Genomic DNA, 61,534 nt, shown 5'->3' on the forward strand with positions numbered 1-61,534 from the left:
AAAAAAGGAAATTCAACTAACAACAAAGGAACTTATAAATGACCAGAACTCAAAGAACCTTATACAAGAACCCTATAATGACAGGCTCTAAAACCATTCCCTCCTAATCCTAATGAGTAGAAGGCCCTTCCCACAACTGGTGGCCCTTATTCCCTCTCTAGGGTCTCCGTCTTGTGAGGTTTCCCCCTATGAACCCCAAAAACTCCGGGTGAGGTTCCTAGTTCGGGGTCCTATCTCCCCAGGTTGTCCCTCAACCCCCCGAGGAGCACAAACCCCAGAGTGAGTACCTCCTTTCTCCCCTGTCCAGAGAAAAGTTACCTCCCCACCTCCAGGTCCTAATTCCCCAGATGGTCTAACTCACAAAAAACCTTCCCACCTGGTCTTAACCACCAAGGGGGACCCTCCCACAGTTGGTGGCCTCTCCCTCCTAGGTCTCTGCACTGTGGTGCATGGACTCTGGCACCTTCCCGGCCTTAAGGGCTTCAGAGTCCTCTCCCAAACTTCTGAAGCTCGGGACATTCAGTTAGATTTCTGGGGAATCCCTCTCTCAGGTGTTGTCCCAGGCACTTTGGGGTCCCTAGGGGTCACCCGTCTCCTTCCTCTGGGTCCCTGGGGTTTGCCCGTCTCCCTCCTAGCCTAAGGGGGTCCCTCCCCCTTCACCCCAACACCTTACTGGTCAGGGTTGCTCCCTGGAGAGGGGGGGGTCCTTCTCACCGGGTTGTCACTCCTGCTGGTCTTCGGGTTCTATCCAGCAACCCTTCCATGGTCTCGACGTAGTCCAGGGGTATATATAAAACGAAAATGCGCACCACCCAAATCTGTGCTACTCCGGGACCACCTCTGGGCGTGGATATCCCGGGTTTCGGCACCAAAAATTGTCAAAAACAAGGGTCTGGACTCTTCTGGATGTTAAAAGAAGTAGCCAAACCTTTATTCGATGGCAAAAATACCAACAGGTGTAGGAAGACAGGCTAGCCTGACTCCCTGCAACTCACAACCCGAGGAGCAAGGAGACCTCCCCCAACACAGCTGTGCACAAGGTTAGATACCGCTTGATCCCCAGGGGATGGTACAACTCAGGGTCCAATGAGGGATCAGGGGAGGAGGAGTGAGGGGAGGCGGTTACACTACTGGGAACCAATAGGGACATGTCATGGGCGGGACGGCAACTAAGGAACCAATCGCGAACCGAACCAGGGGTGAGGAGCATGGAAGGTTCTGGAAGAAAGGGTCGGGTTTACAATGATGGATAGGGGGATTAGGGCAGGCCGGGGTGACGGGCAGGGAAGGTTGGGGATTAAGGGGAGGGGTTTACATAATTGACAACTGGGGTCAAAACCAATACAGTTAATAGGGGAGAACAAGAACATACCAACAGACTAACAATTACAATCGTAACACTATAAATACTTATAACACTCCTGCCCGCTGCTAAAGTTCTCTAAGGGTCTGGGCAGAGCTGAAGGACCGCCACGCAGTTCGGTTTCACTGTTTTTAGGCTGGCACTGTTTCAGTGCCTTAAAAATCACTCCCCAGGTTGCTGCCAGGCTGCACGCACTGGTATCTCCTGCAGCCAGCCTAGTCCACAGGTGGTCTCCCACTGACCACCAAATCTCAAGGTTAAACACATCATTCACAGTCATAGCAAACTCCTGCGCTTTCACCCAGTGGAACAAAGCGCGTATATCTTCTTCAGGAATACAGAGTCCCATGCTCAGCAAGGCATCTTGCCATGCAAGGCTGACAAGTTGCTCGTCAGCTAAATCACAAGTTCTCCATTATGAAATTTTTTTATCTTGGCGGCTCCGCGAATGCAATTATGCAAACGCTAATGGCTCAGACCCGGGTTTTTGAGCTCTGCTTCACCAAGATGAGCCGTTCCAAGCCCGCTCTCTGGTAGGCTCCACTATCCCGTTGGTTAAAATACCAGTTCCCTCTAGGAGAACCCGGGAGAATTCCACTTACCCCTCTAGGGGGAAGGGCTGGCTTTGTCCTCGCTCGCTGCTTACCCTCAGGGGATTAGCAGATGTCGTCACGTCGGTTGCTTTCTGACCTCAGGGGTTGGCTGCACATCACGTCGGGTTACCAGACCTCGGAGGGTCGGTTCATCATCATGCGGGGTAACCAGATGTCGTTCTAATTGGGAACGGCATAAAGAACGACACGGACTCTCAAGGGAGTCAGAACAGGAGAGAATCTCTAGTTTATTGCTACAGCCATGTTATATAGACTAGTTTGTGGAAAGTACAGAAAAGAAACTCTTATTGGTTAGTAAAGTACTACATTACCATCATTGGTCAGTGGGGTTCACCACCCACCCTGACCCTCTCCTGCAAGGAAAACAAGAGAACAGACAAACAGCACCTGCAGGCTGTTTTCTGTCTTTGAGGATTGTTTGAAATCCTCCCATGAAATTCCCAGGCTAGCTCTCAGGCAGGTCTGGCAGGCCATGGGCCTACAGCCTGCTCTGAAGCTAGCCTCCATAAAGTTCCACCTGAATATGAGGAAGAATTTCTTTCCTGTGTGGGTGACCACACTCTGGAACAGATTGCCCAGAGAGGGTGTGGAGAATCCCTCACTGGAGATGTTCCAGAACCATCTGGATGCAATGCTGTGCCATATGCTCTGGGATGACCCTGCTGGAGCAGGGAAGTGGGGCCAGATGACCGCTGTGGGCCCTTCCAGCCTGACCCCATCTGGGATTCTGTGGTTTTGGTCAGGTATTCCTCATGTTAACCTAAATTTATAAATAAGCCAGGGCAGTCTGAGTTAGAAGTGATCACTAAATTTGATACTGTAATATGACAGAAGTCATAATCTTTAGTAAGAAAAATATTTCTGATGTTTCCTCCATTTTTCCTTTATTCTCCATTCTCCTTTATTTCAGTGCTCAACTCAGAAACCCTAGGAGAGGATTCGTTTGCCCAAAACTTGGGGGTTTTTTGCCTGCTATGTCTGTTGTCTTAATAAAACAGTTTACTTCAAATTCCACCTACTCATGATTTTAAAAGAGATTTTTTGCCACGTTAATCCAAGCCTTGTTTTTGCACTATTACAGTCAAACTGCCACTATCACTCCTTGTTCCTGCTAGGAAGTGTCTAGCAAAGTACAACTCTTTCCATTGCAAGTCTTGCCTCAAGAAATCCTATGGTTAAACAGGCTTTTCACAAGAAAAGAAATTCAGCTCTTGTGCCAATCAAAAGAGAAACCGACATAAACTCATCATATGAGCTTTTTTGATTGTTTGGTGGCATAACAGTGCCTCTGCAGATGGAAAACTGGGACAATAGTGGGATTTGGAGCAGCCTGTTTGCCTTTCCTCAGCAAGGGAGGAGGAAGGGGGGAAATGTCACCTTTAAAGTGGGGGAGAAAAAAACCAATAATCAGAACTACAATGTCTACTTGGAATTCAGGTGGCTGGACATCAAATTACCTCTAACAGTCTGACTGCTGATTGCTACTATTCATGAAAAGGGGCTTTATTTTAGTTCTGAAATAATCCAGAGCAACAGCTCCCCCGTCGAGTTTTCCCGTCTGAATCTCTAAAATGTTCTCTTTTTTAATTTTCTCTCTTGACCCTCTCCTCCCACTCACCTCTTTGAACACAGATTTAAATACATTCAAAGAGATAGTGAGGAAGTAGTTTTCAGTCCATCTCATACAGCCAAAACACTGCTGCAAAGTGCCTCCCTTAAATTTTGGGAGGAATCAGCTGACAGAGGAAGGTTAGTTGGCTGAAGGCAAGGTAACATGAGAAAGAGCAGTTCAAAAGCATAGTGACAGTTTTACCTGACTCCTTTTCAGTTAATCACATCCACTTCTGGACACCCATGTCCTGTTAAACCACATTACCTTTGGAGCCTGTCACCTCAGCCTGGTTCCTTCCTTTGTCTGAAACAACTAAAATCAGTTGACCTTCAAGTTACAGTGATGTTTACCTATTCATTGAGAAGTGGAGATCTAGATTGCACTTAGGATCCTGGTTCCTTGGACTGGGACTTAGGGCTGCATTTCATTCTCCCTCCTGATTTTTAAGAGATGCTCTGTTTACTGTTACTTGTAATCCTCAATTGAAGTTTTAGTACAGTCCTAAATCAACAGAGGTGGGTTTTCAAGTGGACAGTGTAAATTATAAATCCTGCATTAACAATGTGGCCACATTGGAAAATACCCTTTAGTTCCATTGCCCTTTAATGGCTCTCTTATGTTGGCTATTGAATCCCATCTATCTAAATCCCATGGGAATTTTAAATCAGATGTGCTTTGGGGAACTTAGCAATAGCAATATTAATCACTCCCATAGTGCTGACAATATGTAATGGTTTGAGTGGGGCATCCTTTGATGCTGTATGATGTTAATGGTAGCAAGAATCAGCTTTGCAGTAGACCACATCATTTGCCTTGAAGGATCACTTCAGATAACAAAAACCAGAGGTTTGTTGTGCAAGAACTGGTTGTTCACACACACAAGCACTGTTTTCCTTCCCAACAGAGAAATTATTTATTGCTAGGAGACAGCAGTTTCTTCTATCCCAGGGATATGTTGTTGATAATGCTGTAGAAAGCCCCACATTTCCAGACACATACTGTGAATAATCAAAATCTGAGAAATTTCTTCATCCTGAGCCAGGTGTAAAACTACAACAGGAGATAGAAATGCAAGTGCCTGTATAATCCTTTGGGTTCATTGGCTCCAAATGTTTTAAGTTCTCTTCTTTTTGCCTGTATTCTCATTTGCATCATGTCACTGCATTGCTTGGGTGCTGACAGGCAAACTTCCTGTCTAAAATGCTGATCATATGATCAAAATTACTGATATTTTGATACACTCCATTTTGTGCTTTCTGACTGTATACTGTGTAACCAACACAAGGGTTTGTATTTAATTATAAGCCAAGCATTAAATGGCACGTGCTTGCTCCGTAGTTTTTAATTTTTATGTTTCTTGTGTGTTCTTTTGAAGCCTCAAGTAATATCATGTGTTTCCTGAGTAATTGTAATCTGCTTTAGGAATGACTTTACAGCTCCTCAGAAGTTATCAGAAAATTCTCCACCCACCAGCACTGGCTGGTGTTGATGACTGAGCCTGGTTAATAGATTGTCTCTGATCTCGAGTTGCTGCCGTATAAGATGGAATATCTGGAATATCATTCAGTAACCTGAACTGGAAAATTAGAGATTGCAGCTGTGTGATGGGCGAGATCAGAAAGGCTGCTGTAAGAATCCTGTTCTGCCCATATTGCTGCAGGAAATGCTCCTGGCTCTTCTATAGCAATATGTTTTACAAAACACCCTTAGAAACCATCGGTCTCCCCAATATCAGCACAGATACTTGGGGGTTAAAATCAGTAGGAGCTTACCATCTAAAATCCAGTTCCTATGCCTTGCTCTGGAAAGTGGAAAGGCCAGACTTTGTATCAGATTAAGATGAGTTAGAGTAGATTGAGGCTTAAGGATTTTTTCCATCAGAATGAAAATATTAAAGACAGATAATTTTACCTTGTCTTTGTGTTATTTAATTTTTATTTTCCTGATTCCATTTTAAGCTGAATTCTACTAATGCTTGTTATTCCACTGGCGCTCCAGTGGAATACTGAATACTGAAAATGCAACATGTTTTTATGTCTGCTAAAAACACAGATTTCATTTGGTACTTTTTATTTGTTTTCTTTGCTAGAACATGGACACTCATATTTATGACCTTCTTGTTTTCCAGCACCTCCCAGATGGCTCTGCCCCAAGTGCACACGCTGAATTTTATCTTCTGCCAGATCCTTATGAGGTCAGTCGAAGGAAAACAAGAACAGCTCCAAGAGGCTCTGACCCTACTTACAATGAACTTGTGAGTACCATTCACTTTCTTCCACCCCTTCTTGTTTCATGGAATCATGGAAGGGGTCAGGCTGGAAGGGCCCACAGTGGTCATCTGGTGCCACCTCCCAGCTCCAGCAGGGCCATCCCAGAGCACGTGGCACAGGATTGTGTCCAGATGGTTCTGGGATATCACCGGTGAGGGATGCTCCACAGCCTCTCTGGGCAATCTGCTCCAGTGCTCAATCACTGCACAAGGAAGTTCTTCCTCCCATTCAGGTGGAACTTCCTGGGTATCTGTTCCTCCTGTTGCCTCTTGTCCCATTTCTGGGCCTCATGGAGCAGATCCTGGTACATTCCCTGACCTCTTCCTGCAGATGCTGACAGACATGGATGAGGTCCCCTCTCAGCTGTCTCTTTTCCAGGGTGAGCCCAGCTCACTCAGAGTTTTCTCATGAGAGGGATGCCCCAGTCTCCTCACCATCTCCATAGCCCTTCACTGGACTCACTCCAGTGGTTCCCTGCTTTTCTTCATCTGCTGAGCTTGGAACTGAACACAGCACTCCAGATGTGCCTCACTAGGGCTGAGTAAAAAGGCAGGGTCACCTCCCTCAACCTCCTCTCAGTGCTTTTCTTGATGCACCCCAGGATCCCTTTTTGGCCATGAGGGCACACTGCAGGCTCATATTGTCCACCAGAACCCCCAGGTCCTTCTCTGCAGAGCTCCTTCCCAGCAGGTCACCTACAACCCACACAGGTGCAATTTGTTCTATTTGCTTTGCCCTCTCTTGAAACAAAACAACAATACAACATTTTTAGAGCCGTTGCAATGAGGGTGACCAAGAAGAAGGAATGTACCATAAGGAGAACCACAAATGGTGATGACTGTCTGCTTTGCATCTTTCTCAGAAGTGAAACAGCGTCTTTTATGTCTCTCTGTTCAGGAAAACAGTTGGATTTTTCACAGTGCCCTGTCTTACCCCATAACCACAGTTACACGTTAGCCAAATGAGATCAAGCATCATTGCACCATAACCCAGCAGTTCTGAATGAAGTTATGCACAATAGCATGAAAAGTATTAATTGAATGGATGCTGTTATTCAAATTAACATTTGAAAATTGGCTGTCACTGTCCTAAATGATAACACAAGAATGAATAGCCAGGTTCTTTTCATGTTAAAATGCCATTAGTTCACAGCTATATATGATTCTTTCACACACCACTGAAGTGCTCATGCCTCTGGGGTGAAAGGAAACATTTGTATGGAGAAGCATTTATGGCAGAATGGGAAGTGGTATAAACTGTGTTCATTTGTAAGGGCAGATGAGATTGAAACAGTAGGTGGGATTGGAGATTATAATTATTACATGGAACAAATCTCCTAAAGATCTCAAAGCAATTTACAAATGCTCTTTCAGCAGGCTATAAAGTAGAAGGTGTGGAAAATATTACCACTCCACCCTGTTCCATAGATAAGATATGATGAAGGTTAGGTTAGTCAGCAGAGTCTCAGTGCTTATCTCTTCGTTTCTCAGTCCTGGAGTTGTAATATTTCTCTTTTCCCACATCTGTTAATTACAAAAGTTGCCTGCTTACACTGATGACTTCCAGCGTTCTGTAAGAAGGCTCCCTGAGTAGTATTGCTGCTCACAGCTGAGACAAATTTCCCTCCCTACAGTACTGCAGTGGAATAACAAGAAACTAGGCTTTATTTTTTCTGTTCTTTCCTTCTTTTTTCGCTATCAGAGTGGAATAAATCTAATTAATCTGTCTAAAGAAATTCCTTTACATTTGAAAGATATTTAAAGCAAACAAACATAATATGATTATATCATTACATTCATTGTAAGGTATCCAAAATGGACAACAGATAAGAGCCAGCCAGCAACACTGGAAGACAATTATCTTTCAAATTGCTCTTAGAAACCTTTGAATGCAAGGAAATCCAAAATCCCGTCTGCAGTTAGTCACTAGTCACTGGGAGGAGATTTAATTGTGGTTCACGAGTATTCCGCTGCTGTTAAAAGAAATCCCGTGAAAGCTTTAATGTCCTTAATCAAAACGGAGAGCCTTCTTCCCAGATGCTCAATCTTTTTCACTGGGAAGTGCTAATCACAGTGGGGACATATGGTTCCACTGAACTTGGCCCCTTCCAACCCAATGCCTGTGCTTTAGCAGCTCTGCTCCTCCATATGTGATGTCATTCTGGATGCATTTTTTTGTCCAAGGCTGGTAGACTGAGGCAGAAGCCGCCCCAGGGAAGCAAAACTACTAAAAATATAAGTCAGCTGTCTCTTAAGTTAGTTGCTGTCCAAAACACTGTGTACAGAAATGTAGTAGCCTTTTTTATGAGTTCATAAGTTTTTATTAAAGCCAAATGGCTGGAAGGAAGCTGTATATTAATTTCCTTCTTTGTTCCAGACTGAGAAAAATCTGAAATGTGCTTCTCTTGGGTATTTTTGATTCTAGTTTTGTACTTCTATTGCTTATGACTGCCTACAGCAAATTATCAACCTTGCAAAACTGCTTTTTATGTTTGATTTTTACTCGTGTGTGAGAGTGAAGATGTGAAAGTCCAGGAGGGCTGACAATAAAATGAGTTACAGCAAATGTTGTGGAGCTGCTTTTAGCAAACAAATCCTTCTTTTCTCTTGTGCCTGTGTTTGGATTTTGGAATTTGTGGCACTCATAGCAGTTAATGTTATATTGCATTAAGAAATGGTGGTAGAGAAGAGGAGAAGGAACACAGAAAAGTGGAATGCAGTGTAAAGAGAAAAGGAAGGCAGAGCAGCCCCAGCCAGTCTGATGAAAGGGGAGGAGGGGAACTGCACCAGGAGCCACGGCTGCTCCCTCCAGCACCATGCATCAAAACTGCCTTGGATTAATTACCAAATCTAGGAACTGTGCCATGGCTACCTATGGAGAAGCAACTGTCCCTCATTTGTGATTAAAATGTCATTAGACTCCTGTAGGTCAACAGTGTTTCTCTTTTTGCAGCCAGCAATAGTTGAATTCCAGCCCTAACTGTCCCACTGATTTGCTGCATGGCCACATATAACTCACCTCCATCGGATCTGTCTGTGTAAAAGGCAGGCAAATATTCTCACAGCACAATCATTTCAGGATTTAACTGTTCCCAAATTCTGGAACGTGTCATTTGTTTTATCCACACCCTTATTCAGCTTTCTCCAGACCTTTCTTCTGTCCCTACATCCTGATAATAATCCTTACTCCAGCTGAATTTGCAATACCATTTTAGAAACAGTTTACTGGGAGAATTTGAAAACCACCTACCCTGCACTGCAAAAGTCTGTCATTGCTCAAAGATGAAAGCCTATTTTTGGCCAAAGATTGAAAGTTGCTCATTACCCCAGTTCAGTTTCTTAACATTTACAGCTGATATGTGTAGGTTTTGGTGATTTAAAGCAACAGCTGGTACCTTTAATACATTGGCAAAGAAACAAGGCAGCTTTCTTTGATAGCATTAGCATCACCTCAGCATCAGATCACAGACTTACTCTAAATTATATTCTGCTTACTGTGCCTGTCCTTGCTTTTCAGATTTTCTTCATCATCTCACTTTTATTTTGGTGAGGAAAAGAGAAGCTGTGGAATCTGTAATTCATGGGCAATCTGGCAAATTAGGCACAGTAAACATGAAAACCAAAAAGCACCAGGTGCAAATTTCATGACAGCCATCCCAATCTATTATTTCCAAAGGCTTCTAAATGGAAAAGGGAATTTTAACCCCCTGGTAAGACCTTTCTTGGTGTCCTGTTGGTGCTTTCTGTGAGGGTCACCTGATGTCCTGTCCATTCCATGAATGCAATTGCAAGTGGAAATACAGAGAGGGTTTATCAGTCCAGCCCACAGAGGTCCAAGCCAGAGGGGCTCAGTCTGCCTCTCCTTTTCCTCAGCAGTGCCATAGGTAACAGCCTGCATTCAGATTCCATGGAAAATCCAAGCAGGCAAATGACTTTAAGGCAGTTTCAGTTTTCCATTCTCCTGAAGTGAGAGAATGTCGCCACGTTTGCTTTTTAAATGGCATAGAGAGATTAAAATTTAAAGCATTTTTCCACTGCAAGTGAAATAGCAAAAACATTTCCAGCCATACAAATTTTAGATTAAATGAGCTTCTCTTAAGCAAACTTACCTTTCAGGCCCGCTCTGAGAGCATTTTCCTTCATATTTTTATCAGCCCACATGCAGTTTGCTCAACAGTTTTTGATTAATGCAGGGACTGAAGCATGGGAATTTGTTCTAAGTGCAATTTATTCTTGTTAGGCTATTGCTCCAGATTATTTGGGGTTTTTTTAAAATTCAGAAACTACACCATTATAATTTCATACTTTATCCCTGTGTGTTCTCACAATATTAAGGTAATTTAAAAGCTATTTTAAATCTATAGACATTAATAATTGTTTAAGACATGCTAAACTACCATCTCATTTATTTGGAGAAGTATCAACAGCACATCTGGAGTATCAGATATATCTAAATTTAGTAACTTCCATTTGCTCAACTGGGTCCAATCTTTCCCAGTTTTCACAGGGAAAATTATGAATACTGATTTTTTTTTTTCTCAAGCATTGTTCAAGACAGGTTTCAAATTTATTTTAAAATGGTAATCAGATTTCACGAGCTTAAGCTCGTGATTCTAAGGTAGAATCTCTTTATATAAACTAGATAAGGTCAAATGTATTTCTGAGGTAAATTCACTAAGTTAAGTGAATTTGGCTCATGGTTAATAGCTTACTATTCTGGATGGAAGTTTAAAGCAATTATCACAAAGTTGGATTAATCATCATCCTATTTGAAGTGCTTTGCCTGTCAAATAGATTAACAAACTTGTATTTTTTTTTTCTATTTCACTATATATTATTGCAGATTGTATATGACAGAGTCCCAGAGCTCCAAGGCCGTGTACTGAAGCTTGTTGTGAAAAGCAAAGGAACATTTGTGGGAGCTGTTAACATTCAGCTGAGCAGTGTCCAGTTCAATGAAGAAAAGTGGTACTCCCTGGGAAACAGTGTAATTTAAATGCTCTCCGAGATGATTCAATTATTTGCCCACTCACTAATGTTTCTTTATCCCATTTCCCACGGTACATTTTGTCTCAGTTGCCCTTGAGAATAGGCAGTCATCTGCTGAGCACATATCCTAACATTTCATAATGCTATTGTCTTAAATGTGCTACCATGTTCCTGCCACAGATTCCTGACAGCGTGAGTTTAAGGAATCACGTGCTAAGGACTTGTAGCAATATGCAGAAGTTCTTATGACAGCAATGAAGGGCTTGGTTTTGTTAATATTAAATAGTACAGTAAAAATACTAAATTCTCAGTGTGTGGGGCCGCATTCTTTGCCCATTAATTCCACTGGTGGTGTTGAAACAATGCTGGTAATGATGTAATTTATCATCATTGCATGTGATGAGTTCACCAGTGGACCATGGGATGGTTCCCTGCCAATACATTTCCCTGCAGATGTCCAGCAAATTTCATATTAAATCTTATCCAATCAATACTTTGGGTTTTTTAAAGAATGTTAGAAGTTTTGATACAATGTCACATTTAATCCAGGACATTAATTTGTCAACAATATGTATCATTGTTTTTTTATTCTGACATCCAAGAGGCAGATATAACTGGTCATTTGTGTGAAGAGAGGAGGGAGAAGCTGATGTTCATGAATAAAGAGATTATATTGAGTGTGAGCTTTCAGGGGGGATTTATTTAAGCTCATGATGCCACAGATATTTGTTCAGCAGTCTTCCCACATTGCAGTCCTATGCTGCATAAGGGGTTCAAGTCAATACATGCATTGAATAGACTTAGAGCTATAAATATATATTTATATATTAAATAATTAACATGAGTGGTTCCTTTAAGTTCACAGATGCTAATTATGATCATTTTCATGACCCTCCTCTAGACTCTCTCCAAAAGATCAACCTCTTTCTTGTGTTGGAGGCCCCAAAGCTAAATGCAACTTCCCAAGTGGGACCTCCTGAGAGCAGACTAGGAGGGTAAAATCACCTCCCTCAACGCTGATTTTGATAGCAGATGTGGGCTATGTTTCCACTTTTTCCATCAGTGGGAACTTCCCCAACCTGCCCTGACTTCCCAAGTGAGGGATCGCGGCTCAGGCCAGTTTCCTCAGGACCTGTGGATGTTTCTCATCACGTCCCATGGACCTGTGCACCTCAAGGCTCCTTAGGTTTTCTCAGACCCAGTCTTCTCCTACAGAAAAACAGCAGTAGGGCCAAGGACAGCAGCCCTTATTTGGGATACCCCCTCCATAATATTCCCTCTGGCTTCACAAAATCATTGTGAATGTGCCTCTCTGGGAATCAGGCCACTGGGGCTGTTGCAAAGCCACAGATGTTATTTTATTGGAGCAGGGGGCAATCCTCCACAATTTTGCAGAACATCACCGAATATGAAACATGAATAAAGAGTGATGCAGGTTCCAGCTTGGTGCCTTCTTTGGATATCAACGGAATGTTACGGTAACCTGTAAATATAATGACACCTTTATTAGTGTATTAACCACAAGCACAAATATTATGATGGAGTGTTTTTATGATCACCAATGCAAACAAGGCATAATTTATGATACTGTAAGTAGCTCTTTAAAATAAAATGAAATTATACTAGAACTGAATATCATTTGTGCTGGTTTTTCTCATTTATATATATATATAGTATTTCAATTCTGGTATTTTTGGTGTCAGAGTGAAAAAGCCCAGTGTTTTGCAGGATGTGATATTTTTTCAAATGGAAGACTTTCAGCCCAGTGATATTTAAACATGGGCAAACTTACATTGTAACATCCCAGGTTATGTGCTGCACACATTGTTTTGAGAGCAAATGAAAGAACTTGTGAATCAGCAGTGATAGCACCTACAGAACGGTGCTGCAGCAGCCATGCACTGTGCAGCTGAGGCAGAAAAAAGTGAAGTGTAAGACTTTCTACCATGACTTCTTAAATGTTAATTTCATATGAGTAATTCACTTTATCAGAGATAGGTCATGCCATCATGAAACTATGTGTTCATCTGGTTGTTGAAGCATTTGGAAAAGCCATAGTTCTCAATTTCAAACATAATTCACTTACCTGCTTAGAAAACAAAACAACTTTTTCTTAAAAATCCCGGCCTGTACTGCTTTATATGACTAAATGTCCCTTATTTAATAACAAGTGACAATGTCACTTATGGTTAAAAAAAATTCTGTATTTTTTCTATGTATATATGTAAATAATTCCAGCTATTTAAGTAAGTCTGTTTTGTAGAAGTATCCATGTTCTGAACTGCAGTTTTCAAAATCCCTCTTTAGCTGTGTGTGGATGCCTGTGGAGTCTTTGGGAGCCACATTTACCTGGGTTTGGAATTTCTTGCTTCTTTCATACAGAATCATAGAATTGTTTAGATTGGAAAAGAGCTCTAAGATCATCAAGTCCAGCCTTTGACTGAACACCTCCTTGTGAACCAGGGCATGGCACTGAGTGCCACATCCAATTGTTTCTTGAACACCTTCAGAGATGGTGGTTCCACCTCCTGTCTGAGCAGCTCTTTCTAATAATGGACAACCCTACCAGTGACAAAATTCTCCCTGATGTCCAACTGAACCTTCCCTGGCACAGCTTGAGCCATTTCCCCTTGTTCTGTCACACTACACATAAGTTCCTCTGGTATTTAAGGTTCAGATTCTAGGCAGCAAATATTAAAGCTGGTTGTAGGCAATTTACATTTGAGATCAGTTTTTAAGGCATGCACACAATATGTGGAAGGCTTGGTTGATTTCCTATCCAAAGATACACTTCAAAGACTAAGACTAATTTCTGAAGACTTGTGTTCTAGCCCCTACCTACAGAAGATTCTACAAAGTTTCCTGAGAGAAGTAAAACTTCTTTTTTGTTATTGAAATTGCCCCAATTTGCATTAAATGATTAACTACTCTTGGATCCCATGATAATAGAGTTAAAAATTGAGTTCCTGTCCTGTATTAGTATTCACCATGGCAGATTCATTGGCACAGGGACTGTAAGAGAGGACTCCCCCCTCCTATTTGCCTTTAACCACCCAGGTAGAGAATTTTTCTCAATTTCAGCCCCTCTGAGTATAGCTACAGAATCACTACATGGAAAATCAAATTCTGCTGCAGCTGGACAGCGAGCATTCCTCCCCAGTGGAGTCTACAGGTAGTTGGGAGTCTGCTGCTGGGGAAAGGAAGGCAGTGTGGATATAGATTTGAATCCTTTCAAAAGAAAATGCAGAGGAGGGAGGAAATGGCACAACTTTGCCCCTCTGGCTGTCAAAGAAAATAAAAGATGTAAGCACTGCTCAGCTTTTGGAAGCAACTTGCCCTCAGGGAAACCTCAGGGATATGAATCCTAGGGACCTGGGGACAGTCCTGTAGTACAGATTTAAGCAATTGGAATGCTGAAGACTAAGACTGAAATCCATGCTCACTCTCCAGCATATTAGGCAGTTCTTGCCTTGTCTTCTGCTTGTTGTGACTCCCTCTGCAAGAACATTATTTTCCTATTTCACTGTTTAGAGAGTACTTGGGTACCTAAAGCAAAACCATCGTTCCAGACCTGCTTTCAGAGATCTCAATGTTAAGCATTGCAATGAATGCTTGTAATAAATTTTGAAATTATTTATCACTTTACCTCTTAGAAGCATTTTATTTATGGCCTCTGGGCATTCTGATAGCAAATTACTTTTTTTATATTGTGTTAAGTGGGGATTGGGGCAATTTGTTTGGCATCATTTATAATTTTTGTACCTAGACTCACTCCCTAGAATTTTAATTATTGCACTGAAAATGTTTCCTCAGAAATCTACTGCTCTTACTTTTCCAAAATATGAATCCCTCATTTGTAACCAAAATTATAATATATATATAATATATATATATAATATATAATATATAATATATACATTAAGCCTCACTGAAAATTTGTATCTAATAAGCCTCAATAATTTTGCAAGTACTTGTAAGCAGCAGTGCCTGATATTTGAATTTGTCTCAGATATTGTGAATTGTTAGGTTGAGTGTTCTTTCATTATCCTGAAGTATACAAATAAAAGGAAACGAAAAGGTTATCAGTGTAAAAATTCATGTTGTAGAAAAACAACTGAGCTCTAAGAGTAATGTCATTTTTCTTGTATAACTCCTCAGCCTCACCTAAGAATCACAAGCAGCTTTATGACTTCCAAACATGAGGGAAAAAAAATGCACCATTTCAAATCCTGTTAAGCTTAATAAAAAAGGTGTGGTGCCTGTTGCCAGCTCCAGTGTTTTGCCTTGCCGTCTTTATTCACTAATAAAAGCTGTTTGTTTTGTCAGAAATGGCTTTGGAAAGCCAGTGTAGTAAACAGCCATTTTACATAAGCCTTTCTCCTTGGCCTATTGGCTTCTGTGTCTGCTCTTTATGAGCAGCCTTTTCATTACAAAAGTTCCAGGAACTCTACTGGCTTAACAAAAGAAACTCCAGCAAGAAAAATACCATGAATATTTTGCCCTATTTTTAACCATTGTGCTCCACTCTGAAAAGTTGCAGATAGGTTACCTGAGGGGGTTTTGGTGGTTGATTTTGTTTTAATTTGGTATTGGGTTTTGAACTTATCTAAGTGCACAAAACCACTGTCTTCATAGCAGCTCTGACTAGTCTCACTTCTTGCAATGAATTAAAATACCACCTGGGCAGTTTCCATCTAGAATGGAACACTGCAGTGGGAAGAATCACCTGCCATTAATATTGTTCTGATTTCAACATCATGGATTTGCATTCAGAGAATATGTTTATTTCAAACACAGAGAGTGCCATTTATTCATTTTGTTACAAAATCATGCTCTAGAAAATAAACATAGTGCTGAAGTCTCTCAATGCTACAGTAACAAAAAAAAGCCTGGAATGTTGCAGATTTTTTTGAGCTGTTATAGGTGGTTGACATAAAAATATTACCTGTATTCAGGCTCATCACAGGTAAAGTGTACTGGCCAAGGAATTCGTTGTTACACAGAGAAATCTCATCCTGAACGCAGAAGCGTATCATTGCCAGTTCTGGAACTTGGATGTTAAAAGAGAATGTTTCATTCCATTTAGGGCTCAAAGCTAATTAAAGGAGAAAAGAAACAGGATTAAAATATGATTTCTTTTTTTTCTACTCTATAACTAAGCTGCTATCACTAGTCTGAACTGGTAAAGAGTTTCTTTTACCCTAGGTATCTGTGCCCATTTAAACAAATAACTAAACTCCCAACGACTGTAGTGGGCAAAAGCCTAAGATAGTTGGTGTCATCCCTTAAAAGAGAGAAAAATGAGACAGGGATAGCCAGGTTAAGAACTTCTGCTCAGCTTAAATTTTCCTGTAGCCATACCAGTTTCATGCTTTTGCCAAAGTTTCTCCTTTCACAGTGCTGGAAATGAATAAATTCAGGTAGTAAAACGTTCACTTGACTAGAAATACAAAAAGAGAATGTAGAACAGGAGGGGTTTCCCTGGTCTTTAGCAATGTTCATACAGGGAAAAGAAATTCAGGGGCTGATTTTAAACAGCAGCTATCTATAAAAAAGAAAAAGGAAGCATAGAAGACAGAGGCACAGACAAAATGAGATCACAGAAAGCTTGTAGTCTGAGACATCAAGAAGATCTGTATTATAAAAATAAGGGAGTGCTCAAAGACAGCTACAAAGAGTACACACTTCACCTGTCAAGCAATTAAGGGATTACTCCTACCAGAGACTTCAAATGAGACGAGTGATGAAGTTACAGCAATTTCTCAAGAAAACCTCGTCATTAAGTTAAGTTAAGTGGTTAAGGCTGGGATAGGGTTAACTTTCTTCATGTCAACCCCTATGGTGCTGCATTTTGGATTTTTGACTCAAACAGCACTGACTACACCCCAGTGTTTGAGCTATTGCTGAACAGGGCTTCCACAGTGTCGAGATTTCTGTCTTTCTCACTGCAGAGCAGCCTCCCCATCCCAGTGAGGGGGCTGGGGGTACCCAGGAAGTTGGGAGGAGGCACAAGTGGTACAGCTGACCCCAGCTGGCCAAGGGGATGTTCCTTACAAATGGTGTCATGCTCACAGCTGGGGGGAAGGAGGAAGGGAGGGCATTCAGAATTGCAGTGTCTGTCTTCCCAAGTAACCTCAGAGCTCCAAAATGAAGCCTTGTTTCCCTGGGAATGGCTCTACACCTGCCTGCCCATGGGAAGTGGTGAATGAATTCCTTATTTTGCTTTGCTTGTGTGGGCAGCTTTTGCTTTATCTATCAAACTGTCTTCTTCTCTACCCGAGGGTTTTCTCATTTTGGCCTTTCCAGCCCTCTTCCCATCCAACTAGAGGAGAACAAGCAAGCAGCTCTTTGGAGCTGAGCTGCTGTCCAGGATGAGCCCACAGCAGTGTGCAAAAAAAACAATTCCACCTTCCTTTAGAAAGGGGGAGTGCTCCCAGCTGTGTGTTTGTGCTTCCTTAATCTACCAATCTACTTAATCTACCAATCTACTTAATCTACCAATCTAGAAAAATGGCACACACAGCATGAACTTCTGCTACAGATTTTGTGCCAGGAAATCCTAGTCTAGAGAGAAATAATTGGTGTTTCCTTATAAAATGTTGTTGTGCTTTATTCACAGCCTAGAGAAGCAGACTGATGCTCACCATTACTAGATTCTACCATTACTAGATTCTACCAATACTAGTTTTCTTTCTTGTTTGGTCCTCTGGCACACCATAGATTTCTATCTGCACCATGGGGTCAGCTTTGTTGGTCCTTGACATGCTGCTGCGTGGTAACTGATGGCCACTGATGAGCTGGAAAATTAAAGTTATATTGAAATAACTGTAAGAATGAACTAATTCACCACAGCCATATAGTCACCATAATAGAAATAGCTTTCAAAAGAAATTACTTTAAGTATATGCCAGTCATAAACTGGTGTAATAAACACAGTGGAATCAAGAATATGGTGCTTCCTATCTAATTTACTTATATATATATATATACTTTTTTAGAAACATTGTGGTTTAGGAGCATGTTTTAACTAGATCAGATTGGTCTGAGCCCAGTCCAAACTGACCTTGAATGGTTAGAGGGATGGGATACACATAACCTCTCTGGGCTGCCTGTGCCAGTGTTTCACCACCCTCTTTATAAATAAATAAATATAGAGATAAATAAATAACTGAAATAATATTTTAAACAATAATTTTCAGGTTTTTTTATTCAATAGCTATACATAAAAATTATATATTGCTACTGTACAAAATAATCCTATTGGAATCAGCCTACAGTGATTTTTACACTTTCTGCTATCGAGCTCATGAATTCCAATCTGTGTGGAGTGGATCAGCATCAAGACCCACCGTGACATCAGCATTGTGCTACAGGGTATGTAGCAGACTGCCTCACCTGTGCCTCGTCTCTTGCACAGTATTCCTTAGTATTAGACAAAAACTCTTCATTCAGTGAGCTTCCTGATGTGTTTTGACCAAAATTTCCAAAAACAGGAAATTTTGTCTCAGACTGCCCTGTAATCTGGCACTCAGACTAAGACAGGATTTATGAAAGTCACAACTTTGTCTGCTTTTTATCTATATTTCAGGGTAGCTAGGAAAGAGTCAACATCTGTGCAGTAATCAGCCTTTTAGGAATCAGTATATAACATGTATTGAGAGAGATATACAAGCCTGAAAGCCCAGGTGAAAGATATGACTCCTGACCCTGGTCTCAGGCCTAAGCATCATAAGAGATTCTTATTCCCCTGTCAACCACCCCAAAAATCAAAACCCACAAATCCCACACTTTGCTTTGATATTTTCCAGTGCTTGTAGCACCTTGCCCCCAGAGAAGTTCTAGCCTGAAATACTGAAGAGCAGTGGCTTGGCAAACACTGATGCTCTTTCTTCCTAAGGAAAAGCTGCTGCCTTCACCAGGAATCTTTGCAATCACTGATGGGCTGCCCACTAAGGACATGGGAGATTCCTTGCCATTTCCTGAGGGCCATTGCCAAGGCCTGCATGACCCACTGCTAGACCTAGCCTAAGCCTCCCCTGGCATGGGAAAAGAGTGAGTTCTTTCAAGCACACCGTGACCCAAATCCATAAATCAAATCAATTTTTGAGATCCAAGGTGAAGCAGACATACAGAGTGATGTAAAAATTTAGGAAGCACCTTGAACATCCCTATTTCTGCTTCAAAGGCTCTATGCCTCTTGATGGGAATTGTGGCACATTGGGTTAAGGATAAGGAATTCAGTAACATCAGGCCCTATGTGATTTTTCTATTCTTCATTCGTTCATTCATTCATTCATTCAGAGAGATTTGCCCTTTAGATGTTTTCTATCTTTGCTTTCTGTTGTCATTTCTGCATTCATCTGGTTAGTAACTTTTTCAGCAGAAGCTGCTTTTCCTTTGACTCCTGCTCCAAATTGCTTTTGTCTTCAACCACAATTTCCTGGATTTTGCTGCTGGCTATGAATGGGGCTCTCTGTGCCCTTCATTCCCTCAGCCAGTGGGATGCCATTGCCTCTCTGCAGCCCGCACTATCCAGCCTGAAGTCTCAGTCTAAAGTCCTCAATCTTAAACACAGCCTTTCTCTTCTCCAGCTCCTTCCAAACTCAGACACTTCCTCTGCATTGACAATGGTTTTGTCTGTCTCCTGCATTACAATTCAGGGTTTCTCCTCATCCTAATTCCAGCTTCATACAAATTAGGGCTAAAATAAGTGATGTATTTGCCTGGCTGCCTGAAATCATCCAGCAATGTCTATTCACAATTGGTATGCTCACTGTCAGGACACTAGAATGTTCTTGATTAGGTGCGTGCATTATGTAAGTATTTTATAATTGTCACTAACTATTGTTTTATCTCTGCTATTTATTACTCTGAAAGAAACAAAATAGCAATTACACACTAATTATATGCTAATTAAATAGCATTTATGCAAGTGGTATTCTGTGTAATCAGAAATATTACTTTTTCATTGGGAAAAGGGACTTTTCTAATTAGTGAACAATTATAACAAATCTACTTGACCTCAAAATAAAGGCCTTATCTAATCATTTATTTGTAAATGGCATGCATTTCAAGTATTTTTGGGAAGTCAATCACATTATAATTTGGGAGAAGTAGAAATAATTCAAAGACTTATTAATTCATCCCTCCTTTCACCCTTATTTATACCATTTAAGGATTATAAATAGTCTTTTATATATGCATAGAAAGATAATGAGACTTAAAAGAAGCATAAAGCTTCCTATCTTATCTTTAAAAATTTCCATTTGTCAATTAACATTATAATAGTACAGGTGGTATTATTGATAGTGAAAGAAATAACACCCAAAGTGCACATTTGAATTCTGTGTTTTCAGTTCAGCTTCCACATGCACAATTGTCTGGCCCCTTTTTCAGCTACATTATTTATATTTATTTGTACAGCATCCTTAAAAATCATGTATTTTTACAGTCTCCTGGAGGCTCTGAACCCCTACATATTTTTAGCAAGCATAAGTGAAATACAGATGGGAAAGCACCCAAGCAGCAGTTGATACTCTGTGAGAGTTTTACCATCTTGTTGAAAACATTAGTTCCCAACAAACAGGAATAGGAATAAAATGGGGAAAAAAATTAGATAATAATTGCATCTGAAATACATAAAATTTGCTTTCCCATTTTCATGGAACAAAACAACACTTCAGTCATCTTACCCTTATTGACAGAGACATTGGTTTGCTGTATCCTCCCACATTTCGGGGTGTAAATGTGGTATTGCGATCCCTCAAGAATACAGGTTTCAGCACATAGCCACAACCACCATTGTCCAGGAATTTTCCATCTTGCAATTCCATTTGTGTTCCCGGTGTTTGGAAGTTTAAGGCCACTGTAAAATTATATCAGTATTGATTTTAGTGAATTAGATTTGATAACATTTTATAAAAAAAAGTTAAAAAAAATTTCAAATGAGCTTAAGATATCTACATCTTTCAATTCATATGTAGGATCCTGTTATTTCCCTTAAATTAAGTGATACTCAATAACGAATTATTTGTGCACAAAAACAGTACACTCTTTAGAACTGCACCCTCTTTTAAGAACTAATCTATAGATCTTTTTTACATTGCTATACCTCTCTTCCCTTTTCTTTCTAAATTAGACCTTGGAGAATATGAAATAAGAGATCCTTCTCTCTGCAAGAACTGAATTCACATCCTAGTTTCTCTACAGCAGCAAGACCCTGCACTCCAAACCTGCTATCAAAGATCTGGTGCAGAAGTCAAAACCTCAGGATTGTATCTAACCTTAGTTATGGTGCAGAATTCATCACAAAAACATCTCACCCAGAAGATTAAGAAGCTTTAGTTTAGTTAGAATACTCAGTGAAAATACATATAAATTTATAGAACTAGAAGCAATTTTAAAAGTGTTCTTAAATTTATGTGAGCACACACTCTCTTGGAGCTTAATCCTCAAGTACTGGTGATTATTCTAAGAATACACCTGACAGATTTTTTCCTTTCCTTGGCAGTTCAAAACATTTTCAGTTTGCTGCAGCACCAATAATAAAATATCACACTTCTCATCAACAGGATATTGTAATTCATGAGATAAAGCCAACATTGAAATAGACCTGTTTAATGAAATTTCCCCCTATTCCAGTGCAATGGAGCTTCTTGTCACATTCCAAATAGAAAATGCAGAAGTCAAATCAGCAATGAATTATGACATTATGAACCCATGACATGTGTTAAACAGAGAATGATAAGAAGTCATTTACTTAAAAGGATGGTTTGGTAGGAATGAAAAAAGAAGACTTTAAGCAGTTCAAGTGACTCATAATAATTCATAAAGAGGACCTTATTACATTTTCCTGGGAGATAATATGAATGCATTGAATGAACATTTGACATAATGCAAAAATCCTTATTGCAAGTGGAAAACACACAAAATTGTTTTCACTGCAAAAATTACTCATTCCTTCACTGCTTTGATGATCATTTTAAAATATTCTGAAGCAAACAACACAAATAGGAATGAAGCAGCTGGTACAATGGACCTGATATTTATAATATGATATATAAACACATGTTTTTGGTGGGGTTACTTCTGAAGAGCTCTGGTTCCATAGTCTCAAAACCAATGAATGGGTGGAATACATGAAGTGCTCCCAGAGTGCATCATCTGTTTAATCTGAAAGAAATCCCATCTGTGCTAGCTAAAATTGCTCTGCATCATGAACCAACATGCAGCAAGTAGGAATAACTGGAAACCTTGTCTAGAAAAACCTCAAACAAAACAAAAAAAGCCTCCAAAACAAAACACAACATGCACTCCTGCTTTGATCTAAGTGTTAATGTAAAGACATGATTTTATGTTAATATACACAGGAATTTTGTTTTACCTTTAACAACAGAAACCAAACTTCAGAGTGTTCATATTGCCCATTGCCCACCATTGCCTTTTTTAAACAGGGTTGGTATTTTCTTGGTATGGTTTTGGCAGCGGTTCAAAATTTTCTCTTTATGACTCAACCCATCATCCAGAAACAGCCCCAAATTTGGTGCTATATGATGCTTGTATATTTTAATGCACTGAATCAAGCTGTGCAGAGGATGCTACAGGAGCTGCAACCCTGTGGCCCCTGGAAGTCTGAACTACAGATAAGCCAGGATCTCTCAGTCCTCAGGTGAGTCCTAGGCCACACTTTCAGGATACGTGGGTTTAAAAGTGCAACTGAAATTAGGCACATCGAACAGTCAGCTTCAAATAGCAGCTTCCACATGATGAACCAAATTACATGATTGCACATAATGAGACTATTGCTAAATTTACCAAGCTTTATAGGCGACTAAGCAGGAAAATCTGATGTAACAGCAGCAACAAGCAAACGAGAATACTTTATATTTTATCACATTAGGAAAATTACTTTTGCAACACAAGTGAAGGGCAATGTTATTATGGGTTGATATCTCTAAACATCAGCACTGTGTTTTCACTTAATTTAATTTGACCTTAAGAACAAGTTAAGAAACGCATGGAACAGTAGTTTTAATTTACTTACTGGTTTCTTTGTATTGCAAGTTTTAAGGTGATTAAGCAAATGTGAGATTTTGTGTCATATTCTCTGAGATGCAAACCTCTACTAAAACTGTTTACAGGGCTCATAGCTGCTTGGAGCCTCCCAGGGCACTACTTTATGGTGCATTGATGTACAATTTTTCTTTTTAAACAGGTGCAGTATAGCCCTAACACTTCTTGAGAAATGGCAAGGATCATAAACTAAAAGCTATGCCCAGCAGCTTGGGCTGAGCAATATCTTTCTGCAAACAATCCTGAACTTCTACCCAGTGTTTCATTTTAGCTTTGGTGAATTCAAGAGCAGAACTGTTCAATAATATTCTTTGTACTTTTGTTTTATGAAACAGTATAAATTTAATGCATGTATGAAGAGAGATTTAAACTGACAGTTTATTTTGGAAAGAAACCCAAATGAGCTTGCAATGAAACCATCTGAGCAGTACATAATCTTAATGCATGGTTTTCATGGGGAAGTAAAGGCATCTGAAGTTGAACACGGTGTACATTAAATTTTCTCCTCAGTCCTTTCATTAAGCACCAGAAGAATTTTAATATTGACATCAAAATCAAAGCAGCACAGCAAAACATGGGCTTGGGGAACAACCTGAGCAAAGCAATTCTTCACTGTGATTCCTGCACCTAAAACAGATTTAACTATTCCTAGAACCATGAGGCTAAATCCCCTTCAGATCAGAGTATTGAATACTCAAATCATCTTGCAAAGTACCAAAGCTGCCATGGCAGTCCCAGTAAGCCCCAGATGTAAATAACTTCATATGGCAAATTGAGGTTAGGAAATAGACTAGCTCCAAAAAATGAGCCAATCCATAATACACAGAAGAATATTATTTTTGACCCCAAACCTCTGTATCACAAGCAGTTAACTGAAGTCAGTTCCACCACTAATTGCAGAACTAAAGACACTCTAAATATTCATACACAGCACCTTCTATAGGTGCCACCATTCAAGACATAATTGATTTGTGGACTAAAAGCAAAAGCTTTGTAAAACCAAAATGAGAATTGTGACTGTGATTTGTAGGCATTGAGGAAAACTGCACATCTTTTGATCCTGCCTCTCATTAATATTCCCAGTGGGACTTTTAAATTGTAATTTTTTATTTTTTGTTCTTTGCTTCCTGGTTCTATCAGCTACATCACAACCATAAGGTTTAATGCATTTTCCCATTTAAATGGGAAGATTTTAAAATAGATAAGGACACATTTGTCACCATTTTTTCTTGAAATGAGTTACTTAATTGCATTTTATGCCATTTAAAAATGCATCTCAAAATGTATCAATTTTATGCCCTCTCAAAAAAACTCATATTCAGAAAGCACTCACAGTGCCAATGTTCCTATCCCCATGGTTTACCTCACTCATTTGAATCTAAAGAGATGTAATAGATCACACTTTTATCAGCCTTCTTGTCTTGCTCTCAGCTCTTTCCAGTTGTCTGTGCTCTTAAAGTGGGCCACTCACAATGAATGCAACGAAAATCTGTGCCTCAGATATCCCAAATCTGAGCTGAATTCCACCCAGCCTGGGAAATGCTATTGCAAACAGGAGCGTATCCTAATGCTCTGGAATGTTGCCATTGCTTATGAGATGATCAATGTGATTGGATTTGAAGCCACTGCTTTCATTCCACACCAGCACTCCAAGCTGGGCACAGACTGTCTAGGCTTTCTTCTCACATGCAGGTCACAGCTGCACTCAATCCATCACTGCCCAAATTTACAGAAATATTTCAGAAGTCCAGGAAAGATGGAGCGAGACTATTTACAGGGGCATAACAGGACAGGGGGGAAGAGCTTCAAAGTGAAAGAGAATAAACCCATGAAGAGGTGAGACCCCACACAAACTTTATGAGCAAGGACTTTGGTCTACTAGACCAAAAATAAAGAAAAAAAACCTCTTTTTTTTCTACCAGAAAAAAAATAAAATATATAATGATTGATTTTCCTACAACACTGAGCAAGCTTATATGGACAATATAAATTTTGGCATAAAATGTATCACCTCTTTTCCTGGCAAAAAAAAAAAAAAATCAGTAAAACTGTATTTTTTCTCTTCCCTAACAGACTCCAAATTGTATTAATCTTAATGATAACTTCTGGCTTCATTTTTCACCTGCACATTTTGAAATGGTTGTTTTCACTCTACAGAAGCTTGATTTATGGCTTACAATGTGAGGGATTCTGCCGTAGGAAGAGGGACTGCTCCTCTGAGAGCTGAATAAATGCATAACTGCATGACATAACATCCTTAAAATGTGCAGTCAGTCTTTTTTGTATGGTCTTTGGGCCAGTTTAATACTGTGGCTCTAAAGACACTGTCATTAGAAATGTGAAGAATCCAGTCACACAGTTCATAACTGCTGACATTGCTCCTACTTCATTACAAGTGGTCCTACTGGAAAAGAGATGTCAGGTGATTAAGAGTCCTCCATTGTCCAAGTAAATCTGCAAAGGGTTTAAGTAGAGATCCTCTCTTGTGAGATTCTCATGGGAAAAGTACCTAAAGCATTTCTGATAAATTATCAGATCTGAAAATCTAAATTGATTTTTGCTGTCTAATTAATGTGTCAGTCTGAAAGTCACACTTCAGTGTAAGTCTGAGTATTTTTGGTTGTCATTTGACCAATTTTACACCTGAAACGTTTCCAAAATAATTTTTAAAATTTACTTAACTTGTGATTCTTGGCAGAAAAGTGAATATTATCAGCTTCCCTCTCCTGTTTTAGTCTGGAGTCACTGACAGGTTTTAGAACAAGATCAGCAACTACTTCAGAAACAATTGTGTTCCTGCAATTTTTTCCCATCTTCCTTTAAAATTTATTAGACTTCACATAAATTATTTACTATTCTATTGGTTGTCTGCAGTGAAGACAGCTGGAAAAACTGATAAAATGGAATTTCAGTGTTTCTTTGCTTTAAAGTGAAATTCCAGTATCTATGACACACACCAAAAACTGCCTAAAAAGAAGCAGAATAGCCCAAGAGCTTTTTCATAAACCTGGCAGTAGAAGCATTTCTGCAGAAGAGACATAAAACCTTCATTCAAAACCACTCCCAGCATTTGGAGCCATTCCAAAGGAAAGTTGAGTGCATTTGGAGAGCTTCAGATGTTGAATCATATTATCCCACCTATCTTGCAGGTGTCTACACCTGAATTAGCTGTACCACTTCACTCTTTGTGAAGACTAAATCAGTGAAATTCAAGGGAAAACATTAAAAAAAAAAAATTAGTCCTCTAGGTTTCACTTCCTAAGGAGGCATTTCTGGACTATTAAAACCAGTAGAAGAGAGCAATAATATAGTTATTGACACAGAACCCAAGCAGGGTCGGGTTTGAGTCATTTTAATTTCCACAGGTGAGGCATACCAAGATCAAAATTAGTTGGTTTCTTTTCCCTTGGTTGCTTCAGAGATTAAAATCAGAACTAGTTAGAGAGCTCCTTATCACTCCTCTTTTCATGCATCATTTTTTACCATATTTTGTCATATTATTGCACACAAGACTGAACCACAAAACAGATGTGACAAAATTGCCAAGCTGCATTTCAGTGTCACAGTCCAAAATAAAACCTACAGAAAGTAAAAAACCCATCATACAAGTACAACTTTCACAGCAGCATATAAATTTATGCACACCCCAAAAAGCACATATGAGATATTCTGAAATAAAATTCTCTACCTACAACACCATGGTTTTCTCCTGTAAGTTATGGCATGTTTTGGTCATTCCTGCAGAGTGCTTTGGTACATGTAGAACATTTCCAAATGCCACATTCAAAAGGTTATTTAAGTCTTTTTTTATTATGATTTTCACCAAGGCTTTCTTTCATTTTGGATTTTTGTTGTTTTTTTCAGTCTATATAAAACAACTGATATCAGTTTATTTAAATAAATGTCCTGAATTTTATTTCCCTGCATAAATCTTTCCATTTCATTTTATTTCCTAAATAAAAAGGAGACATGGATACATCAAACCAGTTCTTTCCAGTGCCTCACTGCAGTTGTATGCAGGAGGCATACTAATTTTCACAGACTATGAAAAGTGAGGGTTTTTCTCCATAAGACCTCTTTTTTCCCAAAACCTCCTGTTCTTATGAGTCTCAATTTTCAGAGAATGGACAGGGAGTACACAGTGATATCCAAAAGCTATTTTGTGGAAACTCTGTACTTTTTACTGAGCTTTTTAACTTGCCTTCCTCTGGAAATTAGGTTTACACAATTACATGTCTTGTCCTCAGCCCCAAAAAGTCTTGAGCCTGTTGGACCATTTCATCCTGCTTTAGCTGAGTGCCAGGCTGCTCCAAGTTAATATGTTCCAAGCAATTCAGAGAAAATTGCTGGCAAGGTACAGAAGAAAGCACTGTTTTGAGTCAATCACTAAGGGAAGTGAAGGAGTAACTCAGTTCTCATAATTACAAGATGCAGAGGCCTGGAAGGCAGTGTTATGTGTAGGTTTGAACAAAACCTAATATATTTTCTTTGCCCAGCCAGAAAGGTTATGGATGTTAAAGGAATGTAAGCTTGCAGGTGTGGGGAGGAGAAGGGAGTTAAGAAGGGGAATAGGTGGCAAAGAGAAATCCAAGAGTCCTTTGAAGAGTTTCAGGGAATTGCAAAAGGGATCTAGAGGATTCACTTCTGTGCATGGGGTGTAAAGCACAACGGCAGGCAGACAGGAGGGGTGTGTGAATTATACAGACATGGGACAGATATAAAAATCAAAAGTCTGTGTTAAATCAGTGAAAGGACATCAGCAGAAGATTCACTGAGATACCCTCACTTTGGGAGTTGCATTGTGAAGAGCTGCTATATTTCTGCCAAACAGCTATCTAAAGCAGATTAGGGAATTAATAGATCTAACATAGCTTGGAAATAATGTATGTGGAGAATTGTTTTTAATCAGCCTATTCCCATGTGAAAAATAGAGGGGTTTTTAAGTGAAGATGCAAATGAAGTGACCAAGAGGGCAAATCTAACCACTTCCTGCAGATTTTTAATTCTTCCAGGAAGGGGCCCAAACCCCCTATGCACCAAAAGTCATATGTTTTGCATATTAATGTTAGACTGACTTCTCATTAAGGCACACTCTGAGTAAACAGCCAGTGTAGTAATTTTGAAAGATTTTGGCGCTGTCTGTGATCTAACAAATGGCTATCCTTTGCAGAGATAAGTGTGGAGATTCACAGGCTAGAAAGAAAACTAGTAAATTGCAGTATGATAAGACTGGGAGATTAATTCAATTTTAAATTAAGGACCTCTGGCGAGTGCTTTCTCTAAGAATGAAACAAACTTCCTAGTTTTTAATGGCAATGTATAGTTTAGATAGCAATGATAGCACACAGGGAGGGCAGCACCCCAGGTAAATAATCCAGACATGGCACTAAGTGTGGATGAACCACAAGGACACAACATAATCAAACCAATTTCACACAGTATGGTGATGAGAAGATACTTGGATAGTCCAGCACAAGTCCAAATCTGTACTGCAAATAAGCATTTATGAGGACATAGAAGCAAGTCAAATTTATACTAAATAGTAATTTTTGTACTCCTTATGTAGTTATGTAAAATAACAGTCAGGATGGAGAAAGTAACTTGTCACTGAAGATATATGGAGAGCTGAGAAAGGAAACAAGTGGAAAAGGAAGCCTGGAACAAGGGTGACATAAGCTCCAGGGCCCTACAGACAGAATGAAATCTGTGCCTGTCCTTGGATGAGTGTGTATTTCAACATAACAAGGTGAATCCACACCTCTCACCTCTCAAAACCGAGAGCCTAAGGCAAAGTGCCCTGCTCACCCCACAGTCTCCCTCAGGTGGCCTTGGCAAAGACTCAAAGACAGAATATATACCTGGGTACAAAAACTATTCTGCTCTACTTTACCTAGGGCTGAAGAAAATTTAGCAGGCAAACATAGAAATATGTTCTGGAACTGAGAATCTTTTAAACTGAAGAATAAACACGTGAAGGTAAAATTGTCTCTAAAGCCATTAAAAAGGACAAAATGCTTACAGGTGAGAGGTTTTCCAAAGCCTGCTGGGTACAGAAGTCATGCCATGCTTATTTTGAAAAAATTCAAATAAATAACTTTCAATGAAGAAGCAGAAGTTACCACTTTTTTTGTTGCCCAGGAAACGAATATGTTTTGTACTGGAAATTAAAATTCTACATCTGAATAAAGACTGGAGACTCCCAGCAGCTCCCAGCTGTCTCTGGATGTTGTGCTGACCAGGAATGTTTGAGTGCTGCCTTGTGTAGCATATCCTGTTCTGGGAATTTTTGGCACTACTATCAATTGTTGTGCTCACATCTGCACCTAAGCAAGTCACAGAGTGCCACTGAAAACCCACAGACCCTTCAGAAGAAACTTGCATTGCTGAGTAATGGAAACTTAAAAATGCTGAGCTTGTTATTAGTGATTTTCTTAATATCCAATTCAAAGAGGTAGTTTAAAGAGATTAATAAAATAGAATAAATGGAATATCTGGGATAGGAAACAGCTATTTAACACAAAGTGATATTTACAATTACTAGTGAGAAAAAACTGGTGGAATATGTGGGTTGAAGGAAAATTTTATACAACAAAAATTAAAATAATGCCACTGGGGGAAAATACGTAACCTACATAACACCAGAATACTATAGGAAGCAAGAAACTCCTTTATCTGTAAAGCCTAGAATGCAATAGTTTCTGCAAGGATACATACCCATCTGACACCCTACATTCCAGAACTCCTGAGGATTATAATTTGACGAGCTCATTCTTGTTCCCTTGGGGTAAATTCTTGTAATAAATCTTGTAGTATGTGAAATAAACTCTTTAGCTGATAAACAGAAGGATAAAATCTTGGTAAGAAAACCTTTGTTATTAAAGAAATCCTATTTGAACAAATAATAAAAATACAGTAATTTGATCCAGCAATTTTTTTACACAATATTATGCCAATTTATTCTATTTTAACATCATTTTATTTTGAAATATATTCATTTGTTCATTTAATAATTAATTTTTAAACCTTAATATTTTGTGTGCACTTGAATCTGACAGTATTCCTGTATAAAGAAATATATATTCCTTTGTAAGAAGTTCATTATCCAAAAACCATCCCTTCACTGAAATATTCTGTTTCTTCACCTTTTTGCAGGGTAACCTTATGATTTCTACACTAAAGCCCACTGTATTCTCACGGGAAACTGAGACACAGGAAACTGCACAAAAGTTTCCCCCTTCTATAATAGCTCAAAATGAAAAAAAAAGGGAAAAAAAATCATCTTTAGATGATCTTGGCTTGTTTGTTGTTTGGAGGTTTAAATAAAATGGCTAAATAATATTAGGACCAGGGAAGAGCACGTTTTCAAAAGCCACTGAAATTCTTGTTATATAAGCCTCAGAAGATAACTATCATGTACATTGTTTTTCCTTCTGCTGGCAGTGTTCCCTCCTTTCTCATATGTAAGCATTGACTGCAGGGATGTGGGAAACTTCAGATGACTTCTATCTGCACGATTCCTTTTTAGTGATTAAACAAAAATCTACATTTCCAGGGTCATCTCTCTGATCTCCATTTTCCTCTCACCTCATTTTTTGTTTGTTTAGCGGTTTTGTTTGGTAGAGTTTGGTTTGCTTTGTTGTTTGGGGGTGGTTTTATTGAGGGGGAGGAGAGGTTCTAGAGCTACTTTTCTATCTCCTAGAGTGCTGGAGGAACCAGAGAGAGGACTCAGTGGCTGGAAAATCCTACTTTGTGACACTGTTCAGCATCATTCACCTCGCCAGCTGCTGCCCTGAAAACTAAAACCTGATAATGTTTTCATAGTTTTAGTTACTTTCCCATGGAAGTTCTATAAACAGAAGTTGTTTATCACATTCCTTCTAAGAAACATCTTTTGATGGACGTTTCACACGACCAGTGTGCTTGGGAAGGTGTAACTTAATTATCCAATCCCTGGTCATTGTTGAGAATCTATAAATACTGGGGTCAGAAAATAAAGTTCCTTCTTTCCTGTTCTACCACTGGAAAGTGTTCATGTGAATCATTTTGTGTCCTTTAGCAACAGCCAGCCACTGAATCACCTCCACAAAGTGAGTGGGCATGTGGCAGCCTTCATTGTCATTGTCACTGTCATGCTCGGTGATCTCTGCTTTTAACGCTCCCTCGGGGCTCTCTGCAGGCAGCTGGAGCTCAAACAGCAGAGGCTGCACCAAATGGAGCTGCTCCAGCCCAGAATGGTTTGGATAATTCAGTTTGGCTGGGATGGAAGGTCTGCTCCAGTGGAGCAAGCTGCCTGCTCTGGGGTTTATCCATCCCATTAATGAGGACTCTCTTATCTGCACTTGTCACCAAAGCCAGGCGACTGCCGAGCCAACTCCGCTCAGTTCTCAGCCCAGACATGGGGGTGGGGAGGGAGGTGGTGAAATTTATTCCACGCTTTTTCAAGTGCTGACTGCAATTCCTAAATTACTTGATGCAGAAAACAATGAATCGAAAGGCAGACGTACATTTTTTAGACTGTGTAAATATTTGTTCTTATAAAAATACACGGAATTAAAGCAAAGTTGAATTTCAGTTTTCCTCCCAAAGCCAACAGAAATAAAAATATTATGCAAAGGACATATCTAAAACAGTGTTATACAAAGAACCAAATAAAATCAGACAGCAGGTGTTTCATAAAATTTTAACCCTTCAATGCCTAAGCAGTGAAGCAATCATAGCACCAATGTAACTTTTAACTGATTGACTCCAAAGAAATTACCTGAAGATCTTAAAAGTTTTCGTGCTGCACTCTCTCCAATTGAATTATTTTCATAACACTGCTGATGCTGCAGGGAATGCTCAAAGCTCACAAACTTCTGAGATTTGGTATAAACCACAAGGTCTGACAATGCAAGGGCAATCTTTCCCTTTCTCACCTAAACATCATCAGATGAATAATGGAATAAAAAAGTCACAATGATGAGTATTTCATTATTATTAATATTAATAATTCAGAGAAACAATCATTTTGGATGCATAAAGCATGAAAAAATATGTCACAGTTAATGAATCTAATAAATATGACCTTTAATAGTGAGATCTGATCTGCTGAGAGAAAATTGAGGTTATTGTGCCCACGTTTATCACAGCAATCATAGGGTGAGTGGAGAGATCCTTCCTAGCAGAATGTTCTTCTCGATAGCTTTACAGTTTTCCTGCTCCTAAGAGTGGTTTGCAAATAATATAATTTTTCATGGCTTTTAATGTTGCTCCTTAAAAATATACCTCCAACTTTCTATTCATAAATATATAAAGTACTAGAAAAGACCAACAGAATAAACTCATCTATAAAATGTAGAACAACAGGAAAATATTACATTGCGCCAAGAAAATTAATCAAAGGCCTATTCCTTTAAGCATTGCTCTGAAGTTAGGAAAACTCTTTTCTTCTTGATTAAGGTTGAAAGTTCTCTCACCAAAATCTTAATTTAGTCTTGCTCAATTACCAAAATAAGCCAAAGTGACTGAAATTTTACCAGGATCTTCTCTCTTACAGAGAAGCACTGTGTGACCACTTCATTTTCCTCAGCATAACTTCTGAGCTAATTGGGGGCAGTAGCCAGCAGAGAGCTGCTGATGCTAATCATGTTTACATTCCATTAAAGCTTTTGAAGGCAAATTCTCATCCCACAAAATAATAGAGATTGCCTGCTCATGGCTCTTAAACTATGCAACGTTCAAGTGCATTAATTATTCTGGGGCTATGTCCCATGAGGACACCAGGAGTCTACTGCCATGGAAATCCTGAAAAATACAACTCTGGAGGCAGGCAAAGCCAGCAGCATCACTGGGGTATCTTGGCTGTGGATTCAAATGCTCTCCCACCCTCCCACAAAGCAATACAGTGGGACATCAAGGCAAATATTCCAACAGAGTGGGACCCTGGAAACCACTTTCTCTTCTGCCTGTGAAAATGAGCAGATCCTTTTTGTTGCTGCTGTTTAAGAGTCTGTGGAATTCATTCTAGTCCGTTACATGGTCCTACAAATATTCTTGAAGCCTATTGTCTAGAGAGCTGGTCCTTCCTGGTCAGAGTCCATCCTTCCTCAGAATTTTTCCTTACTATTTCTCCATGTCAGTTGGAATGAGAAAGAAGAAAAAAACTTTCAAATCATATAAAAAAAAAGAGACACTGCTTCTCAGCGAGAGTGCTGGGCTCTGAGGAGCACTGCTGGTTTAGCCACATTCAGGCAATCAGAGCATGATGTGCAAGAGTGACTGGGTACACCAGGTGCTGCCTGACATCCTAAAAAAGCTGAACAAGGCAGTTTCAACCTTGATGAAGCAACAGATTTTCCGTGGTAGAGAATTATAGTTGGTTAAAAAAACTAAGTTCAACTTGACTTTCAAACACCAAATTTTTACACTTTTTTCAGAAATAAAGTTAAGTCTCTGCATGATAAATCTAAAAACACCTCTTCAGCTCCAGGTGCTGAAAAATGTTCCAGCACAACCAGGAATGTGCACCTAATTTAATGCAAAAAAATCCAGAACAGAAGAAAATAGGAGACTTTATCTATCTTAAAAATAGACTGGAAGACCTGGGGAAGAAATGGTTAACTCTGCCTGTTGTCATCAGGTACTGCTGTAAGTGTTCTCTATACATAGTTCCAGGAGAGCCATGGCACCAACAAAACACATCTTAAATCTACTGTGGGACCGAGAGCCTGGGACAAGCACAAGTTTTGAGAGAGGAAAATGTTGAAGTTCAAGATGGGAGCACAGGAAGGGGTTGATTTTGAGTTGGGTACTAAAATGTGGTCCAGTCTGACTTTTCTTATAAGAGTAGGAAAACTCTGAAACCTCGAGCTAAAAAATGTAATTTCCAAATGCACTGATCTTAGTAATTTTAAAGTTTTCTCTTTAAATTTTAAATTAAATTTAAAATATAAATTATTTTAAAATAACTTATTTATAACAACTTTTCAGTTTAGTCTCTATTTTAAGATAATCGAGTTTCTTTAAAAAAAAAATCTGTGTGTTCTCTATATTCAATTGCAGCAAAAGTTACCTTTGGTTTTTTTTGAGGTGGGGGTGAAAGTCTATGATCTCTTCTTCTTCTGGTGGGACTCCTTGATGGCTGAAGAGGTAACGTGTCATGTGCGTCGTCATCCTCAGACTCAGATTCAGAGTCACTCAGTTCCTCTGTCTCACCACCATATTCAGCATCCATCCTGAGCAGACCTTCCTCAATTGTTCCAACTTTTTTATTTTTTATCAGAACTTTGAATTTTAATGCCTATAGAAAAGAGGTTGAACAATAGTAACTAGAATTACTTAGGTTTTCATCTCTTGGTGTTATTTAACCAATCTTCAAAGTTGTTTATTAAATATAATGATGTGAGGTTGCAAAATGAATTAAAATAGAGTGAGGCAGAAGCCAAAGCCAAAGAAACCAAACAGAATCTGGGGATCAATGTACACAACAGAATGAGCCTATCTAACACCATGACAGGAAAAAAGGCTCTCTTCCACAGGAACCCAGATGCTGAAACTATGAAAAGATAAAAGTAGAAAGCTAAGTAAGAGCCAAAAGTGATAGCCAGGCAAGACATAGAAGGTATATTTTTTTACTTATTTTTTTACTTCTATTTTAAGCCTAAATGTACTTCTATGTGTATATACACACTTAAAGATGTGTCTGCTATTCATTTGGAATGTTTTCATCTATCACTAAGCCTGCAGGAAATTTGTTATTTGATTAATGCCTTTGTGCATATCTCTCTGGTGTACCAAATGAAAACTTTTGTTTATAACTTGTGTTATTTTACAGTAGAACCTTATGCTGGTCTTACCTGGCCAGGGAAACAAAAGTTTGGTGATTTTGCCTAAGCAGTTTCTCTATTTTTAAATAGACGTGTATCAACCTCCATAATATGTAATGTAGAGGGAGAAAAACATCATTGAATTATATTGATTCTAACAGCATGGCTTTCATCTATGGAACAGAATCCTATGAGTATATATTTCACTTCAATTTACAAAACTATATTAATAGTAAAGCTTCTATTATGCAGCAGTACATCTGTGCACAGGAGCTGTCAGGGAGTAACAGGACTTACTGTCACTCTTGAATAAAGTGATCCACAAAAATGTTCTTTGAATTTCCTATGCTCTAGTGGAAAGGAAGATTACACTACTGGGAGTGTGGCGGGAAGAGGGAACAAAAAAATTCACAATAAATGAAAGGTAACTGAAATGCTGTGTTTTAAGGTATCCACGAAGTAAATATGAAAGGTATGGATAACAGAAATATATAAAGCCAAAGTTTTTTAGTAGAAACCAGAGCCATAGGCAAGGATAGAGACATTCCATTTATTTCCATTGCAAGCTCCATTGCTCATAATCCCCCTATCGCTTCAGATCTCGTGTTGGTAGTTTGCCAGGGTGCCAGTGGAATGAGACATCCTATGCCCAATATCTATCAATGCCATGCTGCTGGAAGGTTTGATTAGTCTCTCTGCACTGGTGACTCAGGATAAGGATGCCCTTTAACATTGCCTTCATTTCTTATTAATGCACTCTTTTTTTTATTTTTCTCTGGTATTTTTAGAAGAGTTTTAATATGATTAATGCTACTCATGTTTTTTAAGAGTTCTGAATTTTGCTTTGCATGTTCACATTTCCCAGTATCTAAAAGCAATTCTATCCACTTTTGATCTTGTATTTTGTTATTCATGGGAAGACTTCATCCTACAAATAAAAAAAAATAAAATAAAATAAAACAAGACCTGGTATACAAGGGAAGAAAAAACTATCTATGGTTACATTACTGCCTCCTATATGCAAACATAACTTTAAGTAAAAAAAGACAATAGTGTGTGTGTGTAATGATATAAAAATGGGTCATGATGTCAATCAGTCTCTAAAATTCTGTTTGCGAGCTGTTAGCAAAAACATAAACATCCTGAGGTAGGAGAAGTTTTTTAAGGTTTGCTTTGTTTTCTACAAAGGTAACATTCTAAAATCATGGTTCTTTTCAGAAACAGTTACAAAAATACTCCAGAGAATTTGCTATTTTTTGGCCAGAAGCAAATGACAATAATAGTTACCCCCAATCACTGAAAGTGAAACACAGAGTGAAAAAATGGCATAGGCTTTTGTCTGAACTTCACACATCTTCAAAAAAACTTATAACAAATGTATGGTTACAAATTCAGTGACTGTGTGAAATCTGAGTTCTTTAATTGGTAATCAGCACTGCTAAACATGTGACACCTTTTTCTCTACATGTCCAGGTCTTCTAAGAGAGCTGAAAAGCCTTTTAATGAGCTGAAAGTCTGAGCATTCACTATAACTTCTCCTTTCTAGTTTTATTATGAAAGGCAAAATATGTTAAAAATACATTTGCTGTTTACTTCTATAAAAACTGCAAGCATACTAAAAAATTCAAATATGTAAAACATCATAGGACCTCCCTAGAGCATAGTGGGACTTCAAGACTGGCATAAGCAAAAACCTCGAAGTGCAATCAACTAGAACAAATATTTACATAATTAAATGAACAAAACCTTTTTCTTGTGCATTCTGGTTAATGGGATGTATAACACAAATCAGCTGAAGTAATGCCAAGTTTCCAAGATAAAAATCACAAGCACTTTGGATCGGGCAAACCCACCTATTGATGACTACAATTAATGTGAAAATTCAGTGCCCAGAAATGTAAGGAACAAACCCTGGATTTGAGACAGAAGTATTAAAGACAGAATAGCTTCTCCTGTTTAAATTGAGCTTGTTGTTCTCCCTTCTTCTCTCCTGACCAGCTGTAGGTGCTCAGTTAGAGGAATATCAAGCCTTGAAAATCTTGCTAAGTAACAAAGTTAAAATCTCTTCTGAGTTTTACATAATATTCTATTTCAAGAATGATACTGCTGCCTTAAATACTGATATAGGGTTAAGATACAACACCTCCTGTGAAGTCTGACACAGGGAAAGGTTTTGAGACAATGACAAGATTTGTTAAGTACAACTGTTAAAAAAACCCAACACCAGCTATCTTTAACGAATCACACTTAGTGAAGTGTGAATGGATGTCTTTGTGGCAGCCTTATAAATCACAGTTATCATCTACAGATACTTTATATCAATACTGTATACTTATTATACAGATATTTTTAATCAATACCACCAGCAAGGTCTGAGCTCTAGGCAAACAAATATTAATTATATCAGGAGCAGCATTTTAGCTACCTCATAGCAAGTTTTCCTACAACACATTTACCCAGTGAGAAGCACCCTACCCTGAAAATTCCATTTCTGTGTTGTGCTCTGTAGTAGACTTCAGGTAAGTCTACTTACCTTAAGTCTACTTAAGGATAAATAGCTGTGCTATAGCTGAAACTATATTCTACATGGGCAACTAAATCTCTGCATGCATTGGAAATAAGTCCAGATGATTGCAGAGAAAGATGAGATGGTTACAGGTTGGCTCAGAGTCTTCATTGCACAGATTCCTTACCAAAGTTCAATGGTCCAAGAAGATGCCTTACCAAACAAACCACATGATTTTTATACACCAAATAAGCCATTGACCCAAGACCTACCTGGGTAATGATATAAAATATGGCAATGTCTTGTTTTTAGTTATCTCCTGAAGTTGCTTTACAATGCAAAGAAGCTATTAACAGATAATGACTGTCACATGTTTACCACATTTCTGGGAAAATCATGTTCCCTCAAGAGTGCAATGCCTAAAAATAGTGAAGGAATTAGATGAGTCTTCTGTATGTACTCACTACAGCCTAGAGATTCCTGAAATTTTATGAGAAACAGTATGGATTTTTTTATTATTATTTTTGAGGTCATCACCAAGACATACCACATTCTTTTTTTTTTTTTTTTCATATTTTTTGTAAAGAATAGATGCCATAGACTGATCAAAAGGCATAAGAGTGACTAGAAACATTTTGACTTGCTAAGAAACAAAAGTATTTCTGATGCAAAGACTTGGTCAAGACATTTGCATATGTGAATGTGTTGGTCAAAATAAATAGGAATTAATCTCATAAATGAAGCAACAGAATTAGATGTGCTTAATCTTGAATTTCTCACTGAAAACACTCACTGTGTAGAGAAAGCTCTCCTTTTTATACTGAGTAGATAAAGGTGAAGAAAAGTGTGAAGGATGAGTCCTGGCTTATGGAGTTAGCTGGTTTTCCCCATAATAGCAGAATTTAAAATATCCATAGCCCATGAAGTTGTACTGGAGACCTTCTATTGATCTTTCTCAAGGATCTCATTAAACAGATCCTTTTATTTGGACACCACAGGTTTAACAACCATAGGGAAGCCTTGGCAATCCTGGCCAGAAATGCTTCTGAGACATCACAATGCAGTAATTGATCTTGCAGCTGTGTGGTAAACATTAAAGAGAACTTGTAAAATCACAGTAGTTGCCACTTCACTTTCAGTTAATCACACAGCAATATCTCATTCCAGCTTTGTGACAGGAAACCTGCAAATAATAAAAGATTCCTAACTATCTGATATATCTATCCTGTCAGCAGTGTAAGGCAGTTCAATGCTCTACAATGCAAAATAATTGAGGAACAAACTTTCATCAAAGCATCAATGTGCTTACATTCTTTTCTGTGTTATATTGGATGCCCACATGCTCCTTTCAATTGCTGTCAGATCTCTTGAGAGGAAGAACACAGCAGGGTAAGTAAAACCTTATCTCTTCTAGCATCCTGATATTTTCTAAGTTCATCTACAAATTGCTGCATAAGGCACTTCATTCCTTCACTTTCTATCAGCACATCACCAGGAGTGCTGGTACAACCAGCAGAGATGTCTGGCGCCCGTCACTGATGTCAAATCTAATTTAATGCAGGACCTGACTCAAAGGACCTGTTATTCCAGTGAAGATTAGAGGGAGTTCATGAAGTCTCTTTAGAAGCACCATGATGGCCAAGACTGGGAGCAGAGAATTGTATCAGGTCTGTCGCTTTGGGTGGCAAAACATCTTCTTGGGAAAGAGATGGGACAGGTGAAGCTTAAAAGCAGCCTCAGTTTCTCATGGGATAAAGTTTGTGGGAAAGAAAGAAGTAGTGCAAAAGTCTTCTCCTTCCTCCATATGTAGAGGAGGAATTGTGTGCTGAGATGCCACAGAATACAGGAATTGCAGGGAATTAATAATATCAATATAGTCAGATGGAAGTGTGAATATATGACTGAAGGCAAAGAATTAAAAAACCTTTAGTCCTGAAATTTTCTGGGGTTTGTTTTTCAGATGAAGCAAGTGTTGGGAAAAGCAGAGAGAGGAAGTGTTCAGTGATCCTCCGCTTTTATTTCCTGCGCCTCCATGTGATTTTCACTTAGAATTACAATGGTAGGAGACATCATTGCAAGGTGGTCCAAGGAACCACCTAAGAGTGGGCGTGTTCCTCATTTTAACCTCCTTCCACACACACACAATCATCTCAGTTGACAAAGGTATAGTTCAAGACCTACTTAAAGAAAGAAGTAGAAGATTGACCATATAAAAGAAAATTATTTCGATGGAAGCCTCCAAAACTCCAAAACCTAAAAGGAACCTGTAGTTGTCTAATGTTTCTTTGAAGTGTTTGGAGAAACTATGTGATTTCCCACTTCATGTACACACAAAATAACCATTCAATTCTGATCTTGAAGAACACTGAGGTGGCTTTTTCCCTTTTCTTGCTAATGCTCCATCTTGAAAAAAGTGGACCAACAACTTATATAGGTGACAGCTTTTTTCTTTTTCACACTAACTGAGGATCCTTCCAACAAAGAGCATTTCAAATTCATCATTTGTGGTTCTGTAACATCTCTTTTGCACAGCTTGAGTAAAGCAGTCTGAAGACTAAATTCAGAATTTGGTTTTCTCAAATGACAATGAATTTACCCAGGCCTTGAAAATGCACAAGGTCCCAAGCTTTAAAGATGTGATGTCACTAAACTCCTTTTTTGGCTCTTCAAAAAGATGCCAGCCAAAGTCAAGCTTATAACTGAATTTACAAATTCAGTCATAGCTACATATTTCCATTGCTAAGTAAAGTCCTACTGACTTTTCTTACATGCATGATCAGAAAACCTAGGAGAAACAGAGAAGATCCTCATTTGTGTTCATTCTCAAGATAATAATTTTCTGAATTAAAACTTTTGTAATCAGGTGACGACAGTGGCGTTATTTAGGTAATCCTTACACCTTGCACAGATGGGAAATATGTCTCACAATACTTTAATATGTTAAAAGCTCAGGAGAATTAATCTCAGCTGACAGCATTTCCATACATAGACCCAGCAATCCATTTTCAGGCAAAACTCTACAGAGCTGACTCATGAAAACTCTAAGCTGTGGAAATATGAAGTATGAACTCCCTGTATCACAGTAACCATATGCTAAGGGACATATATCATAGAAATTAATATTTTTAAGTGTGTGATTCAGTGATTCCATTTCACTGATTTTGTGCTTGCTTCAGAGGACATATGATCCTTGCACATCTCCTACACTGAATCCAGCCGTGATTTGAGAAGCTTTACAACAAGCCCTCCTGTTTGATAGAGTTTAGATTTTTTCCTAATTGAAAAAACAGTTTTCAAGGCTTCAAAATTATGTTGGAAACCATGATGCAAAAAAATATATTGCTACAATAAAAAAAAAAAAGGGTGGAGAAACATGAACATTAAATATTACAACATTGTTATGGAAATATAAGAGTACGGTAATACTTCAGCACATCTTCTTGCACAGATCACTTCAAAAATATTTTTCCTTGACAAATCCTTAAAAAATTATTTTAAACACCTTTTGTGTGTTGTTTTTCCTTATGGCAGTGCTTCCTTCCCACATTTTCATTTGCATTTTTTTAGCTACTGTAAAAACACAAGGAATAAAATATGGCTATACTGGCAACAGCGAGAAGCTGAAATAAGTATTTTGTATGTGTGCACGTATTTGTGCTACAAAAGACTTGAAAAAAGTTTTTGTCCTTGAAAGAAAATTATGTGCAAAGACTGGAACAAAGGAAATGTATTTGTTTTAGTTTGCAATAAAATTTTCAACACCCATCTAATTGCCTTTTCTGACTTCATGTCCCAGGGGTCTCGGGCCATCCGCTGAGAAACGCTGTCTGAGGGAGAAACACACTGAGAAAGAGAATGGCTTTGCAGTAGCAGAGGACCAAAAAAAACCTCCATCATCACTGTTATTGACAAAAAATGTAGGCTCAGGTTTCCATTTCAATAACATGTTTAAATTTCAGGAATTTCCTTCAATTTAAGCAACAAAAAAATAAATCAGCAAATAACAGATGTATTTCCATGTGGTTTTTTGGTGCAGTTTAAATATTTTTGTTACTACCTGAAGTCTATTTCTGACACAGATGTGATCCATAAATTCAGTCCCAGAGGACTGAAAAAAAAAAATAATGAAGAACCCCACCATCATTTCCATTTCTTTCACAGAGAAAAATGAAAACTTATTACCTCAGGAGAAGGCAGTTCAGTCATATCTACTGCACCACCAATTGGTGTAGTGAGAAGTTTGTCACCTAGAATACTTTTCAAGCAGTCTGCCATTACTTCCTGCTGTTTAGGGCTGCAGTGGTTCTCCAGAGACAGTATAACTGGATAGGCAGATGACTGGAAATATAATTTTAGGATTTTATTATTAATAAATAAAAATATGAATAATTGCTTTTCCAAAATATCTTACAAAAGTCCCCTTGGCCATCTGTATTTACATTCATTTTCAAAAACTTCAGAATATAGATCACTTGTTCCAGGTTAGTAACACAATAAAACAGGTAACATTTGTGGAAAAAAGAAAGCACGATTGAAGAAGAAAAAAGAAATGCACCTTCAGAAAGTTAAAACAGAGCTAGACATATATGAAAAAAGGACTGCTTTTCAAATAGTCTATCAAGACTCTGATAGTCTCCCCAAAGCTTGTTCAGAAATTATTTCCTTTACATGAACAAGCTATGGATATTTTTTATTTTTGATAATACCACAAACTTTTCTAGGAACAGTATACACTTTTCTCATCACACTACTCAAGCAAGGGTAATTGAGTAAAAATTAAAGCTAAAAGGTGAAAAAGAGAAAATTAGTAAAAATTAGAGAAGAACTCAAAAGAAATGCATCCATCTAGACTTATAAGTAAATCTCATAAGTTGCCAATAATACTGGTGGATACCAAAAATATAGTCTGAATGAAATCTTTGCTCAGGCAGAGCCTAAATTGTCAATAAGGAAAACACCATTTTATGTTTTTCCTGTCTTTACATTTGTCTCCTGAGCACTTGCTATTGACTTTTAAGAGAAGAAAAGCTCAGCCTGCATGGACAGCTGGTACCAACCATGACCTGTTGTGATTTTATCATCTCATTGGCACTTGGGCTTGAGAACTGAAGTTTGAATTAGAGTTAAGCACAATATGCTGTGTGTTAGCAAGAAGAGGCAAGTTTTATCCAGTGGGTTTTGAAAAACAGTGGAATAAAATCATGTTTTTAATTTCACTTTTAAAATCAGAGATTAATTAAGTTTTATATAGAAAACAGAAAAAAACCGCAGCTTTGATTAACACTGAGAAGGCTATAAATACATATGCATGAAAATCCACATAAATTTATGATCGTGGATGTATATATTCACACACATAATGCTGGCCTGATTCTGAGATTTATCTTAATAGTCATTCAGCACTTCCTTTGAGCAGGAGTTTCACCAGAAGCTTATACAAAAGCCTGAGACGGTGCAAAAACTCTCCAGATTTCAGTGTTTTTCTAGAGATAGGTAAAAGGAACTTTGCTCTGATGGGTCACCTGACCAAAAAACATCAGTAGCTGCTAACATTTATCAGTGTCAACATTCAAAATCAAAAGAGAGGAAATGGAAAACAAAGTCTCAAACTCATCTATTATCTAATATTTTTGTCTATTTTATAAATTCACACAGAGGATACAAGACAGACTCATAGCAGCAGAAGAGTAAGTGACAAAAAAACCTTTAAGGGATATAAAGAAGGAGGAAAACATCAGAAAAAATCTGAACTAGGTCTTCAATATAGATTCAGTCCTTGTTTAAATTATGTCAGGTGAGAATTCCACCTAACAAGCTGAGTGAGATCACCTGAATCCTTTGCACTAAGTTTGGTTTATATTCATTATCAGGAAAAATGATTATGATTCCTTTAACTAGATTTTAAACTACATTAAGAACAAATAGCACAATTGCTCTGCAATTAATTTTTAAAATACCCATTGCTCAGTTGCATTTTTTTACCCTGGAGAATTTACAAGAGCCATGTCCCCACTTAGTTAAAGCCACCATCCCATTCTAACCAACTCATGTATACACACACAGATCTGTACGTACCATAAATGCATACTTGTCAATCACATGAATTACAGAGCGAAATGGAATTTTGCTTGTTAAAGTGTGACCATGATACACAATAGGTTCATTGTTGGTGCCATCCCAGCAGTCAATCTCCAGGCAACGGCATCCTTTTAACAGAGCACTTCAGAAGAACAAGAGAAACAATTTTGCAGCCAAAAGAAAGATAGCAAACTTTTTTATACAAGTTGCTGTGTTTCTAATTACAAGCACAGGGATTAATTACAGAAAAAACACCTCATTTTCACCATAAATAGAAATCCTACAGAATTATATGAGACAGACATACTTTCTGTTTCTGCCTGTTTTAGGTGTGTGTTATTTAATAAACTTTATTAGACCTTTAAAGAATATGGGATTACCTGCATTATCTTCCTTAAAAGGCTAAAAATCAAAGATTTCAATAAAGGAATTTTAGAACAAAGGCAAATTGCCACTTAAAATAAAAGAATAAATATTTTCAATGCTATTTTGTGCTACTATTCCAAACTTGCTTAGAATTTTGAGAATCACTATATTTAAAAATCTATAGTACTTGGAGAATCAGGTTGCACTTGGTCTTTACATAAAACAGTTCCTCTCCCCAGACCACATTTCTAAGAGTGCTAAAGTTTCTGAGACACCCTGACTTTACTGCTTTAATCTGAATATGTTAGTGTCATCCCTTAAATTCTTAGGTTTCTAATATTTGACTTGCAACTAACTGAAACATTTCTTATAAACTGTTTTACTTAATTACCAAGCTGTCTTTTACATCCTGCTTTTCACACATTAACAATATGTCAAATATGCCTTTAGCTGATTTTAGCATTTTCCTCACACATATAGGAGATAAAGAGAGAGGGGGTTATACCTTCTTTGCAATTACTTTCAGCAAGGCAGCATTAACATAATGGAATTTTAAATACTGTTAGAAATTCAGTACTGTTTCTGATGGTTGCAAGTCACTAAAGAACATCAAGAGAGCAACCAAAAAAAAAATTACAAAGTGTTCAGATAGATGATGATTCCTGCTGCTTTCTCTTCATTAAAGTAGTACAAATAATTCTGGACACATCTCCTCCTAATTCTTAATACATCCTGCCCTCTCAGAGTTGCATTTACTACACAATTAATTTCTTTCTTCCCTGTCTTGGCAATAAGGCATCCTGGTCATCATCCTCTTGGAGTCACACACTGCACAGGTTCCTCTCCCTGCTGCCTACTTGAATGCCCATGTTTTGTTGTTTTTGTTGTTTCTAACCTGCCCACACTGCAACATGCACTGAACACAGATATCCTTGACACAGACATACTCCAGCACACATCTTCTACATTGAACAGATCACAGCTTGCCCAGGAATTTTACATTTCTTTCAGGGAGTTATTTATTTTTTGCATGGCACGTTGAGATTAAAAACTGATTTAATCGTGTACTGTACAATATACTATAGATTCCATTTGCTGCAAGGTTGATTTTCTGAGATGTAAGTGAAAAAAATAGATTGCTTCCAGACTATGAACAGATGGTTTGGCAAATATATTGAAAAGTGTACACACAAAATAAAATACCACTCTCATTTCAACTTGTATCTTTGATGGCTTTGTCCCTTATTTCCAAGTAGGATTGTATGTGACTTAGCATTAATTAAAAAAAAAAAAAAAAAGCCAAAGAAAGTTTAAAATATTAAAAATTATGTCTATATACCTGGTATAGCCCCATAAGTGACTGGGTCCCATTAGCTGGTCAGCTATCAAGTAGGTGTTGTGAGAAGATGAAATAAAATAGTCACATAATGGCTGGTTCATATCTTGATAGACGGTCTTGTGCTGGCTTTTAAATATTGAACATTCGTCTGAGTTCATGTATCTTATAAATCCTTCAAATGACAACTGCCTTTTCTTCCTCACTGAACAAAAACAAAAGGAAAAAAAAAGAAATCTCTGTTGTGAAGCCACTCTGATGCACTTTCTGAAATTTTTAATAGCCAATTCTGAACACTGCTAAAGGTTATACAGCACAAAGCTTTCCTGCAATTTTAAAATTCATACCAAATGTATAAACAACACAAACATCAGATACGTGTGACTCTGGAGCTGAATTGCTGTGGTTCAAACTTCTGAGAGGAAAAAAATGTGTTTTGACACTTTTATTCTTCTATGGACAGCACTAAGAAGAATTTTCAGTAGTCCTAATTAAATATAAATAAAATATTTGTCATTTACTTTGGAAAGTAACATGCCAGACAACGTGTTAAGGGAATCTTCTCTTTTAAAAGAACCAGGATTGTTCTCTAAAAAGTCAGAAATTCTCAATATAATCTTGCAGAAACTATGACTTCTAGCACCAAATGTCTTTGCCAGGGGTGGAAAATTCCAAATAAATATTGATCAAATCATGTTTAGAAATATTTGAAATAAAAATAGCATTGTAACCAAAGAAATAACTGTCTACACAGATGAATTGCAAATCAAGCCTATTACACTACTATATTTATAACAAAATGAACTAATTGAGTCCATACCAGTGATAGTCATCCCATTTGTTTTGGTTTTGACTGATTTAATGGCAAACAGAGCCATTACACTGCCAGCTACTGCTCTCAATGTCATGTTTGTAATGCAGTCATTTTACAAATGATATAATCTCAAAAGTTAGATTTGCTTCAAAATATAGTTTGAATTAGTGAGGGATTTTGCTCAGTTCTTACTCTAAAATAATTTTATTGTCACCGTTAGGCTAGTAGTTAACAATAAGTAAATAATCCAAGATTATTTTATGTTAATAATAGTTTAGAAGTCGATGTATACAAACTTGGGGACTGGAAATACCTGTAGGAAAACCCCCTTTTCTGCCCTGGTAATTCTTACTGCAGCTATAAGAATCAGAATGTACAAGTTAGAATTGCAATTATCGATCTTTGGTGTGTGACAGACTGGAAGTTTTACACCTGGATGAGAATTTACAGAAAATAATTGTTTCTCAATTACACAGGTCTTTGAACTAGAAAACTTGCAATGTTTTACAATGATAAAGAAAAACAGAAGGGCATCCAGACATCAAACATGCATTCACCCAACAACTTATTCCTAACAGAAGTCTTTCTGAAGTTATTCTTCCAGTCTTCCATTGATGAAGAATCCACAGACAACCCAACAAAAGCATTTCAACTGCTAAATAACCTTGTTAGGAAATTTTTCATAATTAGGAAACAGAAATTTACCCTGAAACTTCCTTGCTGTCCAAAATATTTGTTCTGTTTGGTATTATTCCTCTCCTCTTTTTTCACACTTTTTCTCCTATGAACACTGCTTTTGCACTTCCCACTTTCCACTCCTTTCCTCAAAAAAAAAATCCAATCCAGGGCATTTTCTGTTTCAGATTTCTGATAATTTTCGTTTTTCTGCTATCCATCTGTATTGTTAATCTTTCATAGGAGAAAACAGGATACTATTTCTTCATGGAATGTCCTGACAAACTGCTACTCACTTTTACCATCTTAGAAGGGTTTACGTATTTATTATTTTCTCCTTTTTTTTTCTAGTCACTGACAGTGACTAGTTCTTTAGATGTTCCCTTTCTAAAACAAATATTACATTTGATCTTTTCCAGTCTTTCAATTCATCATTCATTTCCCCCCTGTTTTCAAAAGTAACCTTTGACTTGTATTAGTCAAGCTTGTTACAATTTTCTAAGAACTTGGATTTGTCAACCTGTCTTCACTGACCTGATTACATCATTTAAGAAGGTCCTACCCTGTTCCATCCATATTTTTGACTATCTTACTCAGATTAATAATATTAATAATATTACAGAACCGACTGTACTTATTGCATCGGGAATTTCTTTGGTCTTCTTTTAGCTGAGAGATTTGCAGGATGACTTCTTGCAGCCTTGATGACTCTTGAAAAGTGAATCCTATAGATTTATCCATATGCACGTGGTATATTGTTCTATACTTGTAACAACTGGATTAAATTTCTACTGTCTGGATCTTTAAAAAACATTTTGAATTTTTTCACATTACTCAAAACAGAATACACTCATCCTGTATGTTTTGCCTCTAATGAATTACATGAGCTGTCTGGATTTCATTTTGGATTATTTTATTTTTCATGGTCTATAGATTTCTCTGAGCAATTACAAGTAGAGCTAGTAACTATTTGTGTGTGTGTGTGTGTACATCTTTTATGTTCTACCTTTTCTGCATTTATTTATTAAATTAGTGAAAAAATACTGGCTTTTCAGTCTTGCTTTTTTTCTGAATTATTTATGATGTTTTCCTGGCTGTTCTTGTCATCGACAAAAGTTAACTGCAATATTCTCAAGAGAAATTAATGTTCAAGCAAATATGCTAATGACCATAATCCCCAAAAAATGAACATCTAACATTGTTTTGTTAGTCAAGATGTAAGCTCATAGACTTCAGTAAAACATTCAGCTCATGTCTCCAATCAACAGACTAAAAATCTTTGTATTTTTACAGAGCTTACATTTCTGAGGAATAGCCCAGCCATGCTATTTTCTGACCACTTACAGACATTTTCTGCTTCTACATTAAAGGAAATGGGAATTCATCTCCATAACTATTCCACAGTGAAAAGACTTTCATCAAGACCTTACATTTCTCCCCTGGAGGAACCTCAGTCTTTTTCTCCATTAGGACCTTTTAGCAGTAGTTAGTGTGCACACACATATCCATTTGTTGTAGAAAGGGAAGGCAAGAAAAGATTTCTGCCTTCTCCTTGCCTCTTTTTGTTCACAAAGTTCAATGATTTCTTTTGTCTTGCCCTCCTCTTTTGGATAGTGTACAATTCATTTTATTAACAATATTCCTTTATATTGTTTGGGGTTTTTTTAAATCTGATTTAAGATAAAATTATTTTTCTCATTCCTCCTGTTAGGGTAAACTCCAGCTCTGCCATATATACAAATACTGTCATATCAGAGAGGAATTATGGATATTTGAACCTGGGTATTTGAAAAACTTGGATTACATTATACATTATTTTCAGAGTTTATTACATTCCATTTTTCTTATTTACCTTGGAATTTCTTTGAAAATGTTTCTCTTCAGAAAGAAAAAATGGAAAACTATCACAAGATGTTTGTTGCCCTGAAGGCCTTTAGAGTACCCACAATGAGGCAGACAAAACAAGCAAGAAATCACTCTGCACTGGCCAGAGCCTCCTGCAAGACCCATTTCCTCCTGAAGGGACTGAGTACAACCTGCAGCCCTGCCAGGGTCTGGGAGAGGTGTCTGGACTGAAATAGAGACTCAGGAGTGGGGAGGAGAAGAGCCTGAACGGAATGTGAGACTAGGAAATGTGGAGAGAGAGATGTTTCCCATGTTTTTAAATGTATGTGAGTGCTCTTTGCTTCCAGAGAGCTAAATGAGTAATTAAATGTCTATGGTACTTGGGACAGAGAGAGTGGAGTGGGTACAGATACATTTGCTGGGAATTTTAGGGGTGAACTCATGAGAAATACTTGCAATCACAGACAAGGGTTTTACTCTGCTATAATGGAAGGAGGAATCTTTCAGTCATTAAAAGGCAGAAACATCATCAGATGGAATTTCATACTATGAAATTTGACTACATCAGTATGAAACATTCATGCTCTAAGGGAACAGTAAAGAGAGAAGTATTTCCTTGACTAAAGTTATAATACACTTAATTCTTTTCTAGTCTCAGTTTATATTCTAGGGAAGCTTTTTCTCCCTTACCCACACTTACAACTGGTGCATGCTGGAATAAAGTATCTATCTGAACAGCAGTTCAGTTTTCTAAGGGTTTATATCTCATAATCACCTTGTCTTGAATTTTTTCCCCGAGACTAGACCTTTACACATCTTTTCATAATCTGATATATTGTGTCTCTCAAATCCAGCCACAGTCATTGTCTTTGTTGAGATTTTTAAGCCATCTTTCTTACTTCACATGATTTTTTATGAAATCTGTGGGAGTTTGGCAGAGATGTCTCCTTTATTAAGTTTGATTTACCTTGGCCAATGGGATCAAATGCTCTCTTCTGCAAATTTGTGCTCTACATTCAGCTCTGTCTCACATACATCAAAAATCCAAAAAAAACCTTCACGACTGTGTGCACTAGGAATAAACTGCGAATGTTTTTTTTTTGCTTCACAAATACATTCTGGATTACTCAAAGTCCTTGTCTGACAGATGCACCAGGCTTATATTGTTATTTACAAAGCAAGCTGTTTTTTTTAAGACAGGATTGCATTTTTGCCCTGTTTTTGTATTGCCTAGCAGGAAAATAGGCAGGAATAGAGTCCTTGAATGGCTCTACATTGTAAATAATACTGGGATGCACTTTCTTATCCTCACTGTGCCTCTAATCCTATCCATGTAAATGAGCAGAATTTTTTTTAAAAAAGACATATATACCAAGCTTAAAAAAAAATTATTTAGTTAGCATGTTTTCTTTAATCTCATTTAATGAGTTGAGTCTTCTATTCAAAGCTAATAGTAAAATGGGAAGATAATGGAATGTTTGGGAAGAATAAAACTCTCATTGGGGTGCTAGTAAGACACAACTGTCAGGTGTGAATCACATATTTTGTGATCAATTCCATAGAAATGGCTCTTTCTACCAAAAATGCAAGGTTTTAGCACACACGTGAAAAAACCTGTTAGTGTAGTATTTTGACATTAGGCATCTAAATTGTATAACAAGAATGAAAGATTAGTTTATTCCATACTGTCCTGAGCTAGCTACAGTACCTACAGAGAATAAATTCAAAGTTATCTGGCTCAATAGCTTTGAAAATCTCTCTGCAGAAATGTTAGGGATGCACTGGATGCTATAAATGGATTTATTTAAATTAGATGTAAAATGTAGTCATTGTTTTCATCCTAATCTTGACATAGCAGTGCTATCACATTTATGAGAGAATGGTCATTCCTATTAGCAAACCTGTCAATCAAATGTCAAAGCCTGGCCTTTTCCCTTTTTGTAAGACACAGGGAGGGCAAGGGTGACAGATGAGTCCAACAGATCATCCTGATGAATAATGTTCTGTAGCAAATTCAGAACGACACTTACACAAAATGGTCTATCACAATACCATATGAATCATCTCTCATGTCAATCATAACTGGAACTTTTCAATAAATATGTTTGAGTGGGAGTATGAATTCACTCAAAGGAGCATGAACAATACAGAGGTTATTTTGTTCAGCGAGATTATTTCCAATAACAAGACAAACAAATTTATCACAGGTGAAGAAACAAACAAGAATTTGTCTCAGCATCTGAAATTTCAACCAGACATTAAATTAAACCTATAGAAACTTCAGTTCATATTTTTAAAGGTGTTTTCTAATGGACTGAAGATTATTCATTGTTTAACTGTGCTATAGATTTTAACTTTCCCATCAAAACAGGTGACACAAAATAAAAGGAACCTTTTAAGCTGGTAATTTGAACAATTAGTAAACATTAGCTCCTCTGAAAGAGCAGAATATGTTTAATAAAATACAGTTAAATTTGAAAGGCAGCCTTAAAGAGTAAAGGCATAAGGAATCACATGTTTTTATTACTGGACAGTAAGTGCCTCTAAATGAAACACCCAATGTTCTTCTGTTTCTCATTGAAAAAGTGGCATTTTCCATTTTCTTCTTCCACCACAGGTCAGCATAGAAAATCCAGTGCTATTATCCCAGAAGAAATATTTTCCCCTTGGGTTTGTTTTTCTTAACCACTTATCAATTCCACCCGTTTTCAACGACTGGGAACCAAGGAAACGAAAGAATTGAACATATTCCACTGAATAAAGTAACAGCTTGCAGCAAAATGCAGTTCTATCCTTTTCCTAGCTGTAAATTTTGCCACAAGTTGAAATCAGTGACGCTCAGCAGAAGTGTTACACCCCAACTTGAGGCACCTTTAAATAGGTGAAGAACATGTTACAGATTTATGAAGCCCTCCTCATCTCAGCATTCTAGTGATTCACAAAAGGTGACCAGGCACCTACAAAAATTTTCCACAGTGCCCCTGCAAGGAAGTCAGAAGGACATAAAAGTCTTGTCTGAGGCCTTGAATTTTCACTAAGTGACTCAAGGGAGAGAAGACAGTGTAACGAGCAGAGAAGAAAAATGGCAGATATGGACTTTAAGAAAAACAAATTGAAAATGGTTTGTAATGAGCTGAAGAACAGAATTTGTAGAAGGACTAGAAATAAAAAGATAAAGAAATGACAGAAAAAAGAACAGAGCAGAGAAAGGAGGGCACCATAAAAAGAAATTAAAACACAGGAAGAAAACATAATAAATAGATGAAAAGACATGCTTTTAAAGAAAGAAATATATGAGGTTTAGGACAACACAGTCATTGAGAGAAGCACGAGAAATAAGAGCTAGATATCAAATAGTTAAACTGTACATACCTTCATCAATGGGTTCATACTTCATAATAATTTCTAAGGCAGTTGTTTCATTAGCTTCAGTTTGAAATTGTTCTTTTATAAGAAATTTAAGGAGCTGGCTGTCAGGTAGAATTTTGCCATCTGTCGAGTAAGCCTTGAATAGTTCTTCAAATTCAGGCCTGTGTACAAGAGCTCGATAAATTGCTCTGAAGTCGTCCATGCTAATAATATTTCCTGACTGTTTGTCAATAGTTTTCTGAGGGAAAAAAGCAAGCAAAATTTATTAAAAAAAAAAAAAGAAATTAATGAAACAACATGCAATTATACAAATTATGCACCAAACACTCTTTTATAACTGACCATAAGAGTGAGCATCATAGAAGAATCCTCAGGCAACAGTGACTACAATCAGATTACACTCCTCAACTTTTAGATGACACTTTGTGTGCTACAAATATTTTATGTAAAGTAAAATGGACCATATGACACAATTAGCATCTAAATAAGTGCAATAAATTTAGATTTAATGCATTTTTAATATTCAAACACATTGTTGAAAATCTTTAAAATGCTACGCATTAAAATAAATGTGCAGCATAAAACTTATCAAGTGGAAAATATATTTAGTATAATACCTCTCCAACAGCTATTTACACCATATTGTAAATACTGTCAGTCAAATTTGCACACAAAATCAGCAACCAGTAATCTTAAAAATGAAATAAGGATGACCAAATTACCAAGAAATACAAACCTTTCAACACTTCAATAAACGAAGTTTATTGTTTCACAACAAAACAATATTCAAGTTTGAAGACAAGATATTTTGTAAGAACCTATGACACCATGTTCTAATCTTAACAAGCCAGAATGTTTAACTTAGATTAATTATTCACACTTTCAGAATTCTTGAATTGTAAGCTTGTTTTCATACAGCTTACAGAATGTTAGCATAGTAATTAATTTCTGTGTTTCAGTATAAAAGTCACTAGAAAAGTTAAAAGGCCACAAAAGAATTTGAGCAGAATAATGCTTTTTTACCATTTCTGCTTTTTACATTTTTCACAGGTTTAACAATTCTATTTTTCCTTTAAAATTTTCTACTTAAAATAAGTAACTGCATATATATATAAATAAGCATAGAAATAAATATATGTCTTGCATATATATAAACATAATATATAAAAATATAAATATAATATATATAATATATAAATATAAATTGCATTTCTATATAAATATAAATATAAATATAAATATAAATATAAATATAAATATAAATATAAATATAAATATAAATATAAATATAAATATAAATATTAATATAAATATTAATATAAATATTAATATAAATATTAATATAAATATAAATTTATTAAAACATTAATATAATTTAATATAATATAATATAATATAATATAATATAATATAATATAATATAATATAATATAACCATAATAAGATATAATATGTAATACGTATATTAAGATATAATAGCATATATATAATAATATATAACATATATTCTATTATATAAACTATATACTATATACTATGTATATTAATATTATTTATTAATATATAATATAAAATATAGTATATGCTATATGCTGTATATTGTATATATGTTATATATTAGTTAATTATGTACTGATTAATTAATTAATATCAATATAGAAATATAAATGTTTCTAACATTTTAGCCTGATTTTTGCTTAAAACCTGCCAAATCAAGAGAAATCTTCTGACAAAATTGCTCACAAAAACCACAAATGGCAATCCACTGCCTCAGTGCTTATGACTGTAAACTGATGAAAATTCTCAGTTGTTGGCTCCTTAAACTGAGATGCCAAAGACACCACGTTCCAGCATCCAAACATCCAAACATGGCCCTTACTATGGCTGCTTTGGCTTCCACAGAAATGTCTAGAAGCAGGAAATTGCTTACTTGAGCTCTGGCTGCTCTTTGATCAAGAGATTGGATTACTGCTAAATTAGATTGGTTTTGAAGCCATACCATGAAAGCCAAAAGTTTAAAGATCTGGTGCCAGTTCCTTCCTATGCAGTAAAGTTCTTTCTGCACTTCTGAATAAGTACAATAGGAGTAAAAATATATTAAATAACTGAAACGAGTACAAAATTAAATTTCATGAGGAGTTCTAGTGAAAAAATCTTACAAATGAGTACTTCAGTGTTTGCTTTGAGTTTGCAAAAGAGAATAATAATGATCATTATTAACAGAAATCACCAGCAAGAAAATATTTCTGTACAAATGCTAATTATACACATTTCATTACTGCTGAGAAATTCCCCATCTAAGGTTGATTTCTTCCATCCAATTTTTAATGTTCTTAACAGTGCTGCAAATTTGCTTATAACCATTAAGCAGGAAAAGAAAATACCAACTTCTTTTGAAAATAAACAGTCTATCAGGACTTGGAGGATGTTCACTTAGTTACTGGCACAAAGAGAAGCTGGACAAAAAAGTAAAGTTTCTATTTTAGCTGCCTCCTGGTGAAATACAGGCAATAATACTACACAAAAGAACTCTTCAAATTAAAGTCATAAAAATCATGTCACTATAAAAAGATATTGTAAATTTTTGGGGTAGATTTTTATCATTCCTATTTTTATTAATGCACATCAAATTTTTGCTGTTCAGAAAAAGAAGAGACAAAGTCTTGAGAGAAATTAGATGAAAATTTATTATTCCTTAAAACCTTAATGTTCATAATTCTGATACTGCTCAAAAGAGTATTACAGTAAAATAAGCTCAAAGAGAACAGAGAAGAAAAAAGCTGATTATTCCTTAAAATTAGCTTTCTATAAAATGTATTTTGCTATGTAGAACCATTAGATTAACTGCTGATGTGCAGTTAATTACAAAGATGTCAGTAACATCCAGAATGCTTTGGATTTTTACATATTGTTTCGCTGATGAAATATTTGAACCCCCCAAACTACTGAACCCCTGTAAATCTTTCTCAAATAGCATAGGGCACCTAACAGTACTGCTATAAATAACTAGATCAGGCTATTGGGTATAATATGTTGTTAAATACAACTAGATCAGACTTCTTCTTTGCAGGTCACTTCCCTCAAATCTCCTTTTCTCTTCCCACAGCTGACCATCTCTCACATTCCTGCCAGAAACCAAAGTAGGGGGAAGATAGAGGAAACAACGAGAAATATCTTTAAGTTCTCAAGAGATCCTCTAGCTTTGAAACTTTCTCCATGCAGTGAAAGTTCAAAAAACCACAGGAAGCCTCTTCAGCCAGGGTTGAGCTCATGCTGCTGGTTCTACCTTGGTTTGAGAAGGCAAACAATGAGAGAGGAAGACAGGGTGAGGAAAGCTTAGTGCCTTCCTTCTTATGACCTTTCTGACTTGCCATAGTTAATTGTCTCTGCCAAATCAGGACAAAATTTGCCAGCTGGTTGCAACATTCTCCAAAGAATCATATCTATAAAGGTGAAAGTAAGTAAATATACATGTATTTATATAAATATATATATATATTTATATATATATACACACTTGTTTTCATTCCCTTAGGGAAAAAGCATTACCAGACAGATGGGGTTTTTTGGGGGGGAAATGATGTAAAGGGAAAATCTTAGATATTTTGAGTCATTACATGAAGAAAATATGTATCCAGTACTCATTTGTTAGTATTTGCTCACTGAGACAAGATCTGCTTGGCAGTAGTTTGCTTGCCTACACTAAATGAACTTAAGTCCAGCTTCTAGCTGTATCATGTCATCTTCACAGAAATATCTTTAAAACTGCCACCTCTCAAGGCCAAATCCATTCCCAGGGAGTTAGAGAGCGATTCCCATCCATTCAGGCACACCTCTTAAATATTACAGGAGAGGTATAGTGGAGAAAGGAATGAATGTGTGCTGGATCTAAAGCCTGGACAGCTCAGAGAAATCCCAATTGTCCTCCTGGAAAGAGGATTTTGAGAAGATTGCTCTCATGGCTCTGTCCAGAATCAGACAGACATGTCTGGGCTCATTAGCTTGACCAGAGAAGCTGAATAGGATGAAACCAGAATGCTTTAACTTTTCTCAAGCGCAGACATGTTACAAAAAAAACCCTGGGAATCCAAACCAACATATTTTCCATCTTACACTAATTTGTTGTGGAGAAAAGACAGAGTTATGTGGGTGTCAGTCTCTCCGAGTAACAAGCAGTAGGACAAGCAGGAGTGGACTCAAGTTGTGCCAGGCTATTAGGAAAAATTTCTTCACTGAAAGTGTTGTCAAGCATTGGAACAGGCTGTCCAGGGAAGTGTCTGCGTCACCATTCCTTGAAAGTACTTAAATGCTTGCAGATGTGGTGCTTAGGGACAAGTTGCAGAGGTGGACTTTTCAATGTATTAATGGTTGGACTCAGTGATCTTAGAGATACCTTCCAATCTAAAGGCTCATGATTCAAATTCAAACCCTGGGTTATCTATTTTACACAGACATGAAAGACCTGGAGGAGGAAAATTCTTTGCTGATTTTGCACACCACACTAGCTTGAAATACATTTCCCAAAAAATTAACTTGAAAAAAATCAGCAAACATATGATGTGTGTAACTGAACTTCTAAACCATTCATTGCTTAATGTACATACACCTTACCTTGAAAATATGTTTTAAATGGTCTTCATCAAATTTTATTTGCATTTTTTCAAGCAGCCTCCTGCAGCCCTCTAAATCAACATTCCCATTCATGAAATCATTCTGAATTGTATTCCAAAACCACGTATGAGACGTCAGGTTAAGGAAGATTCTGGCCAATTAAATTGCCTTTTAATGGAGGGGATGAGGGGGAAAAGTTTAATTTCATTAAACCTAAGAAGATTGTGCTTCCCTTTCTTCATACTCTAGAACATCCTTGCATTCTGCCCTCTGAGAATGCAGCAGGCCCCAAGGTGTGCAGGAAGAGATTTCTGCTCTGTCCTCAAAGTCCCAGAGAGCAGTGACAGAAGGGCCGAAGGGAGGGTGTGATCAAGGGGTGGTCAGGGTGCAAAAAGGGCTGCAGTGAGAGGAGGGAAACGTGGGGAAGCCGAGGGGATTCAGCAGGCTCAGGGAATGGTGGGGAGTGCCAAGAAACACCAGGGAACGAGTGCTCCCAGCATTGTGCCCACCCAAACATTATCAACCGGCCCTGGCTGACAGGACTGGCTGCCCCAGGCCCTCCAGGGCATCCCCTGTGTGCCCAGGCCTGAGGGGAAAGGGCCATGTCAGGGGCATCCCAATGGCAGCTGTCACAGGGCAGGGAGAGCAGAGGAAGAGGAGAAGGTAGAAGAAGAAAAGGATATCTGTTCTCATCCATGGTGGCTGTGCACCGCCTGCTCCAGGCCCCTCACTGCAGTGGCATAGCCGAGATCTCACTTGGGCTCACAGTGGGCTCCTCATGCCACTGTGACCTGACAGAATGGCATGGAATGTTCACTCCCCCATCCTTCCAGTGTCGCTCCAGTGTTGCTCTGGTGATGTCACAAACTGCAGGCGCCCAGCACAGGCCCCTTCCTGCCCCCGCTCCACCACCCTGCCACCATCCTGTGCCTTTTCCTTCCAGCACAAAGTGTCCCCAGGCCCTGCCCCTGTCTCCCACCCATTGCTCCACCACCCTGCCACCATCCTGTGCCTTTTCCTTCCAGCACAAAGTGTCCCCAGGCCCTGCCCCTGTCTCCCACCCATTGCTCCACCACCCTGCCACCATCCTGTGCCTTTTCCTTCCAGCACAAAGCGTCTCCAGGCCCTGCCCGTCTCCCACCCTTAGGATATCCCACACCCACAGCACGTGTGCTGGCAGGAGCTGTGTGGGGCAGAGCAGGCCTTTTGCAGCCAGCCGTGCCAATGTCCTCCAGGGGAGCTTGGCCAGCTTGGCCGAGGTCTCTCTGTCCCGGTCCGAGGTGACAAGCTGGTGAGGCAGAGGCTGCCAGCACAACATCTTCCCCCAGATAACCAGGAGCACTGTGCTACCAACCCACTGCAGAGACCTGGGGGGAAATCCCTTCTTTGGGCCTTGGGGAACCAGCTGGCTTCACGGCACAGGGTGATGGTGGATGTTGAGAGCTGTGGGATGCCACCCCAAAGTGCTGGGAGGCCACCCAAGCTCCCACTTTCCTGCTGGGAACTTCTCTGTCCTCAAAACCAGCCTGGGCAAGAGCAGCTGTCCATGTCCTGCTTTGAGGCACACCAGTATCAGCCTTCAAATCACTGGGACAGCCCTTGGAAATCAGGCTGGACTTACACCCTGACTCCATTTCCCACTCGTTTTACAGGAATTCTTCCCCAGGCAAACTGCTTCGAAGTTGCCAGCTTCCGTGTAGCTGTCAGCAAGCCTGAGTGAGACTCGAAATGTGACAGACCAAAGGCAGTTTGCCACAGATTTTATGCTGAAGTGCCTCAATGCTTACTGAAATACCAGCTTTGATACGATGGCCTAAATAAAAAATGGGGGAAAAAAGACAAAATGGAGTTATTTAATTGATTTATTTCTGGATCACTCAGGAGAGTACAGAGTCTTCCATCAGTCAATCACCACTTTAAAAATAATTCAGGTCTGCAGTGACTGGAAATAATTTGTTTGGGTTTTTTTTTTTCACTTTCTTCATGTACTTTTTAAGTACTTTACCAGGAATAGTCAAAATGTCAAAGGCAGCAGAGTGCTCCAGCTGAGATAGCAAGCAAATTCTTACTTTCCTTCGCAGTTTTAACCAAAATTATATTCATTTTTGTAATTTCACACCAAATGAAGCATTGATTATAAGGAATCTAGTAAGGAAGATCAGCAAAGACATTGGGACATTATATCTAGATTTTTTTTTTTTATTGCTAGTGAAACCTTGTAAATTCAGCCTTCAGGCTTTGCTTGTGCATATATCTCTGAATCCCTTATATAGATACATGAACAAAGAAAAGATCAGGACACTGGAGGAATAAATTTCTTATAGCTAGTGCAGAAGATATTTCAGGACTGACCAGGGATGTAGGCTGGGTGTTACAGCATTATAGAATAAAGAAATGCCATTCCCCTCTCCCAGTATTTATTACAAAGGTCAAAGGAATGCATGTGATTTTGGTTTACTTTCAAACTATGATAGTGATTATTTCCTAACATTTATCACAGATTATTACAAATGCCTACCATCCTTGCTGTTTTCTGTAAACATAACTTTTAATTAGAGTTTCAACAGAAACAAAGTTTAATTGCAAGAACTACTGTAAATACTACACTTTAAAAACAAAAGGTGTAAACATTCAAGCATTATTCTTGCACATATTAGATGTTTTCATTGTAAGCATAAGATTTTGCTGTTGTTTATCATAGCTGGTGGGAATTGCAGTGCCACATGGGTCAAACACACCCTTTTGTAAATACTCATTTGTGGCTTTATAGATTCACTGCTGACTGACCATGATTGCTCTCATTGTCTTGGTTTTAAAATGTCATAAAGAACTATGCATTGATATGGTTTCAAGGAGAAAAAACTGTGCAAAAATGGGCATCTTCAGATTACTCTTGTGATGACAAATGAAGATTTTGCATACTTACTGCCCTCTGCTTTGGGAGGTTCCTTTCTCTATGTATCTGGATATGATAATAAATATCCCAGAGAAACCAATGCAGTTGAATAGAGAGAAAGATGGAGCACAGAGAGCATTTTCTGTGCTCCCTCCGTTCTTCAAAGAGAGCTGCATTACCTTTGGGTCATTCTCTTTTCACCCCACAGCTGCTACTGAGATCCATCCAACACCAATCCAACCCTTTAGTGCCTATTTCCTGCTGGAGACCATTCAATGAACAAGTAGCTGTCTTTACATGAAATTTGGTTGAAAAAGTGATTATTTCTTTATTGAAAGTAGGAGTAATTTTATTAAAAATGTTATACAATCCAGGGCTGCTATAGTGAAGATGGCTTATTGGGCGTGTAGTTTATGTCTTTATATCTGCAGTACCAGAAAATAGAAGAAATTTTGGCCATAGATGTAAGTGCTCACAGAAACAGATATAACACTAGAAATTCTGGATTGGAAAAAAATCACTTTTTCACAAATATTGAGCATGAACAAATAATAAGGAACAACAAAGAATGATGAAAAAGATGGAACAGTTAAATGACTTTCAGTTTCAAGATTTATTCCACCAGATCAATCCCTTATGAGATATGATTTTGCAATACATTGTTTTGTTCTGTAGAATTAAATTCTGTCAACTTTAAAATGCTGTTTCTATATAGAAAAACTGTAGCAAAGAGTGCAATAATAAAAAGCATTTAATATTGTAGTATCAGTCTATCAGCCTACCTTTATGAACTTCTCATTTTCTTTCAATTTCCTTTCTCTAGAAAAGAGGGGATCTATGAAACCAGAATTTGTAACAAAAGCTGCTCAGAAGGATGAAATTTCAGCAGAATAAATGTTCTGATGTCACTGAAAATGCCTACTCATTTTTAGCAATGCTATGAAATTAATTTGAAGAAGGTAATTACAAAACAGGCTTTGCCAATTTTCCCTCTACATTCTCCAGGATGGGCTTTGATTTATTTTATTTCATTTTATTTTATTTTATTTTATTTATTTTATTTATTTTTTTTTTATTTTTGGAACTTGGAAATTTGAGAAAGAATAAAGGTTATGAGAAGAAACTAAAGGTGTACAACTCCATGGAAAACTTCACTGAACTTTTATTTATACATTTTTATGGCTCTGAATGTCTTTGAGACTTAGTTGCATCTGCTCCCTTTTTTGTCTGTAAGTGATTTTTTGTTGCATAGGGAATATGCCAACTTTCATTATTTTTATTCCTGAAATTGCCTCCTGTTCTCTCTAATGCTTTGAAAACCATTCACATTCTTATAGCTGCTTGTGAATCCCTCTCTTTTATTTTTTTTTTCAGTTCCCTGTATTTTAAAATTTAATGAAGGATTGACATGTATAATATATGCATATTTATATACACAACAAAAACAAAAATTCAAGTTTTCCACTGCAGTAAGGAGTTCAGAACACCTTTTTTTCAGAACACAAATTTCAATTCTTCAAGAATGTCTCGGGCCCTTCTCTAGTTAGGATGTGATTAAAAATGTATTTTTGTACTCTCTACAGGGGAGGCATTGGAGATGGATTCATATTCTGAAATTCCATTCCAAGCATCATAAACTCAGCAGTGCTGGTATCCAGGCTGCCTGGAAAAATTATATTATGGCAGCTGCATGTACACACTGTGTTATTTCTAATTCATTCGAGTTCCCTTCCTCAGGATAAATGGCAATTACAGCGGCTCTCTGGCTGTCAGTAGTACATGACACCACTGTCATTGTGTCTGCTGAGCAGTTATTTTAGTCTCTGTTCGCTCCAGAGGTTACACATTTGGTTTCTTCAGAAAAATACACCCAGTGTGGCTTATTCATTAGAACAGCCTCATGCTGCCTCCTGTGCTGAGCCACAGAGCAAAGGCTGAGCAGAGGGAGTTGCATTTCTTGCTGCCACCGCCCTGGCTGTAAGAGCTCTGGGGCACATGTGGGGAGGAGAGGACAAGAGCAGGACAGGGAGTGCCCAGGTGTCAGCTGAGGATGAAAGGGACAGGTGGGAACCCTCCTGCTACCCAGGGGAACAGTCCTGGTACTCCCTGAAAAGCCTCCTGTGGCAGTGCATGACCCTGGCGCGTGGTGGCTCTTCTTACGTTCTCATCATCCTTTCCCACTGCCTCTGCTTCTCAGAAGATGTGTTTCTATTTAAAGAATTAATTACCACTCTATTGTCTTGTCTTGTGTTGTTATGTCACCCTGCAGCAGGTTCAGGGCTGCTGTGTCAGTGACAGATCCCAAGGTGCAGGAA

At 37.9% G+C, this 61,534-nt stretch overlaps 1 protein-coding gene across 1 annotated transcript; it reads right to left on the reverse strand.

Moving 5' to 3' along the window:
- Positions 1-2,032: 2,032 nt before the first annotated feature.
- Positions 2,033-57,641, reverse strand: LOC131586078 (1-phosphatidylinositol 4,5-bisphosphate phosphodiesterase zeta-1-like). The gene is made up of 15 exons (XM_058852816.1): positions 57,487-57,641; positions 56,324-56,474; positions 51,716-51,950; positions 45,013-45,214; positions 43,305-43,449; positions 41,412-41,567; positions 33,970-34,197; positions 31,678-31,834; positions 29,634-29,750; positions 20,540-20,712; positions 17,524-17,644; positions 15,793-15,942; positions 12,251-12,330; positions 5,060-5,165; positions 2,033-2,136 (listed from the first exon to the last, which is right to left on the reverse strand). The coding sequence occupies exons 1-15, from the start codon at positions 57,639-57,641 to the stop codon at positions 2,033-2,035; spliced, it is 2,280 nt and encodes a 759-aa protein (XP_058708799.1).
- Between the last annotated feature and the right edge of the window lie 3,893 nt (positions 57,642-61,534).

This window comes from Poecile atricapillus, chromosome 18 (assembly GCF_030490865.1).
Source record: "Poecile atricapillus isolate bPoeAtr1 chromosome 18, bPoeAtr1.hap1, whole genome shotgun sequence".
Lineage (NCBI taxonomy): Eukaryota > Metazoa > Chordata > Aves > Passeriformes > Paridae > Poecile > Poecile atricapillus.

What these genes read in the sequence shown, in the direction of transcription:
- LOC131586078 (XM_058852816.1), bottom strand. Translation starts at nt 57,641, where the DNA reads ATGTTGTGCTGGCAGCCTCTGCCTCACCAGCTTGTCACCTCGGACCGG. An exon ending in TTGACAAGTATGCATTTATG is followed by an intron (nt 41,568 to 43,304) that starts GTACGTACAGAT and finishes TTATATTTCCAG; the next exon opens with TCATCTGCCTATCCAGTTAT. An exon ending in CACCTCAAAAAAAACCAAAG is followed by an intron (nt 31,835 to 33,969) that starts GTAACTTTTGCT and finishes GATGATGTTTAG; the next exon opens with GTGAGAAAGGGAAAGATTGC.